The 71195-nt window shown below is 47.0% G+C and overlaps 1 protein-coding gene and 3 long non-coding RNA genes across 9 annotated transcripts; 3 read left to right on the forward strand and 1 right to left on the reverse strand.

The window, feature by feature from the left end:
* Window positions 1-336: 336 nt before the first annotated feature.
* Window positions 337-54395, reverse strand: CDRT4 (CMT1A duplicated region transcript 4). 6 transcript variants are annotated; one of them, XM_070563436.1, is made up of 7 exons: window positions 48952-49188; window positions 18388-18462; window positions 16205-16779; window positions 7701-7859; window positions 5683-6377; window positions 1168-1258; window positions 337-664 (listed from the first exon to the last, which is right to left on the reverse strand). In XM_070563436.1, the coding sequence occupies exons 1-3, from the start codon at window positions 49169-49171 to the stop codon at window positions 16322-16324; spliced, it is 753 nt and encodes a 250-aa protein (XP_070419537.1). In that variant the 5' UTR covers window positions 49172-49188; the 3' UTR covers window positions 337-664; window positions 1168-1258; window positions 5683-6377; window positions 7701-7859; window positions 16205-16321. The 6 variants fall into 6 exon arrangements, with proteins under 6 accessions (XP_070419537.1, XP_070419541.1, XP_070419542.1 ...); XM_070563440.1 differs by lacking the exons at window positions 5683-6377; window positions 7701-7859 and adding exons at window positions 13760-14246; window positions 31431-31512 and having other exon boundaries at window positions 48952-49142; XM_070563441.1 differs by lacking the exon at window positions 48952-49188 and adding exons at window positions 31431-31512; window positions 54282-54395 and having other exon boundaries at window positions 5683-16779.
* On the forward strand, window positions 1888-40721 carry LOC139074156 (uncharacterized). Its single transcript, XR_011523675.1, has 3 exons — window positions 1888-2675; window positions 19615-19728; window positions 40565-40721. It is a non-coding gene; the product is annotated as an uncharacterized lncRNA (long non-coding RNA).
* On the forward strand, window positions 49183-49888 carry LOC139074159 (uncharacterized). Its single transcript, XR_011523678.1, has 2 exons — window positions 49183-49354; window positions 49562-49888. It is a non-coding gene; the product is annotated as an uncharacterized lncRNA (long non-coding RNA).
* A 3861-nt stretch (window positions 54396-58256) lies between the features above and the next one.
* Window positions 58257-62749, forward strand: LOC139074157 (uncharacterized). The gene is made up of 3 exons (XR_011523676.1): window positions 58257-58323; window positions 60056-61309; window positions 62310-62749. It is a non-coding gene; the product is annotated as an uncharacterized lncRNA (long non-coding RNA).
* Window positions 62750-71195: the final 8446 nt, after the last annotated feature.

The following is a 71195-nucleotide window of genomic DNA, read 5'->3' on the forward strand; positions in this document are numbered from 1 at the left end:
CATCCAATGGGCCAGACCACTCAAGGTGTGTTGGCCCATTTTGCCCCACCCATGGGACAGGTCCTGAAAGACACCTCTCAGTTGAACAGGACGCTGAAGTGCCGGGGAGGGCTCTGAGGTTGCCCTGGCCTGAAGGAGGGTGAAAGAGGTCACCTGCCTTCTCACCTAACCAGTACTCACAGCTCCTTCACTCCAGTCTGAACGCTCTCCTTCTCACCTGCCCTTCTCCATTTCAGACACACACCAACGTGGTTTTCGAGAAAGGGATGAGAGGGTGGCCAGTTCTAAATGGTGTTCACTGGCATGTGTGTGAAGATGAGGTGGGCTCATCTTGGCTTGGAAGCGTCAAGCTCTGGGCACCTTTATTTCCTGTTCCTGAGGTTTGAGTGGCTCTGTGGCAATAGATGCTTGTGGGGGCAGGGGGGAAGCAGAAGGCGTCCAGCCGATGACTTGTGCCCACTCACCCCAGGTCGAGGTCGGGCTTGGCTGGGGGAGTCTGGGGCTTTTTTGTGGCTGTTTCTCTGAGGAACCGAGTTCTGCTCTCTTGGCTTCTCGGACATTCTCAAAGATGGTCTCTCATTAGGCCAGAGACGGGCATCCTTGGCAAGCTGCCCAGAGCAGGGGTGCACAATGGGGACCTGTTCCTGTGGAAGCCAGGAATATTCTGTGAAAAAGAAGCAGGGAAGAAAAAAATGTCTAAATATCTGCTTTTGCTTCCTACGCTTCACCCACTCAAAACATTAACTTCATACCAAGCTCCCACTGAATCCGTGTCCAGGGACTTCGGGCAGCCCTGGGGCGGTCAGCGAGGGCCAGAGGATAGCTGTTCCTACAGTGGCTCTGGCCGTGTCAGCCCCCAACCTTCGCCCCACGCTTCACGCTTTCTGTTTTCCTTGAAGACTGGATGGAATCCTTGCACCAGTCATATTCCAAGGGTGGGATTTTTTTTCTGATTTTCATTTTCCTTCTACTGGCTATTATTCTTTTAAGTGGAATGAGTATACCTTGAGACTGCTACATTAACTGGTAAATTCAAGTTTTGACCCTTCCTATCATACCTGCTAGAGGTAACCCAGCCACAGCACAAGTTCAGTATGGCAGGCTGCAGGTGGGGCTATAATTTGGGGGAAAGTGAAGGAATACAATTAGCTTCTCTTTTACTGTCACCTTGTTATGAAGTTTGACCTTTCAGCAGGAAAATGGGGCTTGTCAGTTAACAGGATGAAAGAGCCTCCGTTCCACACACCATTCCAGTCACCTAAGGGGAAAGAGGGCAACTTTACTTCCTAAAAATTGCTTTCATTCTTGCCGAAAGTCTCAGTGGCAATCAGAAAAAAATTTCAGAAAGGCCCTCTGGGGCCTTTAGTAAAAGAGATTTTAAAGCTACATTATGGAAAACAGTTTGACTCCGGCACAGAAATGGACAAATCAATGAGCCGAAATAGAGAGTCCCAAAAGAGGCTGGAAAACGTAGAACAATTCAATGTATAAGAAAGGCAAATTTCCAGTCATTGAGAGGAAGGTGGATTATTTAATAAATATTGTTTCAAAAAATTGGCTAACCATAGGAGACAAAGTTAAACTGAATCCTCCTTCATGTCTTTATACTAAAATAAACTACAGGTAAAAAACGTATATTTAAAAAAGGGAAAAGCTTTCGTAAAAGCACCAGAAAGGAACATGTGGTAATCTTTTTAATATAATCTTTGGATGGGAGAAAGCCTCCTTAATTAAGACAAAACTCAGAAGCCGTAAATAAAAATATTGATGAGATTGACTCTAAAAATACTTAAAATTTCATCCATACCAAAAATACTAAAATGATGTCAAAATACAAATGAAAAGGTGGGGAAAATATTTGAAGGACGAGTTATGAACAAAGGACTAATAAAGGTCTTAATATAAAAACAGGACTTGTGAATCACAGGTAAAAGGCCAAGATCTCAAGGTTTTTTAATAAGTAAAACATACGAACACGTAGTTCACAGAGAGAGAAATAGAAATGGTGTGTAAAATGTAAAGGAAAAAGAAAATTGAAATCTGTAAACTTTATTACCAATCAGGTTGACAAAGATCTAAAAGTGTGTTAATACCCGGTGCTGATTAAGACACAGGGGCAGGCACTGTCAGCACCTCTGTGGGGAGCGCAGACAGGCGTGAGCTTTTCTGGGGGCAGCTGGTAGTATCTGCCTGTGTTAGAGTGCACGTGTGGAGCAACTGCACTTCCAGGAGCTCATCTTGCAGACGGCCCCTCACACGAGCAAAGACACAGGACGCTCTGCAGCCCTGTTTGCAGTGGCTGAAGCTGGAAACCATCTAAATGCTCGCCAGGAGAAGACTGGCTCAACAGCTAAACATGGCGCGAACAGTCACACAACGGTACACTCTGCAGTTGTTTAAGAGGATACGGCGATTCTCTACGTTCTAAGAGAAACAATCTCCCAAGACACTAAGTGGAAAAAGCAAGAGGCAGGGCAACATGTGTGTCATATGACATGTGTGCGTATGCGTGCACACATGTGCATTCATTCAACAAAGGCTTACAGAGCAGCTGTGGCGTGCCAAGAGCTGTTCTAAGCACCGGGACACAGCAGTGAGCAAAAGAGACAAAAAGTGAACAGAAGAAGCCTCAGCCTTCGTGAGCTCATGGGCTAACGGGAGAACAACAGTGAGCCGTAAGTAGAGCGTGGTGGGCCGCACGGGGGGAAGTGACATGGAGAAGAGACCCGTGAGGCGTGCAGAAGGGTTGCAACTTTAAACAAGGTTCTCAGGGAACCTCCCTGAGAAGCGGGTATTTGAGCAGAGACTTGGAGGTGCGAGGGAGAGCGCTGTGCACATAGATGAGGAAGGGGCCGCAGGTGCAACAGCCTTGAGAAGGAGCCTGGTGGCATGATGGAGGCAGAGCGCGCAGGCCAGGCAGTCTGCAGCAGTGGGGGCAAAGGAGAGCGTGGGAGGAGAGCGGGCACAGAGCAGCTTGTGGGCTGTTTGAGGGACTCTAGCTCTTTACCAAGACGTGACAGAATCTGACCTCAGGTTTTAAGAACATAACAGAGAAAATCTCCAAAAGGATGCACACCAACCCGTTAACGGCAGTCACCCCCAAGGAGAGGCATGATGGCAGGCAGGCCGAGGGGAGGGGGGGGGGGGAGGAGGGAATGACTTTATATTATGTTCGTTCCGTGGGCTGCTTTGTTTCTTTGTTATGCCGTGCATGGATAGCTTTCTTCAGTTTTTTAAAGAGGCCTTTTGCCATGTGTGAAACACAAAGTAAAGAACTTCTTCCAGAAAGGAACCCCTTTATTCCTGGATCGCTGGATAATCGAGGGATTGCCCGGGTGACGTTTCAGGTTGGGTCCCCTCAAAGCAGACTCTGAGATGACGATTTGAGAAGGAGTCAACTTGGGAGGTGACCCCAGGAGACACTGGTAGAGGAGTGGACAAGTGAGACAGAGAAGGAATGAGGCCAGTGCAACCGGGGCTCTGTCCTCCTAGGAACTCTGGGAGACAGCAGGAAACCTGCCTCAGAGTTATCCACCCAATCCAGGAGCCAGGAGGCTGGCTGTTACCCTCCACCTCCTGCTCACCATTGCTGAGGGGGGTTCCAGGGACCTCAACTCCCTGGCCCCTCCGGGGTTCAAGAGGAAGCTCCCAGGTGGAGAGTTGCTGGTGCCTGGGGTGGGACGCCATCGGCACGTGCAGGCATGGGAGGGGACGTGGGCTACCTGCTACAGAGCACATTCTACCTTTTAAAAATTACGATGGTTTGCCCCTCAAGTTTTTTTCACCCAACTTTTTACAATGGCCGCGGCTCTTTAATTCACAGGAAGATGGACGAACAGAAGGAACGGGGTGGGCTGAGAGGTGAGCTCAGGGAGTTGCACAAAATGTGCATCTCTCCTGCCTCTCCTGGAGCCCACGAGAAACCGAGAACACCCTAGAACCAGGGCATGGGTGCAAACACCATCTGCCTAGTATTCCCCGGTAGAAAAAAAATGTTTAAAAATAATCTCTTTGGAAAAGTCTGTGTTTACCAATTTTTTTTAAGAAAAGGAATTATAGACAGCAGTATACTTTTGGACTTACCTAGGACGCCTCACTCTCTCCTCCACACCCATGCATGTCACTCTCCTTCTTCAAGCCCAGCTCTAGAATGCTCACCTCTTTCAGGAGCCCTCCCGAAGGAATTCCACCTGCCCCCATCCAGTCTACCAGGAGGTGCTTAGCACTCAGCCCACCAGGCCCTCTACCCTTGTCCATGACACATGTCAGCAGTGGACCTGGAACACTTGGAGGTATTGAATTCAAATACTCAACCAAATCCCTGGTCCTCTCTGACCCTCTGTTTCCTCATCTTCAAAATGATTGGGTGAGATTACAGGAGCTCTGTCAAATGATCTTGAATAACCATTCCACTCACTCGATCCTTCTATGATTTTAAAGCAACTGCTTTTAGGGATAGCTCATGAACTGACTCAGAAAATGATTACCAAAAATGGAGCCCAAAAGATTCTGAGTAGTCCCAGCTTTGTTGGAATGAGGACGCAGCCTTTCACGTTGATGACTTTGAAGGCGACAGCTCTCACTTGAGCATGCGAGTTCCTGTATACACTTTTTAAAATTATTCGTGAGCACCTCAAAGGCAGGTCTTAAATCCGCCTCTGCCTCATCTCCCCATGTTTAAGGTTCCACATCAGCTTGTCGATAAGCCAGGTGGGTGAGACACGACAGCCCGACAGGTGTTACCTCCGTTTATGGATTCAGCTCTTGCCCTGCCTAATCTTTACAGCGGCCATCCACAGTTCTTAAGAAAAATATTTGTTCTTTGATTTGGTTTTTGACAAACAAACCTCCCTCCCTCCCCAGCCTCAACCTGGGTCTCTTGGCCCACAGCCCCCCCACACCGGGCTTCTCCCAGCATGCCCCTCTGGCCCCACATCAGGATTGTCTGAGATGCTCGTCTCCAGGCCCCAACCAGACCCGCTAAATCATGCTCTCTGAACACGGATGCCAGGAATCCGCGTTTTTAGCACATGCACAAGGCAGTTCTTAAGAAGTCAAGTGTGGAAGCCACTGCTTCTGCTAGGCAGCCCTGACCTTCCTTTAAAGTCCGGAGTGAGCAGAGCCCCTTCCCACCCGGACTCGGTACTGTTGCTGCATAACAAATTGTCCCAAAAGTTAGCAGCCTAAAGCAGCCGACACTTTTTCTCCCACAGAGTTTCCGTGGTGAGGCATTTGGAGCGGCTTAGCTAGGCACTCTGGCTCAGGGCCTCCCATGTGATTCCAGGGTGTGGCCAGGGGCCCCGCACCTGAAGGGACCAGAGGTCTGCTGTCAAGCTCACTCATGTGGCCACTGGCAGGAGGCTGCAAGGGCCTCTCACAGGGCTGTTCACACGACGTGGTGGCTCGTCTCCCCACAGAAGGTGACCTGAGGCGCAGAGAGTGGGCCCCGGGGGGGACATACTATTGTTTCTGCCATCTTCTCCTCATCAGAAGTGGGTCCTTGAGTCCTGCCCCACACTCGAGGAGGGAAATCAAGTTCTTGAAGGGAGGAGTATCAAGGAATTTGTGGACATATTTTTAAACACACAAATCCACGTCAACACCTTCTGTGGTTTTTTTAAGTGAAACGCCCCCCATCAGCTGCACACACACACACACAGATGCCCACGCACGCCCACGCACCTGCTTGCCAGGCTAAATCCCGCTTACGCGTCAAGTGTCAATCAAGCGTGGCTTTCTTCCAGGGCCACCCTGTACGGTCGCACAGGGGGGCAACTGCACAGCTGTAGTTGGTGCCGTGCACCCAGCAGTCATTGTAGATTCATGTGTTTATTAAAACAATTTTTCAGCAGGTGACTGACAACATGAGCGTCCGTATTCTCAGCTACCAGTCCCAATCAGCAGGGAAGTCTTTGTCCAGCTGCAGGCCAGTGAAGAGATGTCTCAGGAACCCCAGAGCCCCACCTCGCATGGCCCCCTGCCAGTCCCCCACACTCATAGCAGAGCTCTTACGACAAGTGTCCCCTATGAGGATGTTCCCAAACCCAATGTGCCAGCTGAGCTCCTGGCTGAGTGATAGCTTCCGGGAAGTTGGCAAAACTGGTGAGTGTGAGTTCTGGTTCTAATCGGGTCAGAATTCCTCGGCAGTTTGCCGGGCCCATGTGTCCTGAGCTGGATGGCTGCACCAGGCCTTCGCTGGAGGAGCGTGAGCTGTCGCCTCTGGAGGATCCAGAGCAGGCACCGCGGAATGGGCCGGGGCCACTGATGCCTGTGTGGTGAAGCCGCTATGTGGTGAGCAGAGCTGAGGCACGGCAGTCAGGCGCAAGCTCTCTGCTCATGTGAGCTTACGAGAGGCTCTTAACTCGGGGCTTCCCCGTCTCCAAGTGGTCAGGCATTAAGGAAGGTAGGTGAACACTCTGAGATATACACTTCCGTACAAATAGAAGGCATCATGACACGCAGCCAAGACGGGCAGGTCGGGGAGAAAGGATCTCTAGAGCTCTGAGACTTTGTGGAAATTAAATAGTCAAATTGAATCAGGAAGCACAGATTGCTATTCAGTGTCACCCAGCCGTTTAAAGCCATTTAAAAGAGTGACTCAAATCTCTACCCATTGACTTCAAGGATATTTGTGATGTATTGCCAAGTGAGAAAAGCCTAAAAGATATATTTTGTAAGATCCCACCTTTGTAAAAACAAAGATTTCTTTTCTAAAAAAAGGAAACATTTATTTAGCCTTTTCTACCTATAAGGCCAGGGCTGTCATTTACACTACTCTAGGGAATTTCATTTCTCTTATAGTCTATGTGAAATTGCATCCCTACGCCCATCACTCTGGAGTGGTGCAGTTCTCAGCATGTGCAACTGTACAAGGAACCCTACAATGTGTGCAGGCACCTAGAGAGCATAAAAAGCAGGGTGCGAGAGTCACTACCCCTGCTTTGCTTCATGATTGTCCCGTTTGAGGTCGCTTGAGCCCCAGGACCTCTGATCATCCCTGTGAGCACTTTGGAGGCCAGAACTCTCCCACCAATAGGCACATAGGCTTCCCAAGAGCCTGCAGGAAAAGAAGCTCAAATATGGGGCATCCAAACATCATAGCCCACCACCCTTAATTTCCTCTGGATCAGGCCCTAGAGAGTGGCTAAGACACTCAGGAAGTGGGCATAGAAGATGAGAGGAGGAGACCCCTCAGGAAAGACACCAAGATCCACCACAGCAATAGCAGTAATAGGGAAAAATCGGAACCAACCTGGATACCCCTCAGGGGAGGAATGGATAAATGAACTCTGGCACCTCACAGCACCCAAAAGGATGGAGGCAATTTATGTGCATCAACAGGGAGAGATGTCTAGTGAAAAAAAGCAGGCTGCAGAATACGTATAGTGGTCCCATTAAAACTGACCATGTATTGAGGCCAGCCCAGTGGGGCAGTGCTTAAGTTCGTGTGCTCCACTTCAGCGGCCCAGGGTTTACAGGTTCGGATCCTGGGCACGGACCTAGCACCACTCATCAAGTCATGCTGTGGTGGCATCCCACATATAAAATAGAGGAGGATTGGCACAGATGTTAGCTCAGGGCCAATCTTCCTCACAAAAATAAAATAAAAATAACTGTGTATTATGATATGCATGTATTATGTATACACACACATTAGGCATATCTGTATTTGCATTGAAACAAAGAGTCTGAAAGGATACACGGCACTGTGAACACTGGTCCTTTGCTGGGGTAGACGTCAGGGAGAGGCTTCTGCTATGCACCTTACATGCTCAATGCCCAGATCTGACAGGTGTCGACGTCACAAACACTGACCTATGTCAGGGGTCTTCAACATCTTTTACATAAAATATGTAGGACTACAAAAGGAAACAAATTACTTCGGAAATAAATAATCTAAGTATTTTTAAAATAGATGTGTGCTAAGTGTACTGCAGGTTTTATTAGTGTGTCAAATAACAAACCACAACAGCAAGTCAAACGACCGCCATAATTCCAGAGCAGCAATGAGCACACGTGATGTTTCGAGATAGCCACACTACCACGTGGTGCGAAAACATCTGTGATACCTACTGCAAACAGCTCACTGAAGAAAGGCTGAAATTCAGGGAGAGGTTAGTGAAAATAAAGATGTGATTTTTTTACCATCCAAGTTCACGGACTCCTGAATTCTATCTGTGGATCCCTTGAGGGTCCGTGGACTTCAGTTTAAGGACCCTGATGGTTTCTGCATTCTGGAAGGTCAGCTCTAGTCTCTCAGTCAGTTCCTCCTTTTCTTCTGGGAGGGACCACTTTGGAGAGTTTGTTTATTCGTGCAGATGTCAGGGTTGTTCTTGCGGTGTCCAGGGGCAGGGAAGTAACCCAGATGCGGATGCCTCTGATAGCCATGTTGGATGTTCTGTTAGCTGATGTCAAAGAGGTCTTTTCTTTCAGCTTTGATGAGATATAGTTACTATGTAACATGGTACAAGTTTAAGGTAGAGTGTGCTGACTTGATACATTTATATATTGCAAAATGATTACCACCATTGCATTAGTTAACACCTCCACCTAGACACATAATTACCACTTCTTTTCTTGTGGTTAAAACATTTAAGATGTACTCTCTCAACAACTTTCAAGTATATAATACAGTATTATTAGCTATAGTCACCATGTTGTACATTAGCTCCTCAGAACTTAATCTTATAACTGAAAGTTTGTACCCTTTGACCGTCTCCCCATTTGCCCCACCCCCAGCCTCTGGCAACCACTCGACTCTGTTTCTCTGAGTTCAGCTTTTTCAGTTTCCACATATTAGTGAGATCGTACAGTATTTGTCTTCCTCTGTCTGACTTATAAAATAGGTCTTTTATTGAGACTCTGCCTTTGCTGGTGTAAAGAATAATTCTTCAATTAATATATAAATAAGGACTGTACTTTCATAAATTTGTTCAGTGGTAACGGTGGTAGTGATGGAGTTGCAGACAGATGGTAGTGGTGATGGTAATGGTGGTAGTGATGGAACTGCAGATGGAGATGGTAGTTGTGATGGCGATGGTGGTAGTGATGGAATTGCAGATGGAGATGGTAGTGAAGCTGATGGTCATGGTGGTGGTGGTGCTACTGCTATTGGGTGTGTTCTGTGAAGGAGCTACCCTCTCTTGGATGTCAGTAGGCATAACTTCCCCACATTCTGGCAGCAGAACCCTAAAGAGGACTAGACGAAAGCCCTCTGCTCTACCAAGCTGTTCTGAAGCCCCAAACACACAGTGCTCTGTTGAATACTATGATTGTCTTTTCCAGGCCAGGAGAACTAAACCACATCGTACGGATGAGGCATTTGGTATTCCCAGTGGCAATTTTGTCTGTGATCAAGACAAGAGGGTGGCTATCGACAGGGGAAAGTAAGGTGGAGGTGGCTCCAGTATCTCCTGCATGAAGTGGGAATCGGGCCTGGAATCTGAGTTAATGGAGATGCACTGAGATCCGTGTTGGAGGTGGAACTGGCCCTCACCAGGGAAGAGAAATCAGATTAAGGAATGTGGGCCTCCAAAAGTGGGTGCTTCTGGTAGCAGTTGTCATTTACTCTGTCACGTTTCTGCAATCCCCAAGCCTCAGGGCAGACTTGTTGACTGTGACAACCAGGGCAGAGCTGTGCTTTGGGAAGCTTCAGGGGCACCCAATGGTTGGGTTGGGGAGAAGCCATATAGCGATGCCCTGGGACCTTGAAGCAATTTCTTCTGAAGTGAGATGGATGGCCAGGGTGACATGTAGCCACAAGGATGGTTTTGCGGAATATGCAAGCATTCCCCGGAGCCTCCCAGAAAGCACTGTACCTGGGAACTTCCCACTGTCCTCAGGAAGGAGGCTCAGACTCTCCATATCCGACTATTAAAGGGACATACTTCTCCTAAAATTTGTGAGGTCAGAGTCATCTGTACTTCATGGAGCCTGAGTCACTTAAAACAAGCATCATTTAGTTTTGCAAGGACAAAAAGATAAATAACAATGAAGGTGAAAAAGGCAGGGAAGGAGAGAAAGAGAGGGGAGGGAGGGATGGAGAGGGAGAAACTGTATGATATAACCAGAGGGGGAAGGAGGTGGAGCTAGAGCAATGTCAAGCAGAGATTCCAGCACAGAACAGTGCCGTCTCCCTGGGTTGAAATGTGCTCCCTGCCCCAAGTCTACAGAGGGGCCTACAAAAACCTGGAAAAGCTGGTGGGAAGCAGGGGCCGTCTGTCGTAGAGAAGAAATGGAAAGCCAGAACTGGTCTTCTTACTCTGGAGGTCTGGGCCAGTTGAGGTGGGGCTCCGTGAGCCAGGCGCCAATGCTGAAGGCTTGGACCTGGCCCTTGCCTGAGGTCTGGTGGGGACAGTAAAGGGGAGCCTGAGGTCTCCTTGAAGCTGCCCAGCCCAGTCCTCCAGGACAGAGGCAGGGAGGGAGGGAGTGTCCCGAAACAAGCAGTGCGCAAATGTGGACCCTGCCTCTGTGTAGCTGCAAGGGGTCGAGAGAGAGGCCCTAACCCAAAGCATGGAGCACACCTGCGGCAGGCAGTGCCCCTGGTGCTACAGACACAGACAGGGCCGCTGGGGCCAGACGCAAACTGAAGGCAGCTTTGCAAAGTTTGAAAAACTCACCAGGCCACTAAACTTCAACTTGGCCAAAACTTCGCCATGACCTCACTCCTTTTTATGAGCAGCTGTCCTGACACTAACCCTGCCTCCTTCCCTAAGCCCTTTTTCATGAGCCTGGAGAGAACAGGTCAGGAGCCGAAAGCACATCCGCTCTCACAGAACCCTGTGCTTTGGGACATGCATCCCGGCTGCAGTAGGAGAACGTGGTTGTGCCACGTCCCCACTGCCAGCTATGAGGCTGAGCGTGTCTGCCATGTTCACAGCTGGGCCAGGGCACAAGCCAGAGTTCAGTGCATATTTGCCAGGTGCCCATCGGCATGGCTGTAAATGGGATGAGAGAACAAATTAGGTCTGTGCGGTGATGTCCCTCCTGAGGAAGGCCAGAGAAAAAACATGATCGACCTGAATCTCACCCTCTGGGCATGGATGGGTCATTCAAAAGAACAGAAGGACTAGACGTTAAGTTCTAAGATACTGTGATTCCTCTTCCTCCTGTCCCCCAATGTCCCATAAGGGAGGGTACCTCAAAGGTACCTACTGAATCCCTGATTTGAATCACACCATCAGGATGAGCGTGCAACTTTACGACAAAGCTGCCTACTCAATGCCTCAAACTTTCTGCAAAACCTGGCCAAGCGGCTTTTCCAGCCTCTGCACCTTATGGAAAAACTCACCTCTTCCCAGGGCATCGTGCTTCAGAGGTTGGGACTTGCTGTTGTAAATCGTTTGCTCAAGAAATAGTTGAGCACCAACTATGTGCCAGGCTGTGGACGAGGCTCCAGGAATATGACAGAGAACACAACCAGCCTTGTCCACATCTCAGGGCACTCTCAGACTCTCCATCCTACCTCTGCTGGTCCGCCAACACACAGAGAAATTGCCCTACGAAAGTGTGCCACATAAGGAGGGGTTTCTAATAAAACCACTTCACCACAGAAGGTGCCATGGCTAAACCTGTGGGCCAGCACATCTTTGTTTGGCCATCTGCCCTACCTGAGGATACACCAGCAGGACTGCCATTGATGAAAACGAGGAGGAGGAAGAGGAGACCTGAGTCAGGGGAAGCAGGCTGGGCTCGGAGTTGAGAGCCTGGGTTGCAGCCCCAAGGGGCTCACTCACCTCAGTGTTAGCTAGTCAGCCAGGTAAGCACGGTAACCGCCTATGGGCAGTAAGAGAAACTCTAACACACGGAAGCGTGAGCAGAGAGCCTGGCGCACTGAGGATGAGCTTCCTTCCAGCTGCAACTCTCTCTGGTACTAATTTTGCTCTCCGCAAAGATCCTCCCGACTGACAGACACAAAGAAACGATTCCACAGAGGTGGCTTCTCACATCCCTTGTCTCCCAAAAATAATGGAACATTCTGGGCGGCTGAACAGTTGAATCTAGAGAGGAAGTGAATTGATACCATGAGCCCGGCTGGGCCGAGCAATATAAGCTTCCTAGAAAGGCGTCCGGTGGGGTGGGACTTTTCATTTGCCCCGGCATACAGAGCCTGGGAGAAGAGACAGGGGTCTCAACACCAAGTCTAATGTCCTTTCCATGACACCATTAATCCTGCCCTGTCCCCTAGGGAAATCGGTTCACAGTGGGGATCAAGGAACAGACTAAGGGGTAGGAGAGGACATCACTGAAAATTTAGGTGTTCCTGCCTCCCCTGCGGAGGCTGCCTGTCTCCTCAGGCCCAGCGCCTCAGAGGAATCCCACATACATGCGCAATGCCAGGAACAGGCCCACCCAGTCACGCCCTACAGGTTTAGGACATTGACGTGTGATTTCCAAGTACCTAACTAGCTGGCTGAGGCTTTGGGTCCTGGGTAAGAGATGGGAGGAGAGAGAGGAAGAGGAAGAATTTCCTGATTACTTGACAAACGTAAACCCAGGCCCGAGCTTTCCTTGGGGCATCACAGTAAATCTCAGGGCCCTGGTTACTTCTCTCCCCGGCTCTCCTTCCACCTTCTCTTATCTGGCAGTGATAAAGTGCAGGCTCTGAAGATGTGCCCCGTCACTCTAGAAGAGCAGGGACTACAAAAGGCTTCTGGGAATGAACAGCTCCGCCAAGGCTGAGAAGAGCCACGTCATCTAGACGCGTACGTTTGCTCGCACACATCTCCCAAAGCACTTCTGCGGCCTTTCTACCGCTTCTGTTGACACGCTGAGTGAGGCTGCGGGGCTGGGAGTCCTGCTGCTAGTGCTCTGTCTCCACAGACACATCGTTGGTCCCTGGTTGGGATTCCTGTGCTGTATCTCCTGCTCCGTGTGACTTCTCTGCTACCTCTGCAGACACCCATCAAAGCCCAGTGGTCAAAATTCCAGCCTCCAGCTACCCGTTTTGTTCCCCCTGTCCTAAAAAGAAAGACTAAGGGGGCTGGGAGGCATTTGTGCCTCCTCCATTGGGCTCTGGAGCCAACAAAAGGGAGAACAAGATTTGCTGTCAGGCTGTGCTGGTCACATGCGCTGTTAATAAAGTCCAAAATTCTAGAAGGATTTATTGTTCAGGTCCCACCCTGGCTTCCCATTCTGGTTAGAGAGCTCCCAGGCCACCCCCAAACTGGCTTGCACACACCTGCACTGGCAGGGCTATGCAATTATCTCCTTGAGGACCTCTGTGCAGCCTCTTATCTGTTCAGCAGCCTAATGTCCTTCAAGACGTGCTCCCAGGCCACGGCTGGCATGTTGCAGGATGTGGAACTGTTTGATGTGCTTACTGCCCCGGCGGAGTGAAAATGACCAGCAGGCTCAGTCATGTCGCCGAGGTTAAACATCAACTGTTTAAACCTAACTGTGGAATTCGCAAATGGGTAAATACCATATTGGGCTTGGGAGCCAAAGAATTTGTTCAAAAACAGCTACTCAACATGTGTCAGAACGGGGTCTTAGCTACAGAGCGACACAGAAGGGCCAACAAAATACATATTCTGGTGTTTAATAATCCTACTACAGCAGGGAGACTAATTAAAACAACTCTTCTGCCAAACAGAAAATTCCAGATGCTGAGGAGATAAATAAAAAGACGCTGTGGGCTGTGGAACATCAGAGCAAGCTAGTCCCTCTTAGAGTAACCCGAGACACCCGAGGCCCCCCCAGCTTGGACAGGGAGATGAGGTTACACCAGGAATGACCCACATTCCATTCCATGCCCCACCTGCTGGTGTCGAACTTCAGGCCTGCGGAAGGGCTCCATGCCTATTCTGGGAGCATCGGAGGTGTCTCTCAGGTCCTTATGAACAAAGCTGGTCCTACCAAGCATCCACTGGGATCTCCCAGACCTGCTTGCTTCTTGTGCACACCCAGGGCAGGCTGGGGAGTTGTGAAGCCAAGAGGAAGCTCTCTCACCACTTTCTGTTGGTACCACAGGGCCTTCCAGGATTTTAGCAAACAGGACCTTGCTCAGAGAAGGTCTGGACCAGGAGGCAAATCTAAGCCACAGACACCCACAGGTTCCTCAGGATCACCTTCCTTTCCCCAGTGACAAAGGCTCCATCACTGGGTCCAGCCATTCTTGTCCAACTGCTTCTTTCCTGGGAGAATTATTTTCCAGCAGCTCCCTCAGTCTTCACGCACAGTCATGGCTGGTCATGTCTCCATGGTGGCCAGATTTGTGAACCCCAGCTTGGGCTCTAACATAGTCCCTTGTTTCAAAAGGAATTAGACTTTTTCTTTCTTAAAATTGCCTCAGGAGGCAATGCAGCTGGACTGCAGTCACAGACACGAGCAATTTTCATCACAACGCAAAGTGTCAATGATGTCCTTGGCTTATGCTTGTGTTGTTATAATAAGCTAAGAATTAAATTAATCTAAACAATGCTATCTAAAAAAAACAATCATTTTAATTTACGGAGTATATACTTTTGTGAAAACCACTGAACACCTAGAAATTAAAAACAAAACTGTAATTGCTCTGCCCTCAAAGCAATTAGAAAAAAATCATCGCAGATCCCTATAAACTCTAAGAGTCGGGGAGGCTTCCCAAATATACTCTGGCTGTAAACTCCCATAAAAGGATAGAGGAGATAAAAATTCTTTTGGGAAATTCTTATCACCTGCCTCCATGTCTATAAATGTTCCAGGGACACAAAATACAGTCCTTCAGATTCCCTGGAAACCGCTATATTTTTGCAAGAATTCATTCTGGCCAAGAGCTGGGAACACAGGAATGGGTCTGTCCCCACACAACTCGCAGCAGCCAGAGCTGAGCGCAGAAGTTTCCGCAAGATTCTTGGTTGGAGAGAATGCATTTGTAGGACGAATTCAACTTCTCCAAGTGGCATTTATAGCAACTAGCCCATCTCATCCTCTACATCTCAGTGAGAGAAGCAGGAGGGGTATTAACTGCTTCACAAATATAAACACAGAAACTCAGCTGAGGTCAAAGAAAAGAAAAGGCACCAATGGAAACCTGCTCCGTAGAGAAACCCCAAATGGGAGACCAGCGGGGTCTACCGGTCAGAACCAGATCCCCCTTGCATCTGAAAACAAAGCCTGTCTGCCTCAAGACTGATTTATCATCACTTGCTTTGGGGCCAATTGGGAACAGCTCAGAGCACGGATGGACCAATCCTAGCTGTGGCCAGACGAGTAACAGCTGGGGTCCAGCCAGGATCTTCTCCCCCGCCAGCGCAACTCCACAGGCAAGCCTTAAAGAAGTGCAGGGAGAAAATCTTCCATATCTCGGTGGGGGACACCTGGGCCCCCATTGCCTCTTTGTAAACCCTCCAAGGAAAAACATCTCAGTACGAGGTTCAGGTGCCAAGGGGAGCAGTAAGGTGGGATCACTCAGAACCCCACCATGCTTGCTATTAAGCAAATTTTCTCTTGGCTTCAAGTCCATCCTTATATACTACACTTTGAGATACTGGCGTCGGGATTCTGCACACCACCTGTGTGCTTTCCTCTCTGATCACCTTTGCCCATAGGGGGCGCTAAAGGGAGCCTGTGACACCGCAAGAGGAAGAAGGAACTTGCTTCTGGTTTGCTTCCTGTTCACCTTCTGTTGGCTTCCCATCCCTGTCTGTTTCCCCTAGCAAATCTTCTTCACTCAGGCAGTGTCAGTTCCTTCCAGAAGCATTTGAATCCAGTTTTCCATTTTCCCGACACTCACAGACCAACCTCAGCCAAATAGCTCCCGCTCCTCAGAGGCAGGGGTGCCATCCCCACAAGGACTCCCCTCTGAGCTCAAGACACCAGCACCAGCTGAGGAGCAGCCCCACTCCCCCACCTCGGAAATCTGAGATTCAGCCCACATGCCCCTTCTGCAAGCATCTAACTTTTAATAAGTCCAATACCTTCTCTTTGTTCCCCCAGCCTCAGGGTGGTAACTACTTCCTTCAGGTGCTTCCTCTCCTGATACCTTTGTGTTCTCCTCCTGCCTTTTCAGTTACCTGGTTAATAATTCTTTATATTAAATTATCTCTGGTTAAACAACTGGTGTGATTTCTATCTCCTGCCTGGACCAGGACTAATTCACCCACGGTTACATCCTAAGCAGCTGCAGTGGGAACTAGAGCCTGTGGCTTCCCAATCTCATCTAACTGCGATGCCGGAGGGGGTGCACCCACCCACCCACAGCCCACATTCTAATCTGGTTTACCTTGGCCAACCGCTGCACAAGCAGGCGCGAGTTCGAATCTAAAGAACATAGTGAAATTTGTGGCAAATGGATCTTAATTGCTGTACAATCTTGGGGGATGGCTGCAGGGACTCCTTGCTAAACATTTGGATGTTTCTCCTTGCTGACCAGAAGTGAGCCATACGGAAGCATCCTCATCATAGGTTTTCGAGCGAAGATGATTTTGTTATAGTTTGCGGTGGGACTGTCTCTGGAATCCGTATGAACGTGGGTGGGTTCTGGGATAACAGTGGGACCCATGGGCGATACAGAGCAGGTGCCCCACACTGATAACATGGTCTCTGACCTCGTGTCCTTGAACAGCATGTTGCCAGAGGACTTGGATGACTTTTTCCTCTTCAGTTGGATGACACTTAAAGGCTTGTTCTGCCTTAATGTCCGTCGGCTTTCCTCCAAAGCTTGCATGCATTCCAGTTCTCTAGCTTTGCTCTTCTCAATGAGTTTTTTCACAACTGGGGAGGCATATGTGACATAGGCTGGCCAAGGGTTATGTTTTTCCAGCAGATTCAGGGGAAGCCCAATGTTTTCTGTGAGTTCTACCAGCAAAGAGAAATAGAGGCAATTTAGAGACTCACATACCACAACGACTCAATCCTTCCAAGAATTGGAAGGTATTGGAACTACATTTTAAATTTCTCTCTGTCATGCATAGTAGCCCTTCCACTCCTTGTATGCAGTGGGATTAAAATCTAATCCAAAATTGGGAGACAGAATGACATTCCATAGAGTACATCGATTAAAGAACAGCATGAAGGCAAAGAGCAGGAACCTGAAGTCAAGCAGGCTTGGTTTCAGATCTTTGTATAACATCAAATTGTTTAACCTCTGAACTTCTATTTTTTTCACCAATAAAAGAATGTTACCATAAGGCTATTGTAAGTATTAAATAAAGTGATATATTCAAAGGTCGTGGAACAGTAGAGCTTAGGGCTTGAAAGCATGGGCTCCACGCATAGACTACTTGAGTTCGAATTTCTTCTCCACCCCCTTAACAGCTGTGAACTGTGAGCATGTCTCTGGGCTCTTGTAAACTTCAGTTGCCTCGTGTGTAAAACGGTGATTAGAATAAGACCAGCTTCACAGAGCTTTCTTGTGGATTAAAGGAAATAATATGTATAAATCTTTTAGCCCAGTATCTGGCATGTAGTAATCAGTGATTGGTAACTGAATATTTTGGCTTTGTCTTCTTACCTGCGTTATTTCATTAATCCTTGTTACACCTTATAACGAGTATTATCCCCACTTAATAGAGGATGAGACCAAGGCTGACTGGCTTACACAACCAGCAAAGTGTGGGTTTGACCTCAAGTCTAACAGGCTCAATAATCCATAAGCTTTTCACTAGAGCTGCTGGCCAGAAGTTTGGGGTGTTTGGGGTTGAGGGACCTTACTAGGAATTCTCCCCACTAGTTTCCCAAGCAGCCTGTTCCTTTGTAGACACCAAATCATGGCACATCAGTCCTTCCTTCTTCCCTGTGCAGCTTCACTCTGTCCCGCAGAAACGCCTCAGAATGTCTCTCCTGCCGCACTACCTTCCCGTTTCTCAAGTGGTGCGTACGTCCCCTAATCTTACATCTCTGGTCATTTCAGCAGGAATTTGGGAAACAGGGAAATCAAAAGGTTCATCTTGCCATCTCCAACCTGAATTCCATGAAAAACATCATAAATGGGAATAATCAAGAGAAGAGGCAGGTTACACAGCTATTCCCGGGCTGCCTCACGGATGTACATAGCTGGAGCTCATCTGGGGACAGATCTGTCAGTACAGAGCGTGTTGTGGAAGGTTCCATTTCTTTGTAAGAGCCATGCATTATTCTGCCTGAGGAAGGATTAGAAAACGCACCTCAGAGCTTCCGAGCACAAACTTGACTGTTCATCCTTGTCTCGTCAAAGCAAATGCAAAATTCAAAGATCTTGCAGGTTATTAGGACATTGGCTGATATCCGGGAGAGGCGAGGCTAAAACTTTCTGGAGCAAAATGAGCAGCAGCCCCCTCCTATCTATCTCCCCAAGCCCCGCCTCTCTGCCAGGGTAACACGAGGGGCCACTCCCTCAGCCCCATCTCTTTGCCTTCCCACCCTACATCCTCCAACTTGAGCCAGCCCTGCAGCAGGAGCTCCCATTGTTAAGGCCCCAAGGCCTACCTTCCTCTTTCTTCTTCTTTCTTGCATCAATCCTCTCCATTTTTAGAGAGCCCCTCACATTGGAGGTCCAGATACCTTTGGGAAAATACACTCGTTAGCCAGGGCCACCGCAAAGAGACCTGAGAAGAAAGTGATTAGCAGCCACCCTGGGATCCCAGAGCAAGGGTCTCTGCGTGAGGCTCAGATGACCCCGCCCTCAGAGAAGAGGATGAGCCTTCTGGAGAGCCCAGCACAGGAGGTCACGTCAGTCTCTAGGCCTTCTGCTTTCTGGCCTCCCAGCTTTCAAGGACTGAGTGCTGGGCAGGCCTTGGGGCTGTGTGGAGGTTGGCCCATGGGAAAAGGTGAAGAAAGAAACGTCCCCACTTCAAAACTGTGCCATCTTCTCTACCAGAGTCCCAGTGTGGTCATATTTCTGTGAGTGGCCTGATTTCCTGCCCTCCAAGCTGCACTTCTCAGCCTGGCAGTGGGGAGAGGGGCAGCTGCCAGGAGTCAACTGAAGGGGCCCCAAGCACAGGCTGAAATGGGAAAGTCTTAATGCTCTACATGGCCACTCGTGTGAGCAATGAGATGCTGAGGTCTAGTGGTTCTTGCACTTGAGGGTGCATCCACCTGCAAGACTTGTTAAAACCCAAACTGCCGGGCCCCACCTCTGCAGTTGGTTCAGCAACCAGCCTTCTAAACCAAAGGTGGGGAGGGAAACGCTGAAGATTTGTAAGGTTTTATTATTAACTTCCTAGAGGCAAGAAACAAGTCCAGGAGACCTTTGCAGTTCCTTTCTTATTCTAAGACTGGAAAATGCACATCTGAGAATTTTCGTCCAAGAATTCATTATTTTGCATGTTCAGTTTTACCATCTCTGTCTCCTTTGAAACTTACAAGTGCTATGGAGCGTTTCCACCATCACCTGCCAATGCCCAGGACCGAAGAGTCTCCAATGGTTTTAACACCTTCCCAGGTGATGCTGGGGCTGTTGGTCGGGAGACGACACTTTGAGAACCATCAGTCTAGGCCAGTGCCCTCAAACTTTGTTGAGCACTAGAATCATCTGGAGAGCTTGTTAAAACACAGACACTGGGTCCCCCCTCCCCAGCCACTCTGATTCAGTAGGTCTGTTTGGGGGACCTGAAAATTTGCATTTCTAAGTAACTCCCAGGTGCTGCTGCTCGTTTGAGGGCCAGACTCTGAGTAGCCCTGGTTTAGACTAATGGTGCTAAATCTTTCTTTCAGCTGCAACATAGATGAGGGATGGCTTCCTCATGTGTGAAACACTCTCCTGAGAGAAGCAATTCCAACCTTTCCACCCCTTTTTTCTCCGAATCAAGGAATCATTGTGGAATGCAAGTAAGTGTATTGGCAGGAGCAACCTTAAATTCCACTATATTTATAAAGTAAATTATTCGTAATGTCAGCATTTTATTATAACACACCTAACAAAGGATAGCATTCTAGAGATTCATTCATACTCTTAAGAAAAAGAAAATAAAAAACTAGTTTTTGTCAAACCTACTCAGATCCAGGTCTTACAAATCCCTCCTGTCAAGTCTCAGGGGCAATCTTTCATAGCAATACATTTTTAGGAGAATTCACAATATTATTTTTCTGAGGCTAGGAAGAAATAATGCTCAAATAGTCCTCTAACCTAGAGACAGCTTCATGTAATAATAACTGTTTAAAAAAGGGAATTGAAGCGTCTTACTTCTCCTCCTAAGACCTACCATAGGATGTCAGAATTTCAGGTCACCCATTCCAAGTCCTTAGTAGAGTATGTCGTCCTAGTGGTCACCCAGCCCGTGCCCGCCCACCTCCAATGAAAGAGAGTTCTTCACCTATCTTCCACATGTGTAGAGCTGTTAGAAATGTGTTTGTACTTCTCCCCATAGTACTGTAGGATTAATCAGTCATGTCAGATGGTGGAAAAATGTTTTGAGCTGGTGATATTTGGGGAATTTGGGATAATTCATCCTTGCTTCTAAGTTTCTAGTTAACAAACCCTGAAGTCTCAAAGAAGCCCAGTTATTAGAAAACTCTTTGTTTGAACATGAGTGTGCATTTGTAGGATCCGCCATCTTGCTCAAAGTCTCTCACCATATCTCTGTGGGCTCCTACAGCAGTCTTCCGTCTGACGGGACAATTCTATAGACTGGTAGGTTTTTCCCATACCTGTTGATGCAGGGACTAGGAAACTATAAAACCAAGGGAGGGAATGTTTGAGAGAGCCTCAAAACTCCTGGGGAGGACTTGTTTGTTTGAAAATAAAAAGAGACAAATAGTTGACATTAAGTCTGAAGACAAGCTGTGGGCTCTTAAAATTTCCTTCAACTCTGGCACAAAGGTTCCATTTTATCTGCCCATAAATGAAATGCAAACCAGCAGTCTACGGACAGAAACAGCATTGATGGGAGGGGCACGAGGCACAACATTGAAGTGGTTTTCTTGTTTCTCCTACAGGCACAAAGGCCCATGTTCAATCCACTTAGTTTTCAAGCCCAGCTCCTCCCGCCCCCCTTCCAATCTCTTACCCCGTCATTTCCAGAATCTAGTCTGATATCCTGGGTTTGGCTTAAATAAATTCAAAGGAGTGACACTTGCCTGAACCTGACACAAATTTGTGAACTTGATTATAATCCTTAACTTCTTAGGACCTCTGCGATCTCACTGACGAGATGAGGATGAATTCCTGAGCGGCTCCTCTCACAGAGGCATGGTTGTTATAATAAAATGTCTGGAAACCAAAGTGCTTCTAAACCAGCGGTCCCTCGGCTTTGCTGCACATTGGAATTACTGGGGATCTTTTAAAAATTCAAATGCCTGGCTCCCACCCACAACACTGATTTAATTGGAATGGGATGCGACACAGGCATTGGAATTAAAAGCTTGATTCTAATGTGCAGGAAAGTCTGGGAACTGCTCTTCTAGAACCTAAACCAAAAAACACTGAGGATTTATAAGAGATAGTAGACAGGTCCGGGAGATCATTTCAGTCCTTTTGCAGTTCTAAGACATATTTTCATTCAAGAATTCTTCATTACACATATTCAGTACTGCATATCAGTGGCTTTTAAACGTTAAAATGACCACGGAGCATTTCCACCGCCACCTGCCAATACCAGAATTGCCTTAGATCAAAGGAGAACCAGTGCCTTCAAGTACTGAGCTAAGAAAACTGTGTGTGTGGATGGTATTCTCATGCAAAGCTAATCCCGCCCTCTGTCCACCACCACAAGCTGCATCCTTATCTGAGGAAATCATCTTGCAAAAGGATTTTGTTGGTTCCAGACAGGATTGATGGGTGAGTGCACTAGCATAAGTCAACACCCCTCAGACTTTTGTCCCACTTACGCTGTAAAAGTAGTGTCATTTTCATACTCGGGATGGGCAAGACATTATCTTAATTTGGTGTTTCCTAAGCTGTGTTCCATAGAATGCAAGAATCTCTCAAGATGTTAACAGGTGTTAAAGGGAAAAAAACAAAGTCCATGGCAAGGGTCACCCAATAGGGCCACATAGGTTGTTTAATCCAGGGGGCACCATTTGCATAGTCTGTCTTGTTGTGCAATATTAATATATTAACAGGAGACCTGTCCTCATCAGGTAAGTTGGAAAAAGTGACACGTTAAACAAATTCCTTTAGTGCAGGACTTCTGGAGAGACTATAATAGGTTAACTTGTTCTGTGACTCTCCTAAAGGGAGATCGATATGAAGCCTCCCCGAGTCTCATTTGCAGCAGATTAAAATGCAGCATCCCCTAATCTCGTTTGACCAGGAAACCATTCGCTCACTCATTCATTCATTCATTCATTCATTCATTGTATAGGGCAGCTCGTGGAACAAGCCAATGTGAGGGCCTAGCGCTCCACTGGAGTCCAGACTGCCTGTTTCCCTCTCTTCCGCCTCTTTCCTCTCTTCTCTGCTCCAATCTGCAGGCATCTTGTCTTGCTTGTGTCTCATCTCTCACTTTTCTCCCTGAGCCAAACCTCAGAGTCTTGTCTGGCCCCAGAAGGAGAGCTACATTTTCCCAAACAGGAGCTGATGCATGCAATCCTCCTCAACCTCCCGTTTCCTCCCCTGCCCTACCCTGCCCTCTGGCTGGTCCTCATTTATTTTTGGCTGAAGAGGAAGCTGCCATTCAGGCCAGAAGTGTTTTGGAAGGTTTATCTCTAAGATCTGGAGAACCATTCCGGCCTTGCATCAATTTGGTGCAGTGCATGGTTTGCGTGCAGATCTCCATCCCGAGTGGCCTACCCCGGAGACCCACAGAGCCCCCAATCTTTCAGGTCAAGTGCATGCTCTGACCCCCTGCATTTCAGAGCTGGGGACATACAGTGCACACCCGACAGACTTCCCGTTAGCCCTGCCTCCTCATGACTCTCTCCACCTCTTTACCCTGCCCCTATCCCATGGATGCTATGGAAACTCTTGCCATAGCCCCACCTCTCCCTAATGGGCTCTAGGGGGCTGCACACAAGGTAATGGTTTGATGTGCCTTTAGTGACACTGATACTGGGGAGCATGGGGAGTCCTAGAATGGTTAAGACAGGGAAGAGTCGGGGGGGGAGGGACAAGTTGGTTTTGGGAGAGAGGAGGCATTCTTTCCCTCTCTCCCTATGCAACAATATGCTGGCCACCCTCTCTTCCTCATCACTGCCCCTCCCCAAACACACACCCTCCAAGGAGAGGAGAAGCAAGCCCATTACTGCACTCTGTTAAAAAGTCAAGTTGCATAAGATGGGCAGCTTTGGTAGTAGTAAGCGTGTTCTAATATAAAGCCTGCCTCTTTCCAGAGAGAAGCAACTATCTCTAGCCACATCTAGGGTGGGGAGGTGGAAGTCTAATCAGAAGCGCCCATCTTCTAACACAGACCTGGCAGTATTTATTCACCACTCACAGTGTGGGGGAGGGGGATATGCTGCTTCTTGGTAATGCTTCTGTACCCTACATATTTTCTCTAATGATTATATGTGTACTTTGAGTGACACAACAGTGGAAACAGAGTTCAAGCATCTATGGCCATGCAACATCAATTCACGCATTCATTCATTCATGCATTCAACAAACCTACACTGAGCTTCAAACACTACACTTCCAAGAGGTGCCGGTCTTGTGCTCACCCAGAACCCATTGTGGATTCCCCACACTTAGCTCTTGCCTTGGGAGTCTACCCTTCTCAATGTCAAGGGTCCACAAAGCGGGTTTGTTTCCCATTCCGATAACAAAACAAATAAGAATAATCCATGTCATCTAAGTCATCAGAAACAAAAGCAAAGGAGTCCCTGTACATAGGTCAAAACAAGTGCCATCAGTCACTCTGCAGACGGGTACTGAGTGTCTCCAGGTACCAGGCACTGCAGTAGCTGATGGGGACACAAAGCAGAATGAGGCAGAGCCCTGGTTCAAGGAGCTCAGAGCCCCATGAGGAGACAGACCACAAGCTTCCTCACTCAGCCCGCGTGGGGAGGGATGTCAAGAAACAGGTTCAAGAAGAGAGGATGGTTGTGCTGAGTCTTGAAGGAGAAGAGGAATGATGAGCAGTGGGCATGGTTTAAATGCCACCCTCAATGTCTTCAAATCCTGAGTGAAGCGTTTCTCTGCTCAGGGTCCACTTTCTTCTTCTAGTAGGCGAATCTTATAGACCGTTTCCAGATGGAGTATTGTCTGCATATGAACTACAATGTTGAGTTGGCTGAATAAACACTTGACAAATTCACTACAGGGAGAAGCACTGGGTATTGTATACTTATCAGGTATAACTATGAATCTGAATTTTAGATGTATCTGAGGAATACTCTATCATAAATATTAAAATCCCCATTTTAAGATGTCATATGAAGACCCATCAGGCACAAAGTACATGTGGCCATATTATCCATAGATTGTTTCAAATTTTAAAATGAAATTTCCAGAACAAGCCAAACAGACATAATCAGAGGAGAGCTTTCAATCTTTCCTTCTGTGGACATTTTGGGGTAGGTTGTACGTTGATAGGCTAGACAGGTAGGAAAGATATGGAGAAACAGGCAACAAGAAATAGCCTTCTAATTTCATATTCCGGAAACCAAACATGAAAGGCTTTAAGCAATTTGTGCTCAGAGACCCTCTCTCTGCCTGACAGCTGGCTCATGAGCAATGGGATCATGAAAGTATGTGGTCTCACAACGTCTAATCAATCAGAAAAAGGAAGTCCTGCTCCACTGGAACAATGGGGCATTGTGAGCCTAGAGGACACATGGGAGAAACAGGCAGGCATTTCCCAGGACGGGCCTCAATCAACCGGCCAGGCCACCTCCTTTTAAAATGCCCAAAGCAGGAGGAATCCAGGCCAGAGTTTGTTCTGAAGAAGTTGACTTGCATTTGAGACTTTGCCTAGAAGCAAAGACCGGAAGTAGCTGCCTTCTGTAGGATTCGATTATCCCATCAGCCTGTTGACAGCATGTCCTCAGTGTCACACAGTGCTCCCAGTTCATGCCAGAGTGTGAGAAAATCCATGCCTCACACATTGCATCCAACTCTTGGGTCACAGATAATGCCAAAATATGATTAAACCAAAACTCCCAATTGTCTGGGGTGAGTTGTCCCCAGTTGACGCACAATCCAAATAAGGCACCCTCCTGAAAATTAAGAGTTTCACTGGACTTTGTCCTTAATGCTCTTCATTCATACCCAGCCATAATTTTAGTTCTAAAACAACTTACAAAATGGAAATTAAGTAAAAGGAAGAGGCAACACTTGGGGATGAAGAAAAGGAAAGAAAGCTTTGTAGATGGATGCTCAGCACTGTTAAAGTTGGAAGATGGAATGAAGGGCCTAATTTCAATGCTGTGCAAAGACAATTCTACCCAATAAACAGAGTCCCGTACTCCTTCCCACAGGGGCCGGCCCTGACATTCACTAGCAAATTGCAAGGAGGAATTAGAACCAATCATCACCTTTACTAGAAAAGCAATTCAAGGCGTGTGTCACATCAATGATGACCAGTTGCATTTTGCTGTATTTGTTTGTATATGCTCTCATAATAGGAATTATATACTATCAAAAGTTTGGGAAATGTTATTTTTCAATCTCATAATCCCGTTACCATCACACAACTCTTATCTGTATGTTCTCACCCAGTTCTTACATGGTTTTGGTCACAAAATGTATATATCCTTTGAATCCACCATTTTAGCTCTAATCTTATGTTATATTTTCTCATGTTCTTAAAGATTCCTGTAATTATTTTAGAGGCTGCTTAGTAATCCATCCAGTGAATGAACCAGGATTAATCATGCCTCCATTTGGGGATTTGAAGGCGTTTCCAATTTTAGATGGGCAGCATCTTTTAAAATGAAGAACTCATTGGCATTCTTCTGCTTTTTATAAACCTCTGTATAGCAAGGTGCTCAGAAAATGCTGGCTGCTGAAGGTTCCAGGCTCCCAAAGATCCCAGAACTGCCAAAGCCATCCCCCTCTCAATGCTGAGAGGTGAACAGAGTCCTCCCTGCTTCCCTCTGTTCATGGACAAAGAGCAGGCAGGGTATTTGCCACTGTGGTCTCTAGGGTTCCTACCAGCTCCAAGGTCTTGGTGATGAGGCCAGAAACTAAAACAGAATCTATGAGAGACTGCTCCTGGCACCAAAGTGAGACAGACTTCAGGCTGGAGAACTACAGCAAAAGTCCCCACTGCCAGCCTAGTCACAGAAGAGTCAGGGAAGAAGTTAAAAAGAATCAGCTCACTGTGGCCAAGACCATCCACGCACAAGGAAATTGCCCAGAAACACATGCTACACCTGAAATGCTTTGGGAAGACTGGATGTGCCAGCAAAGAGCACCAGTGGGATCAATGAAAACTATTCTCTCAGCTTTCAAGCACGGTGCCTAGAGCTCAAGGCACGGGCACCAAGTGAAGACCACCCAGCAACCCTCTCCAACGTGGAGGTGTAAAATACTCCAGCCAACTGTCAAGACATGCATGATTGCTGAGGGAACCAAAGAACTATGAAAAGCAAACCAATTCACTACAAAAGCACAGAAAGCATGAGCCATTTAGTGAAGAGGCCACCAGTCTCAACTCTCCACCCCAGCCCCCAACTGTCATGAGGCCATTCCAACATTACCACTCCCGATAAAAAATCACAGATGCTCGTGTGAGCATCAAGAAATTGTCGAATTTTATCCCATATTTTCTACTGAGAAAGCAAGGAAGAGTGAAAAAGACCCTTCCAAAGTTTGAAAGCGTCCTCCCTAACCCTAACCCTAACCACGAACTTGGGAACATCAATATTTGTTCTCTGAGAAGTGAGTCAATAAAAAGGGGGGATCATTAGCTATTTGACTTGATGAAAAGTGGCTCCTTTTGCTCTTATTCACTCAGCAATCTTCTGAAAATTGATATATGAAATAACTCATGAGCATATGTCCCATTATAAATTATAAGATTGGCATCCTGAATTATTAATCATTTTCCTTTGAGTTTGGTCAAAATTAATCACTTCCCTAAGGCCTTATCACTCTAAGTCTTTGGTACCAGTGGCGCCTTGATAATCACCAAAAGATGCTCCTAGGACCCATCTGTCTTCTAAGACTAGATTCTTATTTCCAACTGCTAATTAAACAAGTTCCACTAAGTGTTTTGCCTTTTTCTCAAAACAGTATCTGTTGTCACCCCATACTTCCGTGAACATCTCCTCTGTCTTCACGCCCTGTTTCGGTCGATGACATCACCATCCTTCCCAACTCTCAAAGTAGACACTCAACTCCTCCTTCCCTTTTACACCCCAGATTCAGGCCCCACTCCCCAAATATGTCTTCTGACCTCTATTCTCTTTCTCTCCAGCTCATCCTCCCCAGCCGCAAGAATGATCATTTATAAATATATTCACTCAACAACTATTTACTGAATCTTTATTGTGTGCCATGTACTACACCAGGCATGACATTATAAGCAGAGAAACCAACTGAGAAAGATCTGATCGTGCCACACTTTCTGTTCAAAACTTATTTACTCCCTACGGCCTATGCAGTAAAATGCACATTCCTTAAAATCTAGTCCCAGAAAAGCTTCCCAATCTTGGCTCCTATCACCACGACTCTTCCCTGTACACTCTCTCTCCTACACACACACACACACACAGACCCACGCACACCCAGCACCCCATCGCTCCCCGCACTCGCTGAGCTCCCGTGCCTCGACTCCTTGGCGAGTCTTGCTGCCTTTACCCTGAATTCTCTTCCCACTCCCCACTTCTAAGGAACTGCATGTCCTGCAAAACCCAGAGCATAGCTCAGCCACTCAGGGAAACCTTTCCCAACACCCAGGAGGAGAATCTGTCCTTCCACCGTGCTCTCAGAGGAAGGCAAAAATGACCCTCTTGTAAATAGCATTTAGCACATTATGTTGAGAAAACTGGCAGGGATCAAAAGCCCTGAGTGAACTGAAAAAATTGTATTCAAAATCTGAAAAGCTGAGGATAAGCAGCTGAAATTTGGAGATACCCCAACCCCCATGCATCCCTGGGACTTTCTGCTGAGAGTGCTCTCACTAAAGGAAGTGGCCTCTCTCCTGGCCTTCACGACACCACGTCCCCTGCAGGCCTCTCCAGGGAGGGCTGTTTCTCCCTCCATGACCCAGAGGTTTCTGGACCTGGAGGGGTACTTGTCCTCCCTTGCCCCCAGTGCCTTTCTCAAACCATTTTCCTTCCTCCTTCTTTGCAGCTCGTGGCCTCAGTCTATAGCACCCCTGACCCACCTGGTTGTTGACAGGTTCTGACGCCTGGCCTCTGCCCCTCAGTCACTGACAACTTTAGCTCCCAGACGCTGGCTTCCTTTGTGCCATTACTCCTACTATCATCAGTGGTTTCTTCATCATCTCATGAATGATCCATGCAAATCTCCAGCCCAGTCTTCCTTGATCTACTCACCTCCATTAACCTCACCTTCCTCTCACTCTCCACCACCTGCCCTGTGGTCAGTCCATTGTTCTTATTGTCACCAATAACCACACAACAGCCACAATCTCAACTGTGAGCTCCCCACTCTAACTTTTCCCTCCTCTATCCTTCCAGCTCACCCTCAAAGCAGTTCTCAATCTAGCAATTCCTCTCTTTCAATCCACTCTGGCCTCCCTCTGTCACCCCTTCATGCCCTCGCTCCCTGCTTTATCCTGTTTAGATTCCATGGTCCGTTGTTATAATCCCTCACAAACAACATTAACCTCCTTATCCTTCTGGCCTATCATATTTGCATGACAAAGTCCTAGTACTAGTTAAACCCAACCTTTGGGCTCTTCCGGGTGCCTCCAATTCAGCAACTAAACATATGGGAGAGAAAAACAATTGTGCTGACTGGTCTCACGTGAAATGCCATGTACTATGTACTGGGCATAGTCTAAGCACCTAACCTATATTAACTAATTGAATCCTCAAAAAATCTTGTGCATTAGAAACTATATTATCCCCATCCTACAAGCAAGGAAACTAAAGCCCATACGAATGCCCAGTAGCTTGTCTAAGGTCACACAACCATGGAGGGACAAACCAGGATTTGCACTCAGGCTGTCTAGCTGCAGAATCCTTTTGTTTAACATTCCGCACTCCTGCTCCTCTATCCCAAAGTCAGTCAACATAGCTAGCCCATCCTACTCTCCTCCCTTTCCAGGTCTTTTCGGTTTCCCACTCCCCAGACAACTACCTCAAACCTCCTCATCTCCTCCTTCTCCCTCTCACTCTTGGCTGATGTCCTTGTCTCAACCTCCTTCAGGAAAAATCTGAGAATCCATCAGGAACTCCCTTGTCTCCCCACCATCACACCTATCAACTACTGCTGTGCACGCTGACTTCCCTCCCACTATGATGGATGAAGTGTTCCTATTCTTATCAAAGAACACCTCTCCCCTTGCACTCCAGGGCCCTCCCCTCTTACCTTCCAAGATGCAATGGTCATGGATAGAACAGAACACTCTCATGTTCTTGAAACATTTTCCTACTTGGCTTCCGTGACACCACACAGACCTGTTTTGTTCCCATTGTCACTTGCCACTCTCCTTCTCAATCCCCATTGATGATTTCTGGGCTCCCTTCTCTTTTTTATCTCCCAATGTCCCCAAGGTAACATCAGTTCTGTGGCTTTACATCTCATCTACTTGCCAAATCTTAACTCTAGCCTGACTCCTTCCCCAAGGTCCAAACTTGTATATTCAGCTGCCATCTCTAATCTTTACTTGAGTGTCTAATAGGATCTCAAAGTTTTCATGGCTTAAACAGAAATCTTGACCTTACTCCCTAAAATGTTCGTCTCTGGTCTTTTCCATCTCAAAGAGAGGCATCAACATTCACCAAATTGCCCAATTCAAAAATCTTAGGGTTATCTTTGATTCCTCTTACTTCTTCACTTAGAATACCCAATCCATTATCCTCTCCCCACCACCCTCTGCCACTATTGAACTTTGCTACGTCTCCATCTTCACCCAAGACATCAACACCTATTCGCTGGACTCCTGAATACCTGCTAACTCATCTCCCTGCTTCCACTCTTGTTCCCTTACAATTCCTTCTCTACAGAGGACCTAGAGTGATCATTTTTAAACATAAATCAGATTAAACCATACCATTGCCAACACTCCCATGGTTCCCACTCCATTGAGGATACAATGCAAATTCCTCCCCTTGACCTACAAAGCTCTCCTCAATCTAGCCCCTGCCTACCCTTCCAGCCTTAGTGCCACTCTCCCCATCATTCACTACACCAGCCACATTGGCCTGCCTTCTCTCCTTCAAACACACCAAGCTTGTTCCCACATTAGGTCCTTCCCCAGCTTCTCCCTCTGCCTGGGATGCACTTTCCCTGATTTTCACATGGATTATTGCTTCTAATAAGTCAGGATTCAGCCTAAACATAAATTCTTCAGTGAGTTAGGGGACTACCTAACATAGCCCAAGTCACCAGTCACATCTCCTATTTCAATTCTCTGCCTGGCACTATCCCTGACTGACATTTCTTATGATTTACTCATTTGTTTATTTTCCCTTAACCCACTAGGAGGTCAGTTCCATGAGAGCAGGGATCTCATCCATCACATTCACTGCTCCGTCCCAGGCACTTTGGTCAGAATCACTAGATAAATGGATGTTACTGCAACTTCCCCTGGAATTTTCCCCTAGAATCTCTAAGGACTATTGGAAATCCAAACATCAGAAAGCTACATACTTGTACGGAACACAAAGGAAACCATGCACTAGTTGACTTGACAATAGCCACTACCAGAGAAGGTCAAATGGCAAATGTGGGACTGATAAATATGACAAACAAATATGGCTCACAGAAGGGCCTGGGTTAGATGTCACTTCCTGCTTTTAAGTGGGCAAATCACTTCCCCTCTCTCTCTCTGAGCCCTAAGTTTCCCCATCCATAAAATAGGAATGATATACCTCCCTGGTAGGATTACTCTGAAGACCGAATGAGACACTGCATGTGAAAGTGCCCAGAAAAGAGCAACAATGCCAGCGATTGGAGCCACAACTGTCTAGGATTCAGGCTTCATTGAAGGCCAAGTGAAACCACGTCTAACAGGAAAAGTCCATGGGGCTTAAATGTACCAAATTCCAACTCAAGTCCTACTCCAATTTTCCTCCGAACCTCCATTTCCCTTGCCACCTGGTCCAACATGCGCTCTGTCCCTTCCACTCCTACCACACACGGCCAGATCCCACCAGCACTAGACACAGCGCCCGGGGTATCTTCCATCTGTTGTTAGTGGATAGAGTTGCCTTTTTACAAACATATGTTTTCCTCACACAGAATGATTATAAATTCAGCCCCATGGCCCACTCCCTAGTCCCTTTACCTCTCCTTCCAGCACTGCTCCCATGACACTTCTTTGAGGCCAGGCAGCCCTCTGGTGGGCTTACTCACGCCTTCCTCTGTGCCTCATCTAGCATATGCCTCTCTCTCTGTCCCTAAATTGTTTTTCTTAAGGCTCAGAAGTAAGATCGTTAAATTCCAGTCAACTCTTGGCCCACATCTTGTCCACTCTGAGAACTAATTATCATCCCCAAAGACCAGACTGACTTACCACGTTCTGATCTTCTCTTGTCCTCACTCCTCCTGTCTACAAGCTCTCGCAAGTCCTTGACGCAGCTCATCTCACTAGGTTGCTGAGAAACACAGAATGAAGAAGGTAGACTGGCAAATATATAATATAATATAACTAATGCAGATGGTTTGGGGGAAATGGACAGTCCAATATATAGCAATCTGTTGCCTATGAAAATAGCAATTATCAATTCCCCAGAGGTCTTTTGAAATTGGAGAGAAATATTTAGTTACTAGTTTCAAATGAATCCTTCCAGGCACAAATATACACAAGCAGTATGCAATGAAACGTAACCGCTATCCACATAGAAAATATGTGTGAGTAACACACCAGGAAATCTTGAAGTTCTGACAAAAGGAGTTTTTGTTGGGTCAGAAATCCAACTAAACAACAAGGGCTTTAATGTGTTTCCTTGGCACAGTGGAAGGACACGTCAAACACTCTTAAAATCTGGGAACGGGCCCCTCGTGGAGTGTGTTGTGTGGATGTCCTCTCCCAGCGAAGCCTGGCCTTGAGGACGCCCCTCCTGCGGCGCTGAGAGAGGACCAGCGCTCTCCTTGCCGTTCCTGCTTGCGGCTGTGATATCATTGTTATGCGTTTTAATATCTCAAGAGGGCAAAAGATGAGAGAATTAACCAAAGTTCCTAACGTGGTAAAGCTGCACCTTACACAATTGTTTGGAGTAAAGTATAGCACAGAATTAAGAGCAGGAGTTCAGGACAGGCCAGCTGCTTCTTGGCTGTGTAACCAGAAACAAGATACTTAAGCTTCCTCAGTCTCGCACTCCCATCTGTAAATAGGGACTATGGCAGGAACTAGCCTTGGATTGTCATGAGGATTTTTGTCATGAGACAATTCACATAAAGCATTGAGCACAGGGCCTCGGAACATGAGCCTGTTGGTTGGACTGTTATCATCCGCCTTAATATGCAGGACTGTGACGTCTTTCACAATGCCAAAACAACGTGGTCCAATTTTCAGGCTGGAGAAATTAGTCACAAAATGAATCTCACCACAAATGAGTCAATAAGTTGAACAGCAGGGGAGAGACTGGAGCAGTAGGAGATCAGAAGAGGGGCTCAGGGGACCTTCCAACACAAATGCTGCCACACGGCTATCTCTACATCTCACCCATTCCATCCCATCCGCCCACCTTTCAGGTCCCAACAACCCTGCTTATACTACTTGTACCATCTGCTACCAAAAGAGCACCCCCTGGATAGTATCTCTGATCCTGGGCAGGTCTGAGGCATCCGTGTCCACTCGTAGCCACATATGTGTTCACATGCACATATGCACACATAGCCCTGAGTGGGACCACATACTCACCAGGATAAGAAAGAGTCTATGAATCACATAGTTACACACATGAGCATGTGCACACACGCATATACACAAGCACACAAACACACACCCTGTGTAACTCTCCAAGGTCACCAGTTATGTCTACTGCGCAACCTCCAGCTTTGACACCCCCCATCCCAGCTGAATCCTATTTCTCTTCCCAGGTCACTGCAGCCCTGGTCTAGAATGACTTAATGAGTAAAATCGGGCCAAGAAGTCTCGCCAGATTCCTACTGGGAATAATTTGGAGACTTAGGTATGCAAGCAACATTAAAGGGGACTCAGGGTGGAGCACAGATTTTGGAGTCAGGAGACCTGATTTCGAAATCCAACTTCACTTGTTCATGTCCAATCTTGAGTAAGTCACTTAATCTTTCTGAACCTCACTTCCCTCATATCCAGGATGAGACTCATCCTGCCTCATGGGATGTAATGATGATCCAATGGATTCAGGTAAAATATTTCATGATCCATAAAGATCTTTATAACAGTTGGCTTTTGTTGAAGACCAAGAATCCTGAATTAATGGTATAAATTTCCTTCTCTGAATGAAATGGGGGCTCATTTTGGTAAAAAAAAAAAAAAATTGCTGAATAACTTTGGCACCCAAGGTGAGGACTAGATGAGCTCTAGAGAGAGCAGCTGTGTCATGGAACTTTATTTAGAGAGTGACAGAGACCACAGAGAGGGGGTGGCTCACATAAAGGCTGTCTTAGGCTCCTCTGCTTTCCTTGGAGTGGGGGAGGGATGGGTGAGAGAGTGGAGGTTAAGTCCAGTTAGTTTAGAAACTCAGAATTATTTGTCCCTGAGAAGTCTTCAGAATGCTCTGCCAATGGAGGTCTCCACCTCCGCGAGAGGAGTAAGAGTGAGCGTGGAACTCATTCCATCTGCCCTCACAGCCACTGGCCTATCAGAACTGCCAATGGGACATAAGGCCTGTGGCAGGCAGCCTCCAGGATGGGCCCAATGATCCCACCTCCTGGTGTTCACATCCTCATGAACCCCTTCCCTTGAGTATGAGCCGCATCTAGCAACTCATTTCTAACAAATAGAATATGGTAAAAGTGATGGGATGTCACTTCTGAAATTAAGTGAGCTTTGGCTCCCATCTTGAGCACTTGGTCTCTCTCTCTTGCTCTCTCATTCACTCTGAGGGAAGCCAGCTGCCATATTATGAGCTACCCCATGGAGAAGTCATGTGGTAAGGAACTAAGGGAGGTCTCCAGCAAACAGCCAGCAAGGAACTGAGGCCCCTAGTTCAACAGCCTGTGAGGAAGTTACCCTTGCCAATAACCTTGTGAGTGAGCTTGGAAGTGGATCCTCCCACAGCTGAGCCTCCAGATGGGACCACAGCCCCAGCCCAGACCGTGAATACACCCTCATGGAGAGACCTCAAGAGAGAGACACACGATTAAGTCACACTCAGATTCATGACCCACAGGACCTGTGAGACAACATGTGTTTGTTTCAAGCAACTAAGTTTTGGGGTAATTTGTTACGCAGCAAGAGATCTGATACCAGACACTCACCAGACGTTCCAAGGAAACAGTTCCACCCATGAGAATGAATAGAGGAGAGCTTCCTACTCTGCCAGCAGTGGGAGCAATTTCACTACATAATTCCTCCTCCCATTACACCCCCTTCTCTAGGGGACAGCACAATCTCTACTAGAAGAAGAGAATATATTTAAGTAAAGAATTTACGGCTATAGTATGTCACAGAAATGAAGCCATCCTCCAACAGCCAATTTGAACAGGGCCATTTTGACACAGCAGACATACTGATGTGTCCAGAGGGGTTAGGATTGGAGTGAGGGATGGGGCAAGGAGTGAAGTGGGCTCAGAGATGGTGCGAGGGTGCTTGCCTCGCACATTACTTGAGAGGTACAGAAATTTGAAATTTTAGTGGTTTCTTTTTTTTTTTTTTTAAGACCGAGTAAAAATGTCCTGGCATCAAAATGGCTTTGTGAAAGCAGCCAGATCAAAATGTCAAGTTCTATCATGGGACTATTTTATCCAACGCCGCTTCATAAATACTGTGTGGGCTCCACCTAGGTCCTGAAGTCAGCGGGATTGCCACTAATCTTTCTTTCCTGCTTGTGCATACACGAATACACACACACCCCGTAAAAGGAGTTCAGGAGTAGGTTTCCAGGGTCCGAGTGCAGAGGGTCTAAAATGGTTGCAAGGTTACCATCCGCCCCATGCCCTACTCAGATTTGGGCTGTTCCAATTCAAGAAGCTGCCAGGCACCTGCCCAGAGGCTGGAGCTTCACCAAAGACTCCAAAGAGAGCAAGTCAGCGTCTGTCCCATGGGAGTTCCCCTGACTTGCTTACCATCCCAGGATACAAGAATGAAGATACTGTTTATTGTGCACAGTGGATGACAGAGCACCTTTATCTTGATCCTATTGATCCTATTAATTGATCCTATTGGTTTCCTGAAGTTCTCTCCATCTTCAAAGCCACTGACTCATCAATATTTAATAAAGAGAAGAACGACTTCCATGGCCCCATGTGGTTGTGTGGTCATCTTCCTCAGCAATAAACAATGGCAATTGTTTCAGGTTACCACACCCCCAATGGTACAGTTCTGTGAGAGCTAACCAGCTGTTTTGGGGACAGGTCTTTCCAGCCCAGCACTCTAGCCCTCTTGCTGCTAGAACTCTCTGTGCGTCAATTTCTTCCTGCGTAAAAATAAGGATTCAGGTCTGCCACTCCCTCGTCTCCCATCCAGCTCTGACCTCCTCGAATCTCTGCGAAACCTCCTCACACAGCAGGCCCCAGCAAGCGGAATGCACTCAAGTTTCCCAATATTGCACCAAATGAATTCCTTATGAGCCCAACTTCTGGGTTTATACCAACAGGAAAAGCACCACAAGGCCTGGCCTTCAGCACCGCGCTTGATCTCACTCCTTGCTGCCTTTCCAAACAGAAAAACTGACTTTTGCCCTCTAGGGTGGGAAATGCGAAAGGCACAGTTCAAAGCTCAGAGTTGAGACCACAGCAAACCCCTCCTGGCGCCGAGCCCCTGGAGCCCGTGCCGACAGCCTTTCCATCCACCCGGTGGAAATTCTAGCTGCAGAAGGTGCCCGGCGGGACCTCGCTTTCGCTCCCCTGCCAACTGCCGTAAACCTGTTTCTGTCCCGTTGGAGTTGCAACATGGAGCCAGAAATCTGGAAGAATTTAACACCCAGTCGGTTCAGACACAGGAAAACATTGTTCAAAGTAAACACTGGAATCCCTCCCTCATCATCCAGGAATGTGGAGCTGGCGGGGTTGAGATCAGCAGCTTTTCAGAAAAGCCTTTGCTCCGGGTCCCTGCACGCGGCTGCAGCCGGGGAGGGCCGGAGGGGCTCCGGAGCCCTTTTCGGCTAAGACATGATGCAGGCTGGGCGGTGAGCACCCAGCCATCTCTGCTCTGCGCTGCCCAGCCTCGGCTCTGCACGCACAGGCCCCGCGCTCCCCCTGCACTTGGGAAAGGCCGAAGGAGGTGAGGTGCCCTAGAGAGACTGAAGGGGCTCAGGATGCCCTGGGACTTGCCACTTCCTTTGCCCGTGGCAGGCTGTGAAAGAGTCACTCTTCCTCGAGGAAGAAAGAAGGCTCTGTGCGCCGGGCGAGGGGGCAGGGCCTCGAACCAGATGGGATGTGGCCGCCAGCCTTCATTTCCCTCTGACGAGACTTAACTAATTCCATCTCTCAAAAGCCATGAGCCAGGTCCCCGCCCTGTTTCCTCTGGCCCTGGGGAGTGGAGAGGAAGGACTGGCTTTACCCAGGGGCAACATAATGCATCCCGGGAAGACGTTACATGTTAAATCATTTGTGTCACTGTGTTCCTCTGCCTAAAATTCTGCCTAAATTCCACCCACGAACTTGCAGTCCCGAACGGAATTATGAAAATGTTTCTGACAGTCAAAACGTCAAAGAAAACCTACAAGTTAGGCAGGGTTCAAGGAGAAGAATGCAGAGTCCAAAGATGGCTGCCTGCTGCGAGGTGGGAGAGTCCTGCGGTGGGGCTCCCGGGGAGTGTAGGGGCAGCAACAAAATCAGGTGACGGCCTGTTTCTCCCTGACCCTCACCACAGCACTCACCCCATTCCTCAGCCCAGAGGGCTCCACACAAGGCTTACTTAACCCAGTCATTTCTATGGGAATTTATTGGGTGTCTCCTGCTGAGCCAGGCACGCCAGGAGGACACCGGCCCTGCTTTCAGGGAGCATCGGTGTAATCCAGACCAGAGCTTGTCCAGGTGGTCCTGGAACCAGCAGCAGCAGCAGCAGGATCTGGGAGCCTGTGAGAAGGGCGATCCCCTCCCAACCCCGGGCCCACTGCATCAGAAGCTCTGGGAGGGGCCCAGGGGCCCATAGCTCAGCAAGCCTCCAGGTGTTTCTTATGCCAAGGAAGCCTGCGAACCACCAACCTAATCTGTCCCCACCTTACTGGATAACAGAGAGAAGCTGAAAGGTTAATGGTTTGCTTCAGGGAAGTCGCAGAAATGGCGTGAGTGTTAATATGCTCCTAGATTCAAAACAGCTGTGCCAAGCTGTGGCGTCATTGGAAAACTTCGATTCCAGTTGCAGAAACACTTTTTCCACCTCAGTTTGGTCACCCTTTACTCATGGTTTCTAAAACTTTATTTTGAAGAAGAGGCAGGAACCATTTCTTCACTCAGTAACAGGTGGAATTTCTTTGAACCAGCAGCAACCACCCCAACTGAGTGGCTTGCAGCTCCGCTTGAAGGCCCCGCTGAGAAGGCTCTTGGCCCCGTTCTCTCTCAGGCTCCCCCCTCACCTAATTCTTGGCGGGCATCAAGGAGAGTATACAACCAGACTTTCTAACTGAATTGATTTCTGGATAAAATTACCGACCAATGAAATAAAATTTCATTCATCCATTAAGAAACTAACTTCCATGTTGCCAAATTCAGTTACCTACTTGGCGTTTAGTTACCTATCTTGTCTGACCTGTGGGCAGCAATGGAATCAGCTGGCCACTCTCAAAATACCCTCTTCTCTTGGCCCCAGCACTCTCCTTTCTCCTGGTTTCATCGTCTCACCGGCTGCCGTTCCAGGCTCCTTGCCAGATCCTGCTCCTCTGCTCTACCTTGAAAGTGAGAGAGCTTGGGGTTCGGTCCTGGGCGCCCTTTTCTCCCCATCCACACACTCTCACAGGGTGAGCCCGCACCGTGCCACGACTCTCACATGTGTGTCTCCAGCCATGGGCTCTCCCTTGAATTCCAGGCTCATATATCCAACCCCCTACTGGACATCTCAGATGTTTTACTGGTGCTTCAGAACCCCACTGTTCAACACTGAGCTCCTAAAACACACACACGCACCCCAAAACCTGCTTCTTCACTGGTCTTCCCCCTTTTATTAAACAGCACCACTAACAAACCGTTTGCCAAAAAACTAAGCGTCTTTTTTTCTCTTTCCTTCATCCTTAAGATCCAATTTATCATCAAGTCATCTCAACTTAGCCTGTAGAAATATGTTGAACCCATCATTTTCTCTTCATTCTATAATGATGACAACTACTATTACTGCTGCTACTACTAATAATACTATTATTAATAATAATAATAACTAATAGCCTGGGTGCCAGTGTCTTCCATGTATCAACTCATTGAGCTTTCCCAACAAACCTATGAGTTAAGTGCTACTGTTACCCCCTCTGACAGAGGGTAAAATTGAGGCACAGAGAAATTCACTGATTTACTCAAAGTCATGCATCTGTTGTAGAGTCAGGATTCGGATGTGCATAGCTGGCACTAGGAACCACGTGATTAAACACCACGCTCCCAGTGCTGCCTCTGTAGCCACCAGGATGATCTCATGGCCTCGGAACTGTCCTTCTCACTTCCAATCTTGCCTCCACACAATTTGTTTTATACACACAGCAGCCAGAGTGGTCTTTCCAAAACATGTACCAATAGTCACATTGCTCCCCAACCTAAATATCCCTCCCCAAGGGTTTCCACATAGCCCTGGAAATACAATCCTAACTCCTAACGTGGCTGCTTTGTCTACCTCTCCGACCTCTCTCTCCCCTCTCCAATCACATGGCCCTCCTCTCTGTCCCCACACTCACCACTCTAGCTTTTCTCCCCCTCTACCTGGAATGATCTTCCCCACAGATTTTCACAGAGCTGGCTTCTGGTCATTTAGATCTTAGCTCAATGTCACCTTCTCAAAAGGCTTTCCCTAACTTCCTACTCCAAACTAGCCACTCAGTCCATCTTTATCCCAGCACCTTATTTTCACTATAGCACTTATCACTATCTGAAATTATCTTAAATTTGTTTGTTTACAATTTATTTTCTGCCTGCCCTCTTTGAATTTAAGTTCCATCGGAGGAAGGAACTTGTCTGTCTTTTCCCACATGTATTCAGGACCCAAAGCTGCACAGATGCTTACTGAGCACCCGCTCTGTCCCGGGCACAGGCCCAGAAAGGCGAACACAGCAGAATCCCTCTGCTTGAAGGTGCCACCATCTGCAGCTCCACTATAGTGTCACGGGGTTATGACAAAAGGAGACACGAGGTGTCATGAGGACATGAGGAGTAATTTCTCACTCAGCCTGGGAAAGTCAAGACGATATCCTGGGCCAGAATTGGATTCATTTCATTTCGATGAACAGTTACTCTGGGCCAGGCCTGCCCGTTACAGAGGTGGGTGAGACCAGTGATCTACTTCCTTGTGCCAGAATCACCTAGAGAGCTTATTAAAACACAGATTAGTGCATCCCAACCCCAGAGTATCTGACGCCCTAGGTCTGGGGCGGGGCCTGAGAATCCGCATTTCTAACAAATTCCCAGAAGCTGGTGCTGCTGGTCTGGGGACCACACTTTGAGAATCATTAGACTGGACCATTTCCTTGCCCCAGACCACTATGAGTATAGCTCAGCACAATGCTGTCTGCCACTTGCTCTGATAGAAATACAGGCTGATGATATGAGAGGGGGTCACCCACCCAGCTCACTAGGAGAAGAAGGAAGCAGAGGGGACTTCTAGGAAGAAAGGGCACCTGAATTTAGTTCTGGATAATGAGTAGGCATTACTGGGTCAAAGAACAGAAGAAAAATAGGAAAAACTTGGGGCAAAGCAGATAGAAGCATGATATGATTTTAAAAAGTAAAATATATTCCAATATTGCTGAAACATAAAGTATAAAACCAAGATTAGCTGAAGGTGAGACTGAAGCAAGGTCCAGATGCAAGTCTCTGAAAAGACGAGCAGTGGGAAGCCAGGCCAAATAAGTGCAAAGTGAGCATGACGCATTCAGAGGACTTCAGCAATGACGGCCAGCACAGGGGGTGCACATAGGTGGAGGGGGAGAGATGTAGGGAGAAGGGGGATTGTAAACTAAGACTGAAGTCAAACCATGAAGGGTCCCACTGTGGGGCTTTGTGCTCCCTGCTTCCTCTGCCTGGAACGTTCGTGCTGAAGAGTTCCATCCTGCTGGCACTATGGCAACTGTTGAATGATGTTAAGCAGGTGTTCAGCACTATCAGTTGTGCCTTTCAGAAAGATCCCTGCAGCAGAGACCTATGGCTATCCTCCAAAGATTTGTACTTCCTGTTCTTAGTATCAACTTGTTATGGGGAACCAATTGCCCAGCCATAAACTCTATTTCCCAACATTACCCTCCCCCCCCCCCCACCACCACCTTGTATCTAGGTAGAGCCTTCTGTCTGAGTTCTGGCCACCTGTAGACCTGGCCCGTGAAAGCTCCAACATGACCTTCATTCTCTTTTTTCCCCCACTCATAGGGTAGAAGCAAAGGAACCCAAGGTCCCAGGAGATTGCAGAGCCACAAGATGGAAGGAACCTGGATCCCTCAATCACTTCATGGCAGTTGACCACAAAACACCCAATTGAATTTTACGGGAATGAGAAATAAACTTCTAATGTGTTAAGTCTCTGAAATGCAGAGGGTTATTTGCTACAACATCTGGGGATATCTTAATATATCCCTATGGCCTTGCTATAATAATGGACTGGAGGCCAGCAAGGCTGGAGGAAGGAGATAAGTAAAGAAGTTGTTAGCAACTGGGGAAAAAATTATGAGAAACTGAAACAAGTTAATGGCAGTGAGAATGAACAGAAGAGGATAGAACATGATCACAACTAACTACGGGGATGAAGGAGAGAGAGAGGCCCAGGATAACACTCAGACCTCTGACTTTGGGGTGGAGATAAGCAACAGAGAAGAAGAGCAGGTTTGGGAAAAGGGTGCTTAGTTTTATTTGGGCCATTAGAGAAAAAGCAGGTAGTTATTCCCAGTGAGCAGCTGTCCATATGAACCCGGAATCCAACATGGCCATGGTTATAGATGTATAGATTTGATAAAAGATGAGGCCAAGATTGTCATATCTCTCATTTTCATAGGATGAGTTGAGAAGAGGGATGAGAACTGAAACTTGAAAAAAAATCCACATTTAAGGCATGGGAGGTGAAGAGGAGCCTGAGAGAAGACTGGGTGGAAAGCACGAGAGAGAAGGAAGGAGAAGTGGGGGAGCAGTCTCAGGAAACCAAGAGAAAACTTCTGCCAAGAGACTGTGGTATAATAAAAAATAAATATTTGGTCTTTGCCCATTTCTGGAACAGAGCCCTGAAAACTTTTGGAACTTATTGCCTTTTTTACACTAACAAGATGACTCCTCGGGGAGCCCTAGATAGCTTCAGGATGGGGGCTAGTGGCCAGGAAGATCAACCAGGTAATTAGAGGGTTAGAACTTCCAGCCCCACTCCCAACCTCCACAGAGGGGAGAGGGCCTAGATACGGAGTACACGGCCAGTGATCTCATCAATCATGGCTTTATAATGAAAGCATCATAAAAATCTCTGAATTCTGGGGTTCAAGGAGCTTCCGGGTTTGTGAACATGTCAATGTGCTGGGAAGGTGGCGCGCCTGGAAAGGGCGTGGAAGCTCTGTGCCACCTGCATCTCTTCCATTTGGCTGTTCATGAATTGTATCCTTTATAATGAACTAGTAAACACAAGAAAGCATTTTCCTGAGTTGTGAGTCATTCTAGCAAATTACTGCACCTGAGGGAGGGGTCATGGGAACCTCTGAATTTACAGCCAGTTAGTCGAGGTACAGGTGTCTCCTGGGACTTGAAAATGGTGTCTGAAGTGAGAGCAGTCTTATGACACTGAGATTTTGGTTCAGATTACATTGAATCTATGGCTTAATTTAGGATAATTGATATTTTTACAATGAACATGGTACATCTCACCATTTATTTAGATTTTTAAACACGTTTTTTCAATAATGTCATACGATTTTCTGCAGAGAGGACTTGCATATCTTTTGTTAGATTCATTCTTAGCTTTGATGTTTTTTAAGCAATGTAGACTGTATCATATTAGACATTTTATTTTATGTTTATGGCTGATATTTAGAATGTACATGATTGTTCGTGTATCTAACAGACTTGCTAAACTCAGTAATTCTAATAGTTTATTTGTAGATTCTTTTGGGTTTCTACATATACAATCATAGTATACTAGTTAAGAACACTGGTTTTAGAATCAGACTGCCTTGCTTTTAAATTTTAACCATTTACTAAATGTAGGACTTTGAGAAAGTTGCTAGATTTTTCTAAGCGTCATTTCTCCCTCTACAGAATGGTGACACTCTCTCACAGGTTTACAGTGAGGACTAAATGAAACGAAGCACATCACATCTGGAGGCAGTGCTGGCACCCCCGGGCCTCCATTTATGGTTTGCTATTACATTCATAGTCCTCGTCTTTCCCATTAACTCCACAGCTCTCCAGATTCTGGCTTTTACCCTGTCATTTTATGGAATCACTCTCCAATGTGTTCCCTAGTGTCAACTTTAACAGGCTCCTTTTGGTCCTTGAGTTTCTTGATGTTTCTGTTGCCCTTGACATCTCCATCTCTGTGATGTCTTTTTTTCTGACACCAAATGTATGGGTTTTCTACCTGAACCAATTCTTGGACTCTCCGACACCAGCTGGGTGTACTACAATCCATTCCATTCTGATACCAACCACCTGGAGTGAGCACAGACCCCACAGGTCTCCATAGCTCTGCAGAGCAGTGAGTGAAGGACAGTATTTTCTATAAATGCTGCCAGATTACTTGAATATCCACATGGAAAAATAACTACCCTTAACTCCTACCCTCTCACAATACCCAAAAAATCAATTCCAGGTGGGTCATAGTTCTAAATGTTCGAAGTAAAACAATAAAGCTTCTAGAAGATGACATAGGAAATAACTTTATGCCCTCAGGGTAAGACAAGAGTTCTTAAAGAATTTCTGTTCACAGAAAGATACCATGAAGTGAATGAAAGGCAAGCCTCGGATTGGGAGAAGATTTTTGTACTCCGTGTAACCAAAAAGGGCTTGCATACAGAATATATTTTAAATTTTTTTTTAAAATCTACAATCAATAAAAAAAGACAGGAAAATAGGAAATTGGTCAAGAGACTTCAGGCACGTCACAAAAGACAATATCCAAGTGACAAAAAAAACAAGTGGAAAGGTACTCAAGCTCCAGGAAAATCACATTAAAACCGCGACGAGAATAAGAATAAGAATGAGTAAGAATGGTTGAAATTTTTTATACTGATAACGCCCAGTGGAGAGAAGATGCAGAGCAATGAGAACACCCCTCACGCTGCCAGTGGGAGTGTAAACTGAAACGGTTTGACATCATCTGCTAAAGACAAGCGTACACCACCCAGTGACCCACCAACTCCACACCCAGGTTCAGAACCATGTAACGTGAAAACGCACAGTCAAGAATGCCTGTAACTGGCGAAGCAGTTAAGTCCCTGTGCTCCACTTCCGCATCCCGGTGTTCTGATCCTGGGCACAGACCTATCACTTATCAAAGTCCCACATATAAAGTGGAGGAAGATGGGCACGGAGGTTAGCTCAGGGCCAGTCTTCCTCAGCAAAAAGAGATTGGCGGCAGAGGTTAGCTCAGGGCTAATCTTCTGCAAAAAAAAAACAAAAAAGAATGCTTGTAACTGCATTACTTATAATAGCCAAAAGCTGGAAATAACCCAAATATCCATCTAGAGTAAAGTGGATAAATACACAGTGATAGGTTCATTCAACGAAACACTATATAGCAATGAAAATAAATATGCTCTACCTATGTGCAACCACATGAATGAATTTCACAAACAAAGTATCGAGTGAAAGAAGCCAGGCACAAATGAGTAAATGTAGTGTGAGTCTATTTACATAAAGTTCAAAAAACAGTCAAAATATGACCAGACCGGTGGGGCAGCAGTTAAGTATGCACGTTCCGCTTCAGCAGCCCGGGGTTCACCAGTTCAGATCCTGGGCGTGAACCTACACACCACTTGTCAAGCCATGCTGTGGTAGGCGTCCCACATATAAAGTAGAGGAAGATGGGCATGGATGTTAGCTCAGGGCCAGTCTTCCTCAGCAAAAAGAGGAGGATTGGCAGCAGATGTTAGCTCAGGGCTAATCTTCCTCAAAAAAATAAATAAATAAAAATTAAAAATTTTTAAATTTTAAAATAATTAAAAAATTTAAAAACCAGGCAAAATATAGTGCTTAGGAACACAGCTCCTTGGTGTGAGGCAAGGACATAATTACCACAACTTCAGGAAGCAGTTACCTCTGAGCATTAGAGAAGAGGTAAGTGATGGGAGGAAAGAGGGGAGCTCCTACCCCCTGACCCAGGCAGTTGTCACCAAGTGTCAACTCCTGATAAATCACAGAGGCAAACTGGATGTCTTTGTGCACTTATGGATTTCAAAATTTTTAAAAAGTTTTGTGGATATAAGGATGGGCACGGCTGGGGAAAGGAGTGAGAGGAGTGGACGAGCACGAAGCAGAAGTTGCTAAAAGGAGGAAAGTGGAAGGTCGCGTGGAAGAGTTGCTGAGTGTCACTCATAACCCACCCGCTGTTAGTGTGTGTCACGCGGGTGTTATCAGTGTGTGTGTACGGGGGTGTGTGTCTTTGTATGGGTGGATGTGTGTGTGTGTGTGTGTGAGTGCAGGTGTAGGTGTGTATGTGTGTACATGGATGTGGGTATAGGTGTGTATGTGTGTATATGGATGTGTGTGGGTGTAGGTGTGTATGTGTACACATGGATATGTGTGGGCGGTGTGTGTGTGGGTATAGATGTGTATTGTGTACATGGATGTGTGTGGGTGAGTGCGGGTGTAGGTGTGTGTGTGTGTACATGGATGTGTGTGTGTGAGCGCAGGTGTAGGTGTGTATGTGTATACATGGATGTGTGTGGGTGTGTGTGTGGGTATAGGTGTGTATGTGTGTACATGGATGTGTGTGAGTGTGGGTATAGGTGTGTATGTGTGTACATGGATGTGTGTGTGTGAGTGTGTGTGTACATGGATGTGTGTGGGGGGTGTAGGTGTGTGTGTGTACATGGGTGTGTGTGGGTGGGTGTGAGTGTGGGTGTAGGTATGTATGTGTATACATGGATGAGTATGAGTGCGGGTGTATGTGTGTATGTGTGTACATGGATGTGTGTGTGTGAGTGTGGGTGTGTGTGTCTGTACATGGATGTGTGTGGGTGAGTGCGGGTGTAGGGGTGTGTGTGTGTGTGTAGATGGATGTGTGTGAGTGTGGGTGTGTGTGTACATGGATGTGTGTGTAAGTGTGGGGGTGTGTGTGTTTATGGATGTGTGTGGGGGGGGTGTGTACATGGATGTGTGTGGGTGAGTGCAGGTGTAGGGGTGTGTGTGTACATGGATGTGTGTGAGTGTGGGTGTGTGTGTGTACATGGATGTGCAAGGGTGGGTGTGAGTGGGGCATGAGGGTGTACGGGGCTGTGAGAGAGACTCTCTTCAGCATCAGTGAGGAGACCTGATTGAGGGGTGAGGACAAAGGATCATATGTGGTGGAAAAACAAGAGGCCCGGAGGTGAGCAGGGTCAGAGCCTCCGAGTGTCAGGGAGATAAGGGGTCACCAGGCCAGGCTGGCGACGAACGCAGCACCTGGAGATGCACCACGGGCGCCCACACCTGTCGAAGCAGACGGCCATCAGCAGGACTCTCAGGCTGTCGCTACCAAACTGGCCCTGTCTCCCTACGGCCAAAAGTACGTGTCTAAACCAGAACAAAGTCGTTCTTACCCATGTTCCCAAAAACTTTAAGAATTTCAAAGGTAAAATAAACATTTATTTTAGAAATAAACAATGAAAATTGAAAATCAAAGTAGGCCAAGTGTTTCCCAGGCAGCAGGCCTGATCTGCTACACATTCCTGGTGTCTGGTTTCAACTAGGCACTCACTGCAACTTGGCAAAGCTTTTCTTCCTTTCTCGTTGCTTTTTGGCACATTCCACGCCACTCCACCCTCTGCGAGCGGGGGGTTCTCCTCCCATCTTCTCTGCCACGGCCCCCCCACCATGCCGCTTACCAGAGGCTGCAGACGTGAGGTGGGCCCGTTCCAACCTCAAATGCCTCCTCCTTAGCACCCTCGTCTGTGCCTATCTTCCGGCCGGTCTGCCCTGTCATCAGAGATGTGCTGGCCTGAGAAGAACCAGGACTGGGCAAGTCCCATGAGGTCTGGGGAACAAACATGGCAAGGGGCCAGCCAGGGACCAGCAGCTGGTAGAGAAGTCTGAGCTGAGACGCACAGGCTGGCTGAGATTTGAACAGTGAGCACCAAGTCAGGAGCAGGCAAAGTAACATTAGAGTCAATCCAGCAACGGAGCCAGAGGTCCGAGGCCCAGGAACCCAATACCGTGTGGGAGCATGGCATGGGAGTTCAGAGCTTGAGCCTTAGTGTCAGATGGTACTGGGTCCGAGTCCTGATTGTGGCATCTGCCACCCACGTAACTTTGGGTTAGTTACTGACCTCTCTTGGTCTCACTTTTCTCTGGCAAAGTGGGCACTGGATGAGCACGTGGATGGGATGGGGGTGGGCATGGGATGAGGAATGGGATGGCGATGGGGGTGGGCATGGGGATGGAAATAGTGATGACGATGGGCATGAGTTTGGGGCTGGAGCGATCATGGGCAGAAGTGAAGACCCACGGGCCAGGCAAGCCTTCAGGTGTGAGAGGCTGATTCATCTATGTCCTAAAAGATCCTGAGCTCATCAAAGGCAGAGCCCAGCTCCTGGCCGAGGCTTGGCCCCTGGCAGGAGTCAAATGAGGACACGCAGGGCACACGTGCAGGAACAACATTATCCGCCCCACTTGAATGTGTGCTGCCTCTTCAGTCTGCTGCTTTGCTGGTGGGATCTCATTTCTAACAGTGACACACCGCATGCTGGGAGTATTAGCAACTTCACAGCTTGGCAACAAGTCCTGGGACGGAGAGCGGTTGTGCGGACATGCATTTTCTGCTCTTGGTCCCACCCTCCTCATGCCTCTCCCCTTCAGCCTCGCTCTGCCTCCTCACCAGCATTTTCATAATGTTCCGTCTCCATCGCCCCCTCCCTTTCTGCTTTTAAACATTCCCAAGTCTCCCTTCCTCTAAAAAATTCCTCCCTTGACCCGAAGCTTCCCTCATTTCTATTTTTCTCCTTTTCTTTGCCAAAATTCCCCGAGGGAGCGGCCTGTACCAGCTGTGGCTCTTTTCCTCGCTCCCCAAGGCCCTGCAGCCTGGAGTCCATCCTCAAAACTACGACTGCCTCTGGGCAGGAAGGAGCAGAAGGCACAGCCAGCGGGGGCTCTAGATGTGCAGGTGGGCAGGCACACACACACACAGATGCACACGCGGAGACACACACACAGACACAAACACATACACAAGCACATGCGCGCACACAGATAAATAAGACATACACAGAGACATACAGCCATGCAGATAGACACAAACAGAGAAATGCACAAATACATACACACACAGACACCAACATACAAACACACACACACACACTAACTAACCCATTCCAATATGGCAGCCAAAGGGCTCTCAATTTGATTAGAGATGAGGAGGAACCCCAGGGCCAACCATTGTTCAGCTTGAAGACCCCTGATGGTGGCAGCACCAGGAGGGCAAAGCGAGGATGCTAGAATCGATTTGCCTAGAGGTGGATCCAGGTTGCATGGGGCCTGAACGTTCCATGACTGGGGGGGAAGCCGTCTTTGTACCTTGCACAAGCCCCAGCCATAAGCACTCGGAAGACATCCATGAAATAATGTCAGCTGAGAAGGAGGGAGACAAGTGCTTGCCAGGAGTCCAGGAGGAAGTCTGTGACCTCGGGCCCCAGAAGGTCAACTGTGCAGGAAGCAGCTCTCTGACCCCAGGCCAGTCAGTGACCTCTCCCAGGCAAGTGGCAGAGTCTGCATCAGAACCGGGACCTCTGGCTGCCCGTGTTCTCACCCTTCCTTGCCCTTCTGCTCCTCTCATACCAACTCGATGCAGCTCGAGCAAGTGCAAAACCAGAGCCGCCAGCGTGGAGAGTGTGGCCTCCGGGGTCTCAGGCCACCAGAAACACCACCTGGGGTGGCTGCCTGGGTGCTGGGCCCAGCCTCCGCCAAGCAGCAGCAAGAAGGGGAGCGCCTCCTCATCTGGAGACAGTTTCCTCTCCCCCTTCCCCCGTCTACACCACAGCTCCTTCGTTGCCCATAAAGTTTACTAATTGTTGTTTTTATTTACTGACACCTTTTATTCCTTGTTCTTAATTATTTTTAAATAAGCAACCTGAATACTCATTACTCCTTTTTAAAAAAATCTATTGTCCATGTGACTCTTCATAATCTTCTTCCCTATGGGTTCTTAATAGTAAAGGCATTTACCAATCCTAGCTTAAGGTTTCCACCAGGCTCCGCCCCACACCGCCAGAAGGACACGTGCGTATATTTTGTGTGCGTTTGTTTAGTTTTCCTGTTAAGTTGAGCTGTCACCCTGACTGCACAGTAGAATCACATGACCATTTTTAAAAACATGCCCACACCCAAACCCTGTGTAGACGGAGTTCATCAGCCCTGGGCGGCAGGGGTGGACATCAGCATGTTTTACAGAGGCCGCAAGGGGTGTGCGACCAGAGCTGGGAACCACCGAAGGAGAAGAATGCCGGAGACTCTGGGAGTCCCGAACAGGCCACCGGCTCCAACAAAGGGTGTGCCCTCCCGTGTGGGGTCCCTGCGTTTTTACTCTCACCCTGGACTCTCCCCATCGGGACACCTGGTGTTCCGGAGTGGGAGACGGGATCCCGCCCTGTTACCTGAGAGGTCCCCGCGATTCCCCATGCTTCCCTCGATGTCTTGGTGCTTCTCCTGCCCGGTGCTTATTCTTTGTCTGCAAGTGCCCCCCCGTGTCCTCGACTCTACTTCCCCCTTCGTCCTCTCTTTGCTGCTGCCAGCCATCCCCTCTGCCACCCTCAAGTGGCCCAGGAGCCTGAAGTCAGGGGTAAATGGGGGCATTGTGACATCAGCAGCTGCCATGCTCCCCGCCCATGACTCTTCTGCCCTTGTTCTCGTCCTCCTCAGCAAGCGCATCTGCTGCAAGGGTGCGGTCCTCAAACCCTGACGTTGGAACTACCCTTCCGGCCCCCATAGTGAACGCTACTCTGTGCTGGCACTACACGTGCGTAATCTCATTCGGCATCTCTGATCCCAGAGGAGCAGGTGAGACACTTGAGTTACTTTCTCTTGAGCAAACTCTTTTTCTGCCCCACACCTGGGCAGGAACAGAGATGGATGAGACCAGCGATCGACTTCCTTACTACCAGAATCACCTAGAAAGTCTGTTAAGACCCAGTTGGCTGGGTCCCACCCCAGAGTGCTGGTTCAGTCGATCAGGAGTGGGCCCTAAGAATGTGCCTTTCTAACAAGCTCCTTTCAGCGTTCTTCTAAAACAAGATGCTCTGCGGATGGACTGGAGAGAGAACTGCTGTCACTACGAAGCTGTTCGGAATCAGCCCCCTCCCCTCCACTCCAATGACCTGTCCACATTTGCAACAGGGAGCACATGCAGCTTCCAACCTAACATGCAACCCCAACTCTGAAAAATCTCCAAGATTCAAGAAGGACTCGGCACACAGCAGACTGGGCAGTCTGGCGGTTTAATTGCCGGTGTCAGCTTGGGACAGCATCTGGAGCCAGGCTGGACTCGTATATTACAGAGTCATCACGCCCTACTAATAACTCGTCTGAAAAGTCTCTTTCAGTATCCGTTTTTCTCGGCCCCCCCCCCCCAACTACTCCAATCCCTGTCCGGCCAGGAATCTGAAGTCCTCTGGCCTCTCTGCAACCAAAGCAAGCGCGTCATCTTCCTCAAAATTGCCAGCAATTTCCAGTTATCTCCTCGTCTCCAGGGTTCTCTGGAATCTTGAGAGGGAGGCACACACTGGAAAAATCCCAGGCCTGGAAGGCAGGAGGTCTGTCTCTCTGTGGCAGTGTTATCACTTAGTGGAAGGAAAATGCACATCAGACTTTCCCCAACATGAGCCTACCTCTCCTTACCGCCCACAAGCAACAGCCTTGTTCAGACCCTTCCTTGTCGCTGTCCTTCTCTAAGTCATCCTCTGTCCTCTCCAGCCTCCCTTCTCTCCAGGCTCCAGGTCCTCTTCAAGTCCAGGCCCCGACTCCCTTCTGATCCTATCTCACTCTATAACTTCAGCAGGGCTGTGCCTCGAACCTCTTCTCACGCATCATGAAGGACACTCCAAATAAGGGACGGAGCTTACGTGGCCTGGCTGTTTGGGGATGCTGTAGGCATGCATGGGCAAGGGAGGAGATGAGGTCTGAGAAGTTTTTGTCCTCTCTCCTGGCAAGTCTAGGGAAGACTGTAGTCATCTTTGTGTGCAAAGGCCAGGGGCAGCAATAAGCGTGCAGTGTAGGAGATGGCAGGTGACCTACCCACATTTCACGAGAACCAAAGATGCAACCCTTACAGCCTTCCACAGCTCGAAGTGGCTCTTTGAGCTGCTTATAGGCCTGATGCTACAGGTGACAGGGGCCAGGGCTCAGCACGGAGCCAGACCCCTGGACCAACCAGTTAAAGAACCATTCGTGAGTGACATCAGCCCCACCACCTGCCAGCACACAGCCGTGCTTCAGAGGCCACGATGCTAGTCACGTCTGTGTCTATGTTGTTCATGGCAAGACTCCCAGCCTGGCAAAGGAAATCTATAGACCGAGTTATTTTCCTCCCACAGGCTTGCCTGGCCTTTGTTCACTTTAGGGAGGTGCATTTTTGCCTCCTCTGTGGGCAGCGAATTCCCCACGAGTCAGCATGATGTGAATCTAGACTCACCCACTGGCTCCTATGGGCTGTGAGAGGGACAGACTGAGCAAGTGTGCAACACGAGCCTCTGTGCCTCCCTGGTGCTGACCAGCCCGAGATGCCTCATGGGCTCCCAAGGACTCTGAGTGCACTCACTGGCCTCGTCACTGGCACTCCTTGTGACCCACAAAAGGCAGGGGCTGAGCACGCCCCTTCCCTTTGTTCAGTACAGAGTGACTTAAGGCCCCTGGGGTTCAAAAGCTGGCTCTAGGTGTCGCCCGTGCAGGCGCCCTGTGCAGGGTACTGTTCTCAACTCTCCACACGCTGACTCCATGTTCACAATCTCTACACGGACCTAACAGGTAGGGTCTACTCTTTTAATCCCCATTTTAGAAATGAACAAACTGAGGCACAGAGATGTTAAATGAATTGCCCATCGGCACACAATTCATAAGTAGAAGAATCAGATGTGCAAACTCCAGAATGTGCGCCACTAAGAAGGGGAAACCCAGGCAGCCCTCTGCATCAATTCAACGTGAGAACCCACTCGAAACCCATGAGGGGGCTTGTCCAGACCCCCAGCTCCTGCCTCTCCTACATGCGCTCCTCTTTCCCTCCGCCATCCCCAAATCACTGGCTAAGGACTCAGACGTATCTTTTTGGCCTGCACACACAGATTTCCTATGAAAACTGAAAAGAAAATCAGGGAGAAATCAATGCTTTGGGTCAGAAGTCCATCAACTCTCCCTCGGTCCCCAAGTTGCCTTTCAGGGTGTGAAACATCAGCACACATCGCTCCTTCCTAGTGGAGCCTGCAAGGCCGGCACCTCCAGTTGACTAAGTCAAAGATGGACATCTGATCAAATCAGGCAGATAAGAACTCCCCACCATGCTCGCCCTGCCCCCTGTGCTGCCTCTCTGGCTCGTGCAGAACCAAGCTCTAAGTTACGCGTCAAAGGCCATCTTCCACAGTGGGGCACAGAACTCAAGGCTCTTGAGGAACGGGCTGGGAACGTAAATCTCCTAAACAAATGAGCTTCACTCACTAAGGCGTGGTGGGGTGACTGCCTATAGGTGCTGAATTTGAAAGTCTTAGAAACATAACAGCAGCCCCAAAATACATCTGTGTAGACCAGGTCTGAATTTGGGCTCCAGGCTGCAATCCTGCAGAAAAGCCTCCCCACCTCTCCCCTCCCCACGACCCACCCCACAGAGAACCAATCGTTGCCTTCGTTGTGCCCGTGGCCTCGATCTTGCGTCTTCTGATGCTCTTATACTGCACTACCATCATTCATGTGCCCATCAGACCACAGCTCTTTGAAAAACTAATGGCAATCACTACCAGCCTTTATTGAGGGTTTCTCAGGGGCCAGGCAATATGCCAAGAGCTTTACATCCATTATCTCACTTGGTCCTCATAGCCACCCTAGAAACCAGGGACAATTTTTTAATCCCCATTTTTCAGATGAGGAAATTGAGTCTGAGAGAGGTTGAATAATCTGCTCAAGGTCATACAGCAAGCAATGAGGTGGGATGGGCAGAGGTGGGATCTGAGCCCAGGCAGTTTGGCTCCAGAATCTGCCTGCTTGACCAGCACTTTATTTTGGAAGACAGGACTTGTGTCCTAAGCCCACTGAGAGATTCAGTGCCCAGCACTTTGGTGTAAATAAAGCAAATTACTTCAACAATACTTTATTGGGCAACCATAACACGAAAAGGTTGCTTCCCTGCTTCCACAGAGGCAATTACAGGGGCTCATTTCCATGATGTCTCCCCTGACCCACAAGTTCTTCTCAAGAAAAATGGCTCCTATGTGGATAAACCTTGAAAACATTAGGCTAAAGGAAAGAAGCCAGTCAGAAAAACTCCATATTATAATATTCCGTTTACGTGAAATGTCAAGAATAGACAAATCCATAGAGACAGAAAGTAGAGTGGTGATTGGTTAGGACCGGGGTGGGCGGGGGTGCCGTGGCTGGGAGGGTTGAGGAGGTGACAGCTAAAGGCCAGGAGTTTCTTGTTGGGGCAATGAAAATGTCCTAAAAATTGACTGTGGCGATGGTTTCACGACTCTGTTAATATACTGAAAACCACCGAATTGTATAATTTAAATTGGTGAATTATATGGATTGTGAACTATAACTCAATGAAGCTGTCTAAAACAAGAAAAATATCTACTGAATTATCTTTCCAAATATATGTCAAAGATTAGATGGGAAAGAGAATAGATGAAAGATAGTTAATCACAAATAATGATAAGTTAGATAGCTGGCTAAGTAGACCTGTATCTAGGTAGACAGATGATAGATAGATTTAGACATGTTTCTTGTTTATTTTTTCCCTCATGTTCTCCCTTCCAAGACCAGCAACCTGAAAGAGTGGAAGATCTATTAACAAATCTTGAGAGTTACTAAGTTATTAAGAAGATGGCAAACAGCAAACACAGAGCATTGGACATTCAGCCATAGATACACACATGTACTTCCTCCACTAGCTCCCTCAGCACTTTCTTCCCAGCTCTGACGTCCCAAATCATTTGGGTTGTCTGTTACTTCTCTTAGATGTGTCTTGAAACTCCCAGCTTTGAACAGTGTCATCATGTTGGAGCTCAAGATGAATTTTACCCAGTCAACCCTCAACTTTCAACTCAGGGAAGAAGGCTGCAATATAGTGATCCAGAATAACGAGCAAACCCATAGGAATTTCTTTTATCTTTAGGAAACTTTACGTAATTTATTTTGCAAGAGCTCTACATACCTAATTCCATCTTTTACTGGCATCTATTCACATGAGTTTATGCTCCCAGAAGAAACTCTGGAGCTACATAGGGTGCTGGTGGAGTGACTGAGAGGAGAGATGGGAGAAAGAGCACATTCTCTGAATCAAGAGTCCTGGAACGCAGAGAGGAAGGGACGCTGTGTCAAGCCTACCTCAGCTGTGGACCCTTACTGACCCATCAACTATAGGCATCTACCCTTCAACAGCCCCCAGAACAAGCAGGAAGAGGGACTCAAATGCCTCATAGGGAGTTCGAGACATGAAAGCAAAATCCTGCCCCGTAGGAACTAAACAAAACCTTTTGAGGATTTCCCTCTGGGCCAATCAGTAGGGTCAGTGTGACGCTCCAGAATGCTAGCCATTCCCAGCTACATCAGGCACGTTCCCGCTGTTTCCCCCACCCGGATTGCCCTCTTCTCCTTCTCTGTTTTGAAAAACTCTACCCATCCTTCAAGGCTAGCTTCACCTCTGTGAGGCCTTCTCTGCTCCCATCAGGCAAAGCTAATCACTCCTCCTTTGAAGGTCCCCTAACACAGCATTCACACTCACCTCACAGTAAGAGCGTGGATTCTTCCCGCGCTTGTTTACAGCAGGCGAACGGCTTCCTAAGGGTAGCAACCGTGTTTTAGTTACCACTACATCCAAGGCACGAAGGGCTGGCAAGGTGCCTGGCACACCTCCTGCCGTGCATTAGTGAGTTATTATTTTTTAGAAAACCTATAATTAATTTAAAATAGTGCAATTATATTGCATCACACTTTTAGTATATTGAAAAGCATTACCTTTTTTTAGACTTTATTTTATATATGGTATAGATATACTTTATATATACGGTACAGAGATTTCCCATTTACTCCCTGCCCGCACACATACATAGCATCCCTCATTATCAATATCACTCACCAGAGTGGTACCATTTTTACCAACGAATCTATGTTGACACATTATAATCACCCAAAGTCCACAGTTTACATTAGGGTTCACTCTTGGTGTTACATATTCTATGGTTTGGGACAAATGTATAATGCCGTATATTAATCATTATAATATCATAGAGTATTTTCACTGCCCTAAAAGTCCTCTGTGCCCTGCCTATTCATCTGCCTCCCCCAATCCCCTGGTGACCATTAATCTTTTTATTGTCTCCATAGTTTTGCCTTTTCCGTAGTATCATATAGTTGGAATCATCCAGTATGTGGCCTTTTCAAATCAGCTTCTTTCACTGAGTGATATGCATTTACAGTTTCTCCCTGTCTTTTCATGGCTTGATACTCATTTCTTTTTAGTGCTGAATGATATTCCATCGCCCAGATGTATCACAGTCTATTTACGCATTCGTCTGCTGAAGGACATCTTGGTTGCTTCCAAGTTTTGGCAATTATGAATAAAGCTCCTAACAAACATCCGTGTGCCAGTTTTGGTGTGGACGTAAGTTTCAGTTCATTTGGGCAAATACCAAGGAGCACAATTGCTGGATCACAGAGTATATTCTCTTTTGTAAGAAACCACCAAACTGTCTTCCAACACGGCTTTACCATTTTGCATTCTCACCAACAATGTATGAAAGTCCTGTTGCTCCACATCCTCGCCAGCATTTGGTGTGTTCCAGTGTCATCAGTGTTCCAGATTTTAGCCATTCTAAAAGGTTTGTAGTGGTATCTCACTGTCGGTTTAATTTGCAATTCCATGATGATATATAACGTGGATCATAGAAGCATTACTTTTTCCACGTAAGCATCAAAAATGTCGCAATGAGTTTAGAAAATTGTTTTCTCATTCCTGCTTTTTATAATTTCAGGAACCCTGAAGTAGCCTGTGGCACTCTTGACCTTCAACAAACCCTATGCATACATCAAAGTCCTATACAGAAAGTGTCCAGGAAATAACTGCTGATCGATTGTTACTTTATTGCAGAATTCCTTTAAGATGGACAAATACCAGCAGATGGTGGTTTGTGTATAGGAAAACAAACTTGACACTTTTCCATTTCCTTTCGGGCCCTGGATTACAGGATGCTGTATGCCCATACTTATCCCATAAGGCATGTCTCTGCCTACTGACCCGCACAGCAGAAACCCTTCCCAGCGTATTTCTCCCTTGGCTACTGAAGACCTAAAAGCCCCAGGGAGTAAGTATTCCACTGCCAAGCACCTTGTGGCACAGTAGGAAGGCTTTAGGCTCTGTTTTTACTAATCTGGAAGCCTTAGGAAGGTCCCTTTCCTCCTCTAAGAGAGCAATTGTTTCGTTATAAAAGAAAGATCATAATAACACCTTGCCCTATTCACTTTGCGAGGATGCTTTGAGTATCAAATTAAAGAATGGATTTGGAAATGTTGATAAACTGTCCAAGGGCCTGCAAATGTAAGAGTTTTGCTATCTGCTTCTCCTTTATCAGTGTATGAGCCAGGCTTGGTATAGAAAATAGTTCCATTTACATTCAAAACATATTTGACACAGAATATGCTCACCATTATATGAAGCAACAGCTAAATCACAAACAGGGTAATGGGCAAGCCCAACTTTACCGTGTAGCAGGCAACATTTTTTAACCTAATCCTTCTTTTGAAAAATGAAAATATAAAAACTACATATATAATTCCTTCCTTTAATGTTATTTGAAATTTCAAATTAAAAAACAACATAAATATCATGATTCCAATATGCTCTCCTTCCCACTGTCCCCAGCTGAAAACCACTCTTAAGGTTATTAGCTATTTTCCAACGGGGGCTTTATAATAACAGCTAACATTTATTGAAAGTTTACTACGTGCCAGGCACTGCTCTAAACATTTTACAAGTACAAACTCGGTAAAAACACCAGCTTTATATGTATTCATATTTCTCCCATTATACAGATGAAGAACCTGATGCCCAGAAAGGCTAAGTAACTTGCTCAGACACACAACTAGAGAGTGACAGAGCCAGACTTCTGAGTCCCTAAACTCTGATCGGTTTACCCAACTCCCTACATAGCACTGATCGTTTGAATCGATTCCAATTTGGTTTTCCTTCAACAGTGGATAAACCTTTTGGGGTATCTACAGATCAAGCTGCTGCCACAGGAAGCCCACCTGGGAACAGGGTGAGGCAGCACTCCCAGCAGAATAGCTGCTCGGGGCACTGGTTCTGAAGCCCCCTGCTTGTCCCACTCAAAACCCACAAAGTCCTCCTCTAAATAATCCCATGAAATGGGTATTTTTTTCAACGTCCCTAGATGAGAAAACTGAGTCCAGTGGGACTGACCTCAAACACGACAGCTGTGAAGCAGCCAGACAGAGATCCAAACCCAGGTGTCCCGCGCAGCCACAGTCTCTCCCCTCCTTCCCTCACCACCACCCCAGAGAGAGCCTTTGAGATTCCCAGGGCCATCCACAAACCTGATCACCCCTGGGGAAGAAGCTACTCTGAGCTCTCATTTCCTGGGACAGAACAGAGGTCATGTCTATTTTCCTTGGCCCAGCTCCCTTCAGGGGAGTCAACCTTTGCCCAGCCTGAGAGCTCAAAAGACTTTTCAAGAAAAACGTTAAACACTGTACGTTTGAAGCATTCGTTACATTTCCAAAATGTTTGCGCTACATTTAATGATGGAGATTTTTTTCTTTTACAATGGAGCTAAAAGCTGCTGCATATAAAAGAACAGAGACTCTCAGGGTACATGCTAGTTTGAGGCACCAGAAAGCACTGGAAATAGATTAAACCATCAAGATTTTCAGAACAACCACCAAACGTTACAGCTCACATTCAGACTCATTACTGGCCTTTGCGTCCTTTGGGAAGAGGTCGAGGTGACATAAACTCCGGAGGAGGCCTGGTGAGGGAGTGGCGTGGGGACAAACACAAGCAAACGGAAATGACAGCAGGAAACCAAACCGGGAAACGCTACCTGGGCGTGGGCAGGATGCCATCCTCATCCACGGCTGGGTGGAGAGCACGCAGGAATGGCCTGAAGGGAGCCAAGGCCAGCCCAGAGCCCACTTCTGTGGGAGGAAGAGCAGTGCGACTAGAGGCAAAGCAGAAGCCAGGAAGACACCATGACTTCTCCCGATCAGGAGGTGCACAAACTGGAGGCGAAGCAGGCCATGGCAGGACTGGCACCCACACTCTAGAAGCCTGAGGAGGAAGACTGGTCATCATCACCCACACCGAGCTCAGAGCACAGCGCCGTCACCCCAAGAGTAACACGAAAGCAAGACCTTGCATTCTCGCTGAAACGTGTGCTGGGGGCTCTTCGTGGTTTTGGACTGCCTTCCCCAGAATGAGACAGAGACTCCACTAACCCCGCTATAACGTAGGCTCCTTAACATCCAAGGCTTTCTCTTGTTCACTGTCCCATCCTCAGCACCCAGAACTGTGCCTGACACGGAGAGATGCTTGCTATACTTTTGTGGACTTGCTAAGAAAACCGGCCAAAGAGAGAAGTGCAGACATCCTTCATCATTCTGCCCCCGGTGCATCTGTCACAAAGGAGATGCCAACCTGTGACATCAGCGCCCCGTGCTGGGACAGCCCCCAACTCCAGCTTCTGCTCCTCTCTTAGATCTCAAGCTGCCCAGTGACCAGCAGCCTGAGGCGAGGTTTTAACAGCACCTAAGTAAATAAGGAGAATTCCTTTTAGGGGGCCCAATAGTAGTTAAGTTAGATATGGTTTATCCTAGGATTAACATATGAGGAAGAAAGCACAGGAACTGTGAAACATTCTGTACCATAAGGGTGTAGATTGATTGATAGAATTACGTAGAATTCATATATATACTCATATGTGCTTGTGTTTGTATGTATGTGCGTGTGTATTTATATATAATATATCGCAGGAAATATATAGTGCTGACTTGTTCCCGTCATCCAGTTTGTTGTTTGTTTTCTTTCTGGCCTCCTTCCTCCCAATTACATTCAAAAATTGTACGGAAACATGCCTGATGATTCCATCTGACAAGTGGAACGGGGGTGGGAAGGGTAGGTGTGAGAAGCTGACTGCTTCTAGTGAAGTTAAAAACTAAATTGTGACTATATCAGAAACAAGAAACGATTTTTGAGACTGAATTTTAGATAAAAATCTCAGACTTACAAAAAAAAATTGTATGGAAACAAATGGAAATTTCTGCTCTTTATTTGATGGATTCCTATAAAATGTGGGATTTGTCCTATGGAACTGAAACACTAAGTGTGTAAGGCTCTCAGCTGTGAGAGATGTGCTATAAGCTGAATTGTGTCCTCAAAAAAGATGTTGAAGTTCCTAACCCCTACTACCTGTGTATGTGACCTTATTTGCAAATAGGGTCTTTACAGAGGTAGTCAAGTTAAAATTAGGTCATTAGGGTCGGCCCTAATCCAAAATGACCGGATTTGTAAGCCACCCACTTTACGGTACTTTGTTACAACAGCGCTAGGAAACTAATACAGATAGACACTAGCTGAAGCAGAAAAAGCGGTGTCATCAGCACTCGATTTTTTCTCGATTTCCCTAAGCTCTGCTTTCCTCAGTCTGGGCTGCACTCCCAGGCAAGCCGTCACTGCACGGTGGCCCCCAGAAGCAACAGACTGACAACCCTCCCGTTTCAAGTCCCCTCAGGGGAGAGCTTCTCCTCCCAGGAATTCCAGCAGGAGAGCTGGAATCAAGTCTAAGCGACTTGAACCCTACGGGTAGGGTCAGCCTCCACCACACCCCAGGTCTGAGAGTGGGAGAAGGATTTTTCCCCGTGGAAAACTGGAGTTCTAATCCTAAAAAGGAGGGAAATCCATGCTGAATGCTAGGCAGGCGAAACATAGGAAGGTAGCTAGAATACATTTTAACATAAGAGATCATGCATCCATTCAGTCAACAAGTACTTATTGAGTGCAAGGCATATTCTAGGTGCGTGAGATAAGTCAGTGAGCAAAAGGGACAAATATCCTGCCCTCTTGGAGCCTATACTCTGGAAGGAGGAAGAGGAAGTCATTGAAGGCCGGGAAAATCACTGCGGCAAATTCAGTGCCTGCTATCCTGTGGGCTCTGAATGTTTGTTGAATGAATAAATGAATGGAAATGAGAACAAGTGGATCTGCCAACTGAATTCCAGCTACCTCTAAAAGCCCATGGAGACAGAAGATTATGGGGTTCCCAAGGGCTATGTAGGCTGGGACTTCAGTAGAGACAGAGGCAGGTGGATCTCTGAACCCCAGGAAGGTGATAAATGACTTAATCCATACTGGAGAACTTAATCCCTGGTGATGTGACATTCTGTGACAGACACGCTGGAAATGGACATGTAAAACCCCTATTACAATTATCCTTTCATGGAGCTGAAACCGAATGTCCCTTAAATACTGTTTTTCTGTTCCTTCAGGAAACTCGTCGCCAGGCTGCCTCAGTGTGAAAAGAACTGTGCTTATTCTAAGAGGAAAAAAGAAGAGCATGAAGTCACCCTATTTTGCAATCAGGATTCTTCAACAGCCAAATGTGCTTAAATCCAAAATGCCCCCTCCCTGAGTGAGATCACGGATGGAGTGAGCGCTCGCGGCTGAGTCGGTGAGCTTTCGGAAAAAGCAGAGTTTTACAATAACAGCCTCAACACACGCAGCTCCCTCTGAAATTCTCAGTCATCCAAACAGGTTCCTGCTCCCCAAGAGAAGGACACGGTCTCTTTGTTTGCTTTAATCCAAGGACAAAGATGATGACCACTGGCGACAGCTTAAGTGGATATTCAGCCCATTCAAAAACATCAGGGATGTTTTATTCATTGACTTATTCACTCATCAACAAACACTTCTGGAGCACTGTGTCCAAGCTTGAGAAAGAACGATCAGCAAAAACAGACTCAGTTCTACTCTGATGGAGCTTCTGGCTGACCCTAGCTTACAGTTTGTGGAGCTTACAGGCTGACATCAATCAATCACAAAGAAACATACAATTTCAAGTTGCCTGGAGCATAAATGTGGAGATTTGATCCAATTGAGAAGGTCAGAGAAGACTTCTCTGAAGAAGTGATAATTCAACTGAAATTTAAAGGATTGAGTAGAAAGTATCCAGCGAAGAGAAAGGAGAACAAATTGTTCCAGGGGAAGGAACAGAATGTACAAAGGCTAGTAGTGAAAAAGAGCAACCCTCAGCATGCCTGAAATACACAAGGGGGATGCAATGGGAAATGAGCCTGGAAAAGTTGGCAGGGACAGACACTGAAGACAAGTCACACGAAGAAGCTTTGTCTTCATCCTAAGAGTAACAGGAAGGCATCAAGGTTCTAAGCAGGAAGTGGTACACTCAGATTTGTGTTTTGAAGCCGTGGTAGACGCAACATGGAAAAGAATGGGAGGGTCAAGATGGAAGCAGGCAGACCATTGAGGCGGCCATGGTAGCAGTCCATGTGACCGTTCACGGACCAGGATGGCGGTAGAGGAGATGAAGAGGAGAAAATGAATTTGGAATTGTTTAGGACGTCAAAGCAGCAGACCTTGCTGATTAATTAGATGCAGAATTGAGTGTGAGAAGGTATCAAGGTCAACTCCTAGGTTTCTGGCTTGTGTGATTGGATGTTTGATGGAACCATTGATTGAGACAGGGCTCGCTGGAGGAGGAGCAAGTTTTAAGGAAAAATTATTTGGTGAGTTTTGTTGTTGTTGTTGTTGTTGTTTTAATTAATAGACTTTATTTTTTGCAGTAGTTTTAGTTTCACAGAAAAATTGAGACGAAAGTACAGACAGTTGCCATACACTCCCCTTTCCGCCATGTAGCCACCATCTCAGGACCACACAGAATAGTTTCACTGTCCTAAAAGTCCCCTGTGTTTCATCCATTCATCTATCCCTCGCTTCTCCCACCTCTTGGTGACACTGACCTTTTTACTGTCTCCATAGTTTTGCCTTTTCTGGAATGTCATATAATTGGAATCATACAGTAGGTAGCCTTTTTGGATTGGCTCCTTTCACTTAACAATATGGATTTAAAGTCCCCCCCAGACTTTTTATGACTTGATAGCTCATTTCTTTTTAGCACTGAATTATATTCCATTGTCTGGATGTATCACAGTTTGTTTATCCATTCACCTACATTGGCTGCTTCCAAATTTTGCCAACTATGAATAAAGCAGCTATGAACGTTAATATGTAGGATTTTGTGTGACAAGTTTCAAGCTCATTTGGGTAAATACCAAGGAGCACAATTCCCAGATCACATGGTAAGAGTATGTTTAGTTTTCTGAGAAATTGCCCAACTGTCTTCCTAAGTGGCTGCACCATTTTTCATCCCCACCAGCAATGAATGAGAGTTCCTGTTGCTCCACGTCCTCACCAGCATTTGGTATTGCTCGTGTTTTCGATTTTAGCCATTCTAACAGGCGTATAGCGGTATCTCATTGTTTAACTCCCAATTCCCTGATGATAAATGATGTTGAGCATCTTTCAGTTTGCATATTTGCCACCTGTAGGTCATCTTTGGTGAAGCGTCTGTTCAGATCTTTTGCCCACTTTTTAATTGGCTTGTTTGTTTTCTTATTGTTCCGTTTTTAAAGATTTTTGCATATTTTGAATGCGAATCCTTTATCAGATCATCTTTTGCAAATATTTTCACCCAGTCTGCAATTTGTCTTTTCATTCTCTTAATAGACACTCTTGCAAAGCAGAAGTTGGTGAGTTTGACTTTGAACTTGTTTGCCTTGAAGAGCCTTTGTGGCATCGAGGGGGAAATGCCAAGCAGGCAGGCGAAATCCTGGGACAGGAGAGAGCGTGGTGAGTTCCAGGAACCCAAGGAAGGGAGTGTGACTGGAACGAAGAGAGAACAGGACACAGCCAGTCCATCAGGGTCCTGTGGGTTTGGGTGAGGAGCTTGGTCTTTACCCCACTGAAGAGTTAATTCCTGAAATTCTGATGAGTGGCCTTTGAAGCCAAGCCTTTTGATTCTGATAGCGTCAAACATCCCAGCCAAATGCCCTTCTCAGAGGCAGTGAGGCAGTGAAGAGCAAGTCACACCTCGGTGTTTCATCCAGTGCCTTGGGTTGAACATGTGTTTAATCAATATTTGTTGAGTAAATAAATTAAATGTCTAATATGTTGTGTGGCATTTATAAAAATATCCACATGATAAATTCATTGATTTATTCAAAATAAAAAAATAAAATTCATGAGTGACTAGTATGTACAGTACCAGGCACTGTACTAGTTTCTGTGAACAAAACAGACGAAGATCATGGCCGCCCTAGAGCCTATATCCTTGAAAGAGGAAATAGAAAATAAAATACAAACATAACAAGTGAATTATATTGGACACTAAAGGGATTATCAAACTCTGGGAGAGAAGAAATCGTGAAGAAAGGTAAGACAAGTATCTGTTTATGATGTTAAATAGAAGGCCACAGCATGCTTCATTGATGAGTAACATTTAAACAAAGATTTGAAGGAGGGGAGGCAATAGCCATGTGGCTATCAGGGGAATAGCATTCCAGGGAGAGAGAACAGCCAGTGCAAAGGCCCTGAGGTGGGGAAGTGCCTGGAAAGTTCAAGGAACAGCAAGGAGGCCTGGCAGCTGGAGCAGAGAGAGCAAGGGGGAAAGAAGCAACAGATGAAGTCTTAAGTGACAAGAGGCCAGATCCCATAATGTACTGTAGGCCAATGTGTGGACTTGAGTGAAATGGGGAACTGTTGCTGCGTTTCAAGTGGAGGAGTGATGTGATGTGGCTTGCATTTTAAAAGGATCCCTCCAGTCTGTTGAGAATGATGGGAGGAAGGAGGCCAGTTAACAATTGCAGTAATTCAGGCAAAAGATGATAGTGGCTTCATTGTAGATAGACACTGAAGAGGGAATTGATAGATTTTCCTGACAGACTGGATATGGTACGTGAGCGAAAGAGAGAAATCAAAGATGACTTTCAAGGTTTTAGAGCTGAGGAACTGGAAGGATGGACCTGCAGTCCACCGAAATATGAAAGGAAGCAGGGAGAGCAGATTTGGAGTGCGCGTGGAGGGAGTCCAGTTTGGCAGATGTCGAGTTTGAGATGCCTTGTAGAGAATGAATGAATAGAGATGTCAAGTAAGGGCTAGAGGGAGTCCGGAGATACGCAGTTGGGCGTCTTCGTACCTAGAAGATACACCATGACACTGAGCCAGATCCCCCAGGAAGCGACTGTAGATGGAGAAGAGAACCACAGACTGAGCCCTGGGGTTAACACATCACTCCTTACCACCTCCACTGCTCCCACCCTGGCCCCAAACCCAGCAACTGCATTTCAACAGCGTCCCTGGTTCCACGCTTGCCCACCTTCAGCCCGTTCTCCCCACTGCGGCCTGAGTGGTCCCATCAAAGTCAGGTCCCGCCACTCCTCTGCTCAAACACTGCCATGGAAAACAACCAAGATGTCCATCAACGGACAAATGGAAAAAGAAAATGTAGCATATCCATACGATGGAGTATCACGTGTTCATCTGCCTGGCGCTTGTCCTGAATTGTTTATTTTGTAATGAAGTATGAATAACAAGTAAGTGCATTGAAATAAGCCCAAATAGGTTTGGTAGACTTTCATGTTACACTTCCAGCTTCTGCCCAGTTCTTCTCTACCAGGATGTAAAGCTCATAGGCAGCAATCAAGGTTCTCTTTTAACATGTGATTAAATAAAAAACATGATCAGCAATAACTCAGTTCTTTTTCCTGACTCCTCCCAAACACAGCACGTTGTGTCTTACAAGGACGTAATGCCAGGTTCTTGCTGATGCTAAAATGCACTGTGATGTTGCAGGCTTAGGTCAGCTCACTCCTTCTGACTACAAGTGGTGGTAGGAAAAGAAGTAAACAACACTGCAGGAGTGGTGAGGTATTTAAATTAATGGACAATGGTCTTACATGGTTTTTTCCTCTCCAAAGTATCATGATGCTCCATGGAAACTCATGTGCATACTAAATCAACTTTGCATTTCAGCAAGAACATATTTCAAACTGATTTTTTTCATTAACAGGAGAGGGATAATCTTTAAGGTAAAAACTCACAGCACAACCTCTTGGTTATGCCTAATTTTGTCTGTTAGTTTCAATCATCTAACAAAATAATTGAGAAGGAAACAAAAGCACCATATGAAAATGGCACACGATGACATATCAGCAGAATTTGAAACAACCGGACAGAATGAGGAGCCCCCAAGGGAGAAGAAAGCAACTTGGCTGCTTGACTAATTACACGCACTAATAGATTTCCATTGGGCCTTTGGATTCTGAGTTCATTTAATCGCTGGATCAAATTAGAGGTATTTCCAGACTCTTCTCATGGCCACGATGTATGTGGAGCAATACAACAAGATCAGGAATCAGAAAACTTAAATTTAGACTCTTCCATTTTCTAGTTTCCTTTGAATACTCTGAGCTTCACTTTCGTGACCTATAAAATGGAGATAATAATATTTAACCCAAAAAACCTGTTCTGAGTGTGATCATGAGAAAAATAATTATAAAATGTAAAGAATTATACAAGTACAAATGTTGTTATTAATCTGAATTGACTGGAAAAAAAGGAACTGAAGTGTGGCTACACGCTACAACACGGATGAACCTTGAAAACATTATGCTAAATGAAAGAAAACCAGTCACAAAAGATCCCGTATCATATGCTCCACTTGTATGATGTGGCCAGAATAGTTAAATCTAGAGAGACGGAAAGTAGATCGATGGTTGCCAAGGGTGGGGAGGAGCAAGGAATGGAGAGTGATTGCTAACAGGGAAGGGCTCTCCAAAATTACACACTGGGACAGTTGCATATCTCTGAATATACTAAAACCATTTGATGATACAGTTTCAACAGGTTAATTGTATGGTACGTACATTGTATCTCCACACAGCTGTTTAAAAACCCTGCTCTGACTGCCCATCACATGCAGACAGAAGCCTTGTCATTCAAGGCCCCCGATGCAGCTGACACTATGTATCTAATCTCTGATCTCTACTCTTCTTACCTCCTTCTCTCTCCTCCCGCCCCAGCCTTCTTGCTGTTCCTCAAATATGACACTCCAGACTCAGTCACTTGTGCGTGCTGTTCCTCTTCGTCCATTTATTTGCATATTTCACTACCGTGCGTCCCTCAAGTCTTCATCCAAACGTCACCTTGTCACCTTGCCTGCGAGTTCTTCCCTGGCACCCACACATGCCTACGGGGGCAGGGCACTCCCCTTCCCATCTTCTTGCTTCATGACCTCTTCCCCATCTAGCCCACTGTATACTGACCCATTTTGCTCACTGCCTGGGTCCCGCCTGGAGGGTCAACCCCATGAGGGTGGAAATTGTCATTAGCTTCATTCACTGCTGAATCTGCAGGACCTAGACGAGAGCTTGGCACCCAGAAGGCAGTCAACAAATAAATATATGTTCCCTGAAAAAAATACTTATCTCCATGCTTCACCTATGTGTACTTTCAGATTTCTTTTCTGAGGTGTTTTTCTGTTTCCTGCAAGTTTTCTCCAATGAATGTGCATTATTTATACCGTCGGGAAAAAATGTTGCATAAGAAAAAAAGAAAAATCCCGCCACTGCTCTCCACTGCTCACAGGATAAAATCCGCAACTCTTTTGCAGACCCTGGCTTTTCTGGAATGCAAGCTCCCTATCCCCTCCCTGTCCTGGGCCGGAGTGAGCCCTGTATGGCTCTGGTCCCCCAAGATGAAAGTAAAAATTTTCTGAAACAAAAAGAAGGGGTTTGCTTTACTTATAAACAGTTAAATAAGTTGTGTGTTATTTCCTTTTGTTTTGTTTTGCTAAGAGCTTTCAACATACTTTTGTGCATGGTGGAACTCCAAGAAGGCCGCATAGCAGGCAACGCGCCCTCACATGTTTGACCCAGGAACCCGGTCAAATCCGGCAGCTCATCTCCCAGGATTAGAGTTCCATGGAGGAAGCCTTAGGAACACCGCCCTAGTGCTGCAGGACCCCTGTCAGTCCACAAGCATCTCAGACTCTCTCTGCTGGACTCCTCCCCCTTCCCCACCTGCAGACGCTGCACTTACTTCAGAGCCCAGTCCAACAACGCCCGTCCGGAGGTCTCCCCTACCTCCTGCTCCAAATTAGCGTCTCTCTCCCCTGTGTTTCTACAGAGCTTTACTTAAATGATCAAAGCTCAGTGTCCCAGTCATTACTTGAGTTGTGTCAGTTGTGTAAATATCTGTCTCTAACACCAGACCACGAGCCCCTCGAGGGCCCAGTGGTGCCCCCTCCCCAGGTTTCCCAAGGGCCCTGCGGGGCTGGGCTTGGGGAGTGCTCCTGCTCCTGGGACTGACTCTCCAGAGCCAGGTGCCTGCCAGGGGCAGTGGCGGCGAGCAGCTAGGAAGCAGGCTGGAGAGGCATTCCACGTACGTGCCCTTTCAACTCTCCCTTCTCAGGCTCACCGGCAACTTAGGGATGAGTGTCTCAAACATCTTTCTTAGTTGTTCTCTTTCTTTATCTCTGGAATTTCTTTAAAAAGCTGGTTTTCCCCCCAGTTTTATTGAGATTTAATTGACATAAAACATTGATGTAGGGGCTGGCCCCGTGGCCGAGTGGTTACGTTCGTGCGCTCTGCTGAAGGCGGCCCAGTGTTTCGTTGGTTCGAATCCTGGGCGCGGACATGGCACTGCTCATCAGACCACGCTGAGGCAGCGTCCCACATGCCACAACTAGAAGGACCCACAATGAAGAATATGCAAGTATGTACCACGGGGCTTTGGGGAGAAAAAGGAAAAAATAAAATCTTTAAAAAAAAGAAAAAGAACTCTAAGGAAGACCAACTATCCATTAAAAAAAAAATTGAGGTAGTTTCAGGTACAACAATGATTCCACATTTGTATGTATTGTGAAATGATCACCACACTTAGTCTAGTCAGCATCTGTCACAACACATAGTTACAAATTTTTTTCCTTGTGATGAGAAATTTTAAGATCTACTCTCTTAGCAACTGTCAAATGTAGAATATGAGTATTGTTAACTATAGTCACCATACTGTACATTACATCCCCAGGACTCATCTATCTTATAACTGGAAGTTTGTACATTTTGACCTCCTTCACACGTCTCCCCAGCCCCACCCCCTGCCTCTGGCAACAGTCAATCTGTTCTCTGTATCTATGAGTTCAGTTTTTCTAGATTCCACATGTAAGTGAGGTCATACAGTATTTGTCTTTCTCTGTCTGACTTATTTCACTTAGCATAATGCCCAAAATGTCCATCCACGTTGTTACAAATGGCAGGGTTTCATTCTTTTTTATGGCTAAATAATATTCCATTGTATACATATACCACATTTTCTTTATCCATTCATTCGTCAATGGACACTTGGGTTGTTTCCACATGTTGGCTATTGTAAATAATGCTGCAGTGAACGTGGGGGTGTAGATATCTTTTCAAGTTAGTGTTTTTGTTTCTTTCAGATAAATACCTGGAAGTGAAATTGCTGGATCATATGGTAGTTCTATTTTTAATCTTTTGAGGAAATTTCATACTGTTTTCCATAAGGACTGCACCAATTTACATTCCCACAAACAATGCACAAAAGTTCCTTTTTCTCCATATCCTTGCCATCATTTATCTCTTGTTTTTTTGATAACAGCCATTCTAACAGGTGTGAGGTGATATCTCACTGTGGTTTTGACTTGCATTTCCCTGATGATTAGTGACGCTGAGCACTTTTTCATGTACCTGTCGGCCATTTGTATAAAAGGGTTGTTTTTAAATCAGATGATCTGGGTTCTGGAATTAACCTGGCCTGGCTATGATCATCACATATTGAGCCTCACTTCTTCTACCAACTTATTAGTCGGCAAAGGATCTGTTTAGAGAATAAAAGCTCCTGCTCTGTGGGAGGAGGGTTGACCTGCTGGAGAAAGCGCTGGACTGGGAGCTGGGAAGCTTACACTTGAGTCTGAACAACGCCGCTAATATTGTAAGGGTTTGGGCCAATCACTTAACTCTTCTGAGACTCTAGTCCCACGATTCTAAAATGAAAGGGTCTCAGAGATCCTTAACAGCTCTAAGACTAAAGATCAACTTAAAAGGAAGAGCCCTCAGGGTATATATTTACAGAGAACTTTCTTTTAAAACAGTCTAATGGCCACACAGTACCACCTTGTTTGTAATGCTCCGTGGTCTCCACCACCATCAACAAGAAAAATCAGATGAGATTTTCGTCCCCTTTGCCAGCCCCTTCCCGGAAGGTCTTTGAGGAGGTGTGCAGTCATTTCCCATCTGAGTAGAACATTGGTGACTCACATCAGAGAGAGTTGAGTGTGACTTACACCTACCCTACACCGCCTCCCTGTGGGCAAACGGGAACCAGAGAACCCACTCACAGGTCAATTTAAGACACGTGGTCCGCAGGTCTCATCAGTACCCTCTCTGCATCCAGGCCTCTTGTCCTGATTTAGTATGGAAAAAATGGTCACTATAGCAATGGCTCTGTTCCTCCGACAGGCAAGAAGTTTGTAGGGAGCATGAGTCAATTCTTCCTGGACTTTCAGGAGCCTCTGAGCAGAGGGGGGAGGACAGGGAAGTGGAAACAAACAGAAACCCTGGAGAGACAGTCACCAAGCCTTTGTCATGGGGCCATTCTATGACCCTCCCTGCAGAGCAGTGAGGGGCCATTGATCTGGCTGTGGGAGGGAGTGGCCATGAATAGGTGACATCGCAGGCAAGGGAAGGCACAGATGCTGTGTTGGCTGAGATAAGAGGCTTCTCAGGAAGTCTGAGTCACCTTGGGCCGACTCTCTCCGAGCAGGGAGACCTCACAGCAGTGCAGCCTGGAGGCAAAGCCAGCACTTCCTCTCAGCTTGAGGACCCTGGGAGTCAGTATTTCCTGTTGGTGTCCTTTGACCTGGGCAGCCACCACCCCTGGGACATTTCCGGCCACCTTCACCCATGCACCGGGAGCCTAGTGTTAAGAGGTCTTTGTCTCTCTGCTCATCTTGAATTTGTTTCCTCTGGAATGTTCCAAGCCCCTTGTATCACCCTGTGCCAGGAATCTGAACATTCCAGGGTGGGAGAGGCTTTGGGTTACTCATCCCTTCATGTGATTTCCCAATGGAGGATCCAGAGACCTGAGTTCTGGTTCAAGTCTACAAATACTGACGCTCATGGTCAAGGCCCCTCTCTGAGCCTAATTTCCTCATATATCTAATGGGGGTGAGGAGTCGGATGGAACAATTTGGGAAAACAGACATTAGAACTAGAATGATACTAGGACCTCTATACCTCCTACAAAGGATTTGCTATCTGCTAGCTGATGCCTGCCAATCCATCATTAGATGGAAAAGAAATACTTTAAGCTGTTACCACTCATGACTCCTTAGAGTAAGTGACAGATGCCAGAGGGTTTCTGATGGGAGCAGAAGTAACAGTAAATTACACAGAGGCACTGAGTCTCTTCAGGGGATGGAGTAAGCCCTAGGGAAGGCTGGGGAAGGGAAGCAGCACAGATAGAAGATTCCACTTCACACATTTCTTAGGATGTGGCCTAAGTGAGGGGACTTTCAGAGATTATGACATAAGGGAATGTGTCTTAGAGCAAAACAAGTCATGGAAGGCAGTTAATCCACTGCTGATTTTCCAAGTAGGAGGACGGTGACCTCAGCACCTTACCAAAGTTCGTTCCCACAGCCAGGAGCAGTGCCTGGCATGTCAGCTTAATAGCTCGTGACTTTCGGCAAGCCATTCAACCTCTCGAGTCTGTTTCCTCAACTGTCAAGTGGCAATGACAGTAGGATTGTGAGAAATAAATGGGACTATACGTAGTGTGTCTGGCAATTTTAAGTGTGCAGTAAATGCTAGCATAATAATAATAGCAATAATAGTAATTATAGAATAAGAATAATGCCACCCAGTTCTCCCATCAACAAGTCCTTCCCCCAGGACTAACCGCTAAGCCATCCTCCTCATCAAAACTCTATACCCTTCTTAAGATTTTTCAAAATGGAGGTCATCTAAAATGGTCCTTAAATGAAGCTAACCTCAATTTCTCACATTCCCGTTTCCCCTAGACCTACCTGTGGCAAAGATGGAAAACCATGGATCACAATCCTATCCCCTCCATAGGGGTCACTGTGGGGGTCATTCAAAGGAACAGCCATGCTGCAGCCTCCCACAAACGGACCCCCAAACTCCCAAAGGGAAACGGGCATGGTTGTGTGATCAGACAGCACAGGGGCTGAGGGGACGGAAACAAGTGTGTTCTTGTAGACTTTTCACAGGAGGGAGCAGACCACCCCCACCAAGCCTGGTTCTGGCTTAGAAGCTAATAGGCTGGAAGAGGGACAGCTGCTGACTGGGGAGGACAGCCTGTGCCCTCCAGGGCACCAGAGAGCAGGCACGGGGTCCAGAGCCTACCCCTGGGTGGCTGCCAGAGACAATGCTGGGGGCCGGCTTCCCCTGCTGAGCTGTCCTGTGCCCTAAGAGCACTAGTCTTTGTCAAAAGAATGGATTTGTGAGGCTGAAACCCCCAGGGCTTGGGCATTGTGGACCTGTCTGTCTGCATTTCAACTCTGGGCTTCACCCTCTG

Source organism: Equus przewalskii, chromosome 10 (assembly GCF_037783145.1).
Source record: "Equus przewalskii isolate Varuska chromosome 10, EquPr2, whole genome shotgun sequence".
In the NCBI taxonomy this organism is placed as follows: Eukaryota; Metazoa; Chordata; class Mammalia; order Perissodactyla; family Equidae; genus Equus; species Equus przewalskii.

Excerpts from the sequence above, each read along its gene's own strand:
- CDRT4 (XM_070563435.1), bottom strand. The coding sequence starts at position 49,171 with ATGGCAGCTGCTGATGTCACAATGCCCCCATTTACCCCTGACTTCAGG. Across the intron at positions 18,463-48,951 it reads GAATCGCGGGGACCTCTCAG|GTATCTGGACCTCCAATGTG; the intron begins GTAACAGGGCGG and ends ATTTTCCCAAAG. Across the intron at positions 16,780-18,387 it reads AAAGAAGAAGAAAGAGGAAG|AACTCACAGAAAACATTGGG; the intron begins GTAGGCCTTGGG and ends CTTTGCTGGTAG.